Source organism: Marmota monax, unplaced genomic scaffold, assembly GCF_021218885.2.
Source record: "Marmota monax isolate L192 unplaced genomic scaffold, Marmota_monax_Labrador192_F-V1.1 WCK01_AAM20220418_F8-fsc00236, whole genome shotgun sequence".
NCBI lineage: Eukaryota > Metazoa > Chordata > Mammalia > Rodentia > Sciuridae > Marmota > Marmota monax.
The window spans coordinates 974,693-1,046,781 of NW_026693806.1; the positions used below are offsets into that span (position 1 = coordinate 974,693).

Consider the following 72,089-nt stretch of genomic DNA (forward strand, 5'->3'; position numbering starts at 1 on the left):
GCAAGTCTGTTGAGTTAAAGTTATGGGAAGGCAGGAAAGCCTTCAGCTGTCAAGACCCAGAGAAGACCATCTGTTTTTATGCATAAGTTCAATGAAGAACGGACAGCTCTGTAGGTGTGATGTGAACCAAAGGGTGTGATCTAATGGTCATTGAAGGGGACCCAGCAAGACCTGTCTGATGGATTCCTTTTGGTCTCTCTATGCAGGGTATTCCTTCCTCCCAGGCATGGGGCAGGACTCCTCTGGAATGATAGTTTTCAAAAGAGAGATTGAGAGTGACCTGTCAAGGTTTTATGGCTTTCTTGTGGGGAGAAGGGTTCTCGCTCCTGTACACTGCCCTGGGGAAGAGGAATTCTGGTCACAATGACTCACGTTGGGGTAAAGAGGAACAGGAGACAGGATGTCAGGGGAAGGTCAGAGGAAGACTTTGCTCCTGAAGCCCTTCCAGTGTCCTTTAGCTAGAAGTGCTCAGTATGCCAAAGTGCCATGTTTGGCAATATCATTTTCTGAGCCTCAACGGTGCTTAGCAAAGTACTTGCTCCATAGTAAGTACTCAATAAAGCTTATTAGTAGACTTACACTACTTACAGCTCGAAAAAGAAAAAAGTTCAATTCTGGAACCTGTGGGTTTTTTTCAGGGGTTGGGGAAGAAAAAGTAGTTGTTACGAGTCCTGGGTGTCTCCTGAGAACTGAGCTGGGATAAAGGGATCATTGATTAGCCAATGGGGAAGAAATGTGGCTTAGTTGATTGAGATTTTATAAATAAAATCACAAAAACACCCCTTTATGGGGGATATCAAGGTGCAGGAACCCAACCCCTGCCTTCAGGGATTGCACGATCTGGTGAGAGAAAGAAACATGGTGAATATATTTAAAACATGGTAAATATATTTAAAAAAATCTCCTGGCTGGAATGAATGTATGTGCACCATTAATATTTCTTTTTACAAAGGTTTCCAGCTCCTGGAGGAGCCCCTTCATTCTCTGTCACCTTCCCTGGATATAATAATTTGGCATGAATTAACCCATTCACCTTATCTATAAATCAGACTTTAATCATCTCTTTCATTTCAATACAGCCTTTCTTCCAGGACAGGGTTTGTGAGCAAAATGTATTTGGACAAGACTTTCTCCAGAGGGTCACATTATGCCAAGGAAATGAATTCCCTCTCTCAGGCTCATAAAATGCAAAAATAAAATCAGCATTCGAGCTGAAGGCTGAGGAGACCAGGCGTGCATACTAATAAAACCTCCCTCTGCAGTGGCGCACTGGGAGGCGCCAATTTGCATTTACCTTCACGCAAGCCCGGGTACCAGTCAGCGCAGGGCAATCTGGCCACCTGCCTGCTGCAGCATGCGGCCTCTCCATCCGGAGGATAGCAGTGTAGGAGAGGCTGCAGGGCTCTGCAGCTGCCTGCTAAGCTCTCTGGTCTTCCTAAGACACACAAAACACCTCTCCACCCTTTTGCCTGAGACCACCTGGCGCCTTCCCTGATTGCATGCAAACGGACCTAACTGGAACATGGGTAGTGCTTATTCTGCCAGTGGTCCTGGAGTTTGGAAGAGAAGGAAAGTACATAACCCTGCTGAAATAACAGCCAAGCAATGCCTGGGAGGGGCCCAGAGCTCAAGGGTGGGTGCCTTGTTTTGAAGCAAGAAGATCTGTCTTCAAATCCCTGCTCCCCACTTACTACCTTGGGCCCTAAAGTAATTCCTTAATCTCTTTGTGTCTCAATTTCCTTATTTTTTATTTAAGTAAGAATGCTACTAGCACCACCATCCCCAGGCTGTCATGAGAGTTAAATAAGACAAGGCTAACAGCACCCAGCAAAAACACAGTAAAGGTTAGTGACCATTGCTATTTTTCTATGATCAGACCCAATGGAAGAAGTGATCCTAAATTCTGCCTCTTCTCTCCCCATGGGGATGAGCTGGTTTGGAAAGGCACATAAACCTTCCAGTCCTAAGTCAGAAAGCCACATCCTCCCACTCACAAGACCTCTCCTGGGTGCAGTGCATGCTCACAGCAGTGACAGCACCCCCAAGTCACAGCATCCAGGGCAACACCCTAGTTCATCTGATTCGCAGCTTGTGCCTTTCTCTGAAATACCTCTTTTTTGTATGTTTGGCAACCTTTGAGGCTAAATAGATCAATGGTTCCCCAACGAATTTCACCAGGGTCCCTTTGTTCAAATGGAAATCCTAAATGAAATCCCAACATACACAGAGATTTTGAAGATGGTGTTCAGAAGTGTTTCTGTTGTATCTGCAATGTTCTAATTCCTTATAAGCAGAATATGTAAATACATTTTTTGCATAATTAAAAGTTAATTTTTCTCGAGTCCCATATGAAAAGAAGACAAAAGCAAATCTGCTCTGGCTGTAGCCTCCTATCCACTGAGTACCCTCTCGATTCACCTCTGAGAATCCCCAGGCCTCTCAACACCCTTAAGCTCTGCAGAACACAATTGGTGAATCTCTAGTTTTATGGATGAGGAAACTGAAGGCAGAGTTTGGTACCTTGCCCTAACACTCAGAGCCCGATCAACGTCAGGACTCAAACTTGAACTGGGCCTCCTGACTCCCATTTGGGTCACTCCTGTTATATTAAGTCAAAATTCTCAGAAAATTGGCATTTAAATGACCAGTCTATCACTAGAATGGGACAGCACATTAAAACTTAATATCTCCCACAAGCACTTTAGTACTAATTAGTTTCTCAAAATAGTTGCCCATCTCCTTGGAACATGGTGTTTGGAACCGAAAGGCATTCTCTCCTCCATGGGAGGGTAGAAAAGTACGAGCAAGCAGTGACCCTTATCCACCTAGGAAAGTTGGGATGTGGCTGTCACTGTGGTGCTACAAGTCCTACAGCAACTTTGTGCTAATTAAAGCAAAAGGCAGACACAGGCAGACACAGCCCCATGCCAGGATGCATGGCTTGATGAGTGGAGAGCAGTCTAGATTTCAGTCTCCATTTACTCCTTCAATCAGGAGCCTTTTGCAGGAACCAATCTACCCAGTAGTGGCAGCCCTACTCATGGTAAGGAAAAAAACAGATGCTTGGGTAAGAGGAAAGGATAGATGTTTGGAAAAGATAAGAATAAGTGCTTGGAAGCAGAAGTGGGCATTTCAATTGTCCGTTTATTCATTCATTTATTTAGCAAAAAACTACTAGTGTTTACTGTACCTATGATAGGTATGAAAGAGAATGCAAGATTTTACAGCCTAGAGAGGGCAGAAAATAAAGTCACAGACAATAAAAATACAGTGTGGTTAAATTTTTGTATGGGTGGAGAAGAGCAGTCTATGGAGTTATCATTTGGAATACTTTGGGCTGCAAGTAAAAGAAATACTAAAATTGGCTTCAGTAGTAAGGAACATTCTGGTTAACATAAGAAGTCTGGCAGAAAGTTGTGGCAAAATAGAGCAATTCATGATGTTATCCATAACCTAGATTCTTTTCAACTTCCTCCTCCACCCACCTCCACATGTTGGTTTTTATCCTCATATATGCCCCACAGGATAACTACTGTACCTCTAAACATTAGGTCCGCATATCATCATGCAAAAAACTTGGAAAGGCAGTTTTTCTCCTAAAATTATTTGTTAATCAGGAATAACCATTTTCCCCAGCGTCCCCTGGTAGATATGCCTATGTCCTAACTACAAGGGAAGCTTGGAAAGTAAGAATCTCGGGTTTTCACCCACCACAGTGGGAAACAGGGTCTGAGACCAGAAAAGATGCTGAGAGTAGAAAATGGCTATTGGTTAGACAACCAGTAGTACCTGTCACTGGTGTACAAAGGAGGGACATGAAATCCAGATGTGCAGGTGGACATCAGTGATGGTGAAATAATGGCCCATTATGAAGTCCATGCCCTGTTCTCCAGAGCATGTAAAGGCCCAGATTATTAAGGTGGAACCACTATAATCACATGATCCCTTAAAAGTCAGAGAGATGCAGGAGGTAGGTTTCAGAAACATTTGAAGTTTGAGGAGCATTTGGCATGCTGTTGATGGTTTGAATATGGAGGTGGGCATTTGGTATAATGGATATGGGAACCTCAATCCTACAACCCCAAGGAACTGAATTCTTCCAACAATCTGAATGAGTGTGAATTTAGATTCTTCCCCAGAACCTCTAGAGAGAAATATATCCCTACCTTATGAGACCCTAAACAGAGAATCCAGGCAAGCCCACCTGGATGTCTATCAGAAATGTGAGAACTATCACACATAGGTATCGTTGTAAGCAACTAAATCTGTGGTTGTTGCAGCAGCAATAGAAATTCAAACAGGACTCCAAATGAGAACTTACTTACGCTGCACCTTGAAGAATTAAGAGAAATTTCCAGGTAAAGAGAACATCATGAGCACAAGTCTAGAAGAGAAAAAGATGTTATATTTGGAGACCAGGAGGAAGCTCCTTCTGTGTGGGAGAAGCTATGAAAAAAGAGAAAGTTGAAAAATAAGGACAGGGAGATAAGTAGAAATTAATCAGGTGGGTTCTCAAATGTCAAGGTTGGGCTTCATCAGGATTGCAATAGGCAGTCATGGAAGAGTTTTAAGCAGGGAAGTCACGGGATGTGGAATCTGTGTTTACCAGATGATGCTAGTGGCTACCCAAAGAATAGACTGGGAGGTGGCAAGAGAGAAGGCAAGATGACCAGGTAAAGGACACAGTGGTGGTCCAGGAGACAGATGATGACCATCTGGACAGGGGAAATGCTGGTGGGGCTAGAAACGAGTGAGCCACTTTGAATAATACAGAGCAGAGAATTGACAGGGTTTATTGGACATATCAGTGAAGGAAAAGAAGGAAACCCGGTCAACCCTTGGTCATTACCACCTACCATTATAGCTCATGTTCCAAGGGCCAAGCTAGACACAGACATTGCCTCAGCAAAAATCCAGACCCAGACCCAACTGACAAAGAACTTAGAGACTTCTGACTTTGTCAGCTTGGTCACTGGTGGAACCATTCACTGAAAGAGGAGGAGCAGGCTTGTTGGGGAAGGGAAAAAGACAATGAGGTCCACTTTACATCTGAGGACATATTTATGGGACAAATAATACTCAGCTTTTTCACTGCTGTGGCCCAAGACCTGACAAGAACAACTAGAGAGGAAAAGTTGGGGCAGGGGGCTCATGGTTTCAGAGGTTAGTCCATAGATGGCCTATTCCATTTCTTGGGCCCAAGGTGAGGCAGAACATCATGGTGGAGGTGTGTGGCAGAGGAAAGCATCTAGGAAAATGGCACCAGGAAAGACAGAGAGAGAGAGAGAGCCCCCCCCCTCATGGACAAAATATAACCCCAATGGCATGTGCCCAGAGACCCACCTCCTCCGGCCACTCCCTATCTAATTGTACCGCCAAATTAATCCCTACCAGGGGATTAATGCACTGGTTAGGTTAAACCTCTCATAACTGAATCATTTCATCTCTAAACTTTCTTGCATCATCTCATACATGAGCTTTTGGGGAGATACCACATATCTAAACCATAACAAATGATATCCACTAAGGCTTACACATACGGCTCCAGAGCCCATGAGTAAGATTTGGGCTGGAGACAGGGACAGGGAAGCACTAGCATGAACAAGGAAAATGACATGAATCATTCAGAAGATGATGCCTATGGGGAGAGGGGAGTTGGGATATGGGGGCTGGGGATGTAGATGAGTGACACACACATGCTTAGCATGCAAGGCCTTGGGTTCCATCCTCAGCACCAAATAGAGAGAGAGAGAGAGAGAGAGAGAGAGAGAGAGAGAGAGAGAGAGAGAGAGAAAAGAGGGAGGGAGGAAGGAAAGAAAAAGGAAGAAAGAGAACTGGTCCATGGGATTTGCCTTCAAAAGCTATCACTTTCACATTTTTGCCTCAGGATGAGAGACTTATCAAAAATTGGGACTATCATCTTCTCATCAAGTGGCTGGGTCTGATTCCAATGGTTCCAGGAATGCTCACTAAAAGCAGAGGAATGGTGGAATGACTCAGGAAAGCCCAGTGGAGAATTCTGACTCTTCGTCATCAAAGAAAAAAGTTTTCTGTCTGCTTTTCCCTAGGAATTGTGATCACCGGAAATACAGTCCCCAATGAGTTTGATGCCTGAGTTTGAGCCCTAATTTTCACTTAAATTAGTTGCTCACTTTAGAAGTGGATCCTCTTCCTGGATGACTCATGCCCCTTCCTGGGGGGACTCACAAGTCGGAAGTTCAGAGTTTCCAAATAAGTAGAGGCTTGATTGCAATGAGGCTGCAGGTGGTCATTGGGGATACGGCATCCACTTGATTATGTTCCATCTCTGGAATTTACACTTGAGGTGTAGAGAGAAAATGATCATAGGAAATCATTTCAAATCACATGGGAATGGAAGCCAGGAAAGATAAGCCGTTTGTGCAATGCACTGATGTCAGAACTGCTCTGCTGTTTATTTGCTGTGTGACCTGGGGCAAGTTACTTACCCATTCAATGCATCAATTTTAAAGTGCAAATTGAAAGCAATAATAACACCAATTGCAAAGGGCTGGGGTGAAAATGAAGTGAGATAAAGGATTTGGGAAGCTCAATATAGAGTCTTGAATATAGTTCTCAGTAAATGTTAACTAGTGCATTCATTCCTGGAGCTCCTGTAATAAAGAGCCACAAGCAGAGTAGTTTAAACAGTAGAAATGGTTTGTCTCTCAGTTCTGGGAATGGGAATCTGAGCTCAAGGTGTCAGCAGGGCTGGTTTCTCACAGGCTGTGAAGGAGAATCTGTTCCAGGACTCTCCCTTCAGCCTCTGAGGGTCTGCTGGCATCTTGACATCCCTCAGCTTCTGTCACATCACTGTGCTCTGTCTCCATCTTAACATGGTGTTCTTCCTATGTCACCATCTGTATCCCAATTTCCCCTTCTAATGAGGACACCCGTGACTTTGGATTAGTGACCCACCCTACCCCACTAAAACCTCATCTTAACTAATCACATCTGCGACAACCCTATTTCCAGCATATTTAAAAGTACTAGGTGTGCTGGGCCTGGTGGCACTTGCCTGGAATCCCAGCGATTTGGGGGTGTTGAGGCAGGAGGATCGTGAGTTCAAAGCCAGCCTCAGCAACTTAGAGAGACCCTGTCTCAAAAATAAAACATATAAAGGACTGAGGATGTGGCTCAGTAGTTAAACGCCCCTGGGTTCAATTCCTGGTTCCCTTCCCAAAAAAAAAGGACCAGGTGTTACAACCTCCAGCATATGAAATTCAGGGGGACATGATCTAACCCATAACAGTAGGTGGTTTTGCTTTTAACATTATTATCATGCTCACATCAGATTACCCAAGTAGATCTGCATATCTTTCCAATCTTCCATTTTGAATTCATTTCCAACTTAGAAAAATATTGCAAAAATAGTACTTTATAGTCCCAGATGACCATCCCTCACCTTCCCTAATGTTAGCATGATCATAGTGTCATTATCTAAACTAACATTTACACAATCCTCTCACCTAATTCATAGACCTTCAAATTCTTCCAGTTGTCCCACCAATGTCCTTTTTGTGGTCTGGGATCTAATCCAGGATCCCACATCATCTAGTTTTCTGTCCCTCTCATCACTTCCAATCTAGGTCAGTTCCTGGGTCTTCCTTAATCACAGATTGCCTTGTCGTTTTTGAAGAGCAGTGACCCATTATTATGGAAACTCTCCCTCATTGGGGGGTCATCTGATGTTTCCCCATGATTAAGTTCTCTTCTGCTTTCTTGTGAAGAATCCCACCACCAATCCCGTGCCTTTCTCCGCCAATCACATCAGGAGGGGCACTGAGTCTCGGCGCCAGGGGTTCTAGCGATCTTGACCTTGATCGCATGCTTCATGTGGTCTTCCAGGGTTCTCCACCGTGAAGCTGCTGCTTCTCCCTGTGGAATGAATACACCTGTGGAGAGGTGCCCTGAGACGATGTCAATATCCTCTTCCTCATACTTCTACCAACTTACTTCAGCACGTATAGATGATCCTATTCACGACACTCATTTTGCCTAAATGGTGGTTTTCTATTTCCATCATTTTTTCTACATCTATTAATTTGAATTCTATTGATTCAATATAAGAAGAAATATTTATTCTTATTTATTTATTTTGGTACCAGGAATTGAACCCAGGGGCACTTAACCACTGAGCCACATCCCCAGCCCTTTTGATATTTTATAGAGAGACAGGGTCTCGCTGAGTTTCTTAGGGTTTCTCTAAATTACTGAGGCTGACTTTGAGCTTGCCATCCTCCTGCCTTAGCCTCCCAAGTCACTGGGATGACAGGTGTGCATCACTGCACCCAGCAAAACCTCCCTAATTTTTGATGTTGTTAGAGACCATAGTGTTGGCTCCCTATTTCAGATTCTCAGGCCTACCCATTTCTGAAGTATTGTATTTTCTATATGCCTGCATAAGGAAAGAGCTTTTTTTTTTTTTTGCAAAAAACCTCATGACTTCATGACTTTAGTTCCCAGTAATGGAATATTGGAGAGACAAGTGTGCCAAATGCGTTGCAGGGTGGAGAGGATGTTTAAATTATTCAGAACTGCTTTTATACAATTTGGATATACCCGTTTACACACACAAAGTTAATGCTAATTAGATACAATTTCCATCTATTCATTAAAACAAACCCCAAAGCATTCAGAAATCCGCCACTGTTAGTCTAATGTTATTCTAGGCCCTTGAAAGCAAAACTGCTTTTCTTAATAAAGGAAAACTTGACCTGGGTTTTGTTTTTAAATACATATTTGCATTCGTGATAGGAGCTTTTGCTCCCTGTGTTCAGCTAACCTCCTCATTTGTTTCTTCTAATCATTCTTCAGCAACCATTTGTTGAGAACCTACTGTGTGCCAGACTCTTCACTAAAAGCTGGGGGCCAAAGCAGAAAACAACACAGACACAGACTCCTGAGCTCTTGAGCTTCCTGCTTCACCAGAACAGGCAGACCCTACCACAAGAAGAACTCCAGCAGGGGTAGCTGCTCTGCAGGGGAGAGGCAGAGAGAGTCACAGGGTGGGCAGGACTCTCACGGAGATAGCATGAACAAGGAGGACCCCTCAAATGGGGAAGAAGAGGTGAGGTTTGAGCAGGGAACTGAAAGGAAGAAAGGGAAGCTCTGTGACCTCGGGAGGGGGGCACATTGCAGGAAAAGGGGCCGTAGGCGCAAGGTTGGGTCAGGTCAAGGAGTGGGCTGCCTGTGCTAGAGGAAGAACTGTCCGTCTGTCCCCACGCGGCTCGGCTTATCCTGTATACATACATCCTTCTTTGCTAAGTCTTAAATTTTTAGTGTCTTCCAATCTACATCTCCTCCTCCACTTAATTTTTTTAACAGGCCTTTTAACAGTTTTGAATATATTTCCTCATTTGGAGAGTACTGTAAATATTTTATATAGTTAAAGAAAAGTAGAGAAAATCAGACCATGTATACCTTTCCATAGTAAAATATTCCATATTTATATAATCAATATATATTATTTGAGTATAAATCATAGATACGACAAACACAATATATTTGATAAGTTTAAATAGATCACTGTGTTTAATACAAAAAACATATTATTTGTATATAAATATAGATATGATAAATACGATGTATTTAAGTTTTTAACAGTTTTAGATGTATTTCCTCATTTGGAAGGGTACTATACACATTTTAAATAGCTAGAGAAAGGTGGACAAAGTCAGACTTTGCATGTGTGTGTATATATATATCAAAATATTACATATTTATATAACAAATATATATTATTTATGTTTTTTGTTGTTCTTTTTAGGTATACATGACAGTAGAGTGTATTTTTTTTAATATTCTATACATTTACCGGCAAATGAAATAATTTCCTTCTTCTTTAAAATTGAGTAATATTCCCTTGTGTATGTATAAAACACTTATCCATTCATCTGGTGAAGGGCACCTAGGTTGGTTCCACAGCTTGTGATTGTGAATTGAGCTGCTATAAACATTGACGTGCCTTCATCACTATAATATGCTCATTTTTAGCCCTTTGGGTATAAATTGAGGAGTGGGATAACTGGTTCAAACAGTGGTTCCATTCCAAGTTTCCTAAGGAATCTCCATACTGCTTTTCATAGTGGTTGGTTGCACCAGTATATAATATCTGTAAAAGTGTATGTCATAAATACAATATATTTATGTTATAGAAATATTCTTTTTTATCATACATATAAAAAGTCTGCCTCTGGTTGTTTTCTTTTTGATGTTTGCTAACAGCTTTACCACCCTCCCACTCTGTTGCTCCACACCCAGATCTGGAAGAGCTTCTGAGAAACCTCCTTCCGTTCATGTAACATCAAACCAAACTGCGGGCAGAAGTCTGCCACACATGCCCACCTGCGCTGCTCCACTGACTGCAGGAAGCTACTGAGCACTTGAAATGCAGTGAGACGCAAGGTGCATGTGAACTCAGTGTTTTGAAGATAGTATGAAAGAATATAGAATACCCCATTCATCATTTTTTAGTTGGTTGTATGTCAGAATTATATTTCTTATAAAGTATTATTAGAATTTATTTCACCTATTTTTAACACTTCTTAATATGGGTAAATATTTTGCCAGATGCCATAACACACTCCTGTAATCTCAGAAGTTCAAGAGGCTAAGACGGGAGGATCACAAGTTCAAGCCAGCCTGGCAACTTCATGAGGCCCTATGCAACTTAGTGAGAGCCTGTCTCAAAATAAAAAATAAAAATAAAGCTGGGGATGTGGCTCCATGGTAAAGTATCCCTCAGTTCAATCCCCAGTATGAAAAAAAGATTTTTTTAATTACTTATATGGCTCATATTTTTCATTCATCTTCTATTTCTATTAAGTAGAACTAATAAATACCAGTGTATTAATAATGGCTAAAGTTTAGCTATTGTTTTTTTTATTCCTTCTTTTGACTTCTGTATTATTTTCTAGCTTGTAGACCCTCTTGGAATTGTTGTCATTAGAAATCAGGGGGCCATTTGGGGGCACAGAGAGGAGACTAGGTTACCCCCTCAAAAAATCCAGAAAATGAAAATATTTTCCAATCAGCCATAATTCTGAAACTGACTTCTGCCTCCTACAAGTTGCTTAAACTAAATTTGACCTGACCCTGCCAATGTACCTTGAATCACTACTGAACAAACTACAACTTAACTTAGCAGGTTTTTTCTCTCAGAATCAGCAAGCAAACCCAGGGCCTTGCACAAGCTAGGCAAGCATTCTACAAATGAACCACACCACAAACCCTTTTTATTTTGATTCAGAGTCTCCCTAAGTTGTACAGGCTGGCCTCGAACTTCAGATCCTCCTATTTAGCCTCCCAAGTATCTGGGATTACAGTCCTGTGCCAACTCACTGGGCAGAATACACTTTTGTAATAAATAGCTGAGTCTCAACCAATCCCAGCACTCAAGCTTCAGTTAATCACAGGCTACAGCTGATCAGATCACATCCAAATCAGGCAAACATAAGCTGTAACCAACCAAGCTCTTCCTATACCTCATGTCTATTTTCTGTCCATAAGTGCTTTCTGCCCAAGTTAAAGACTGAGTTCTCTGAAACTCTGCTGGTTCACAGGACTGACTGGCAAACTGTTCTTTGCTCAATTCACCTCCGTTAAATTTAATTTCTCTTAAGTTTGAATGCACTGGGTTTAGCCACTAAGCAAGGCAGGCACCTTTAAAGGCAAACTCCTATATTAACACATTTTCAAAGTTATGCTTTTATTTTGTTCCTAAAACTGGAGACACTCAGGAGAAACCAGCAAGGTCACTCTGACTCATTCCTTTAGTCAACCTCAAGTAAACCTGGATCACTGTAATATTGAACTGAGCATGCTCAGAAGCGTTTGTGTCCACCATCTTCCCTTTTTGAACGTGTGCTCCATGACCTTGAGCTGAGCATGCAACAGAAGTGCGCCCAGCATCTTTCCTTTTGAACTATGATCTTAAAGTGAGCATGCTCTGAAATGTGCCTGCCCCTACATGTGCTCTCCTATACGAATATGTACAGGTTCCCAGAATAAAATCCCCGTTTTTCCTTTGTTTGGCGAGAGCATTGCTTTGCCAGTAATTCCAGTGCTCCTGCGGGTAATAAATCTTCTTTATTCCTTTATCGTCTGCTCAGGCTCATCAGTTTCACCAAGAGGGGTTCAGGAAAAGCAGGCTCTCTACAGGCTTTGGAGGAAATGGCTCTAACAGTGATTCTGGAGTTTGTAAATGCATTGATGTGGCCTGGTCCACAAGCTCTGGCTCCATAGAATAGATGTGCTGCTGTCACATGAAAACCAAGGTGTGGCTGACTCTCACTTTCCTGAGTGCATCTCTGGGGTGCTCATTTGTGTTTGACCCAATCCATGATCTTCTCTATACAAGCCCTCAGTGTTCCAGATCCTAGTCCACAAGCTGGGAGGACCAAGCTCAAGATGGCTGTGAAGCTCAAGATGGCTGTGCAGGCACGGATCAGCCTGCTTTGTAGGGTAATGTTTTGGAACAAATTGTACAGACTTAATCATGCAAAAATGTTACTGTATTGAAGAGGTCAGAATGCACAGCGTGCTTGGCTGATTCAGCAACTGCATATTATTACCACTGACTCTGATGGGCAGAAAACAACCTCCTCTTATATTTATGCATTCAGCTCCTACCAGAGAATGGACAGAGCAGGAGGAAATGATCAATTGAATTGAATGGGATCATCATATAAATAATGCAGAGGTCTTACCACTTTTCAGAAAAATTCACTGTTTTCAAGGATTTTAGTGATTTCTTTTCTTTACACAATGTTTTGACATTTAAATCTGAGTAACTTCAATTCTTTGAAACTTTACCAGGTAAGAAAAATACTATTAACCCTCAGAAAGCAAGTGTGTACAAATTAGCAAATCAGTGAATTTGCATTTTGCTCAAGATCTACAAAAAAGGGAAAACTTTCACTTCTAAGAAATGAAAAAGTTACTTAAAACATACAAAAAAACCCTCATATTTGCCAGACACAGTGGTGCACACCTATAATCCCGGTGGCTCAGGAGACTGAGGCAGGAGGATTGTGAATTCATATGCCAGCTTCAGCAGTTAGTGAGGCCCTAAGTAACCCAACAAGACCCTGTATCTAAATAAAATATTTTAAAAAGGGTTTAGGATGTGGCTCAGTGGTTAAGGGCCCCAGGTTTCAATCCCTGATACAAAAACAAAACAAAACAAAAACAGATCTCTCTATTTGACCTCACTCTTCTAACTCTACAAATTGAAGCCACTGTTATCTACTACAATGTGAACACCAAATTTTAATTTTTTAAACTGCTATAATGAAGAGTAATTCACACACTACACAATTGATCCTTTTAAAGTGCACAATACAATGGCTTTTGGTATATTCACAGAACTGTGCATCCATCCCCATAATCAACTTTAGAATACTTTTAATACCCTCAAAAAACCCCACAAAAACCCAGCACCCCTTGGCCATCAACCCCAATCACAGCATCCCCTCCTCCCCTCTAAGCCCTAGGCAACCACTAAGCTACTTCCTTTGTGGGGTCATCTATTCCAGACATTTTATATAAATGGAATTATACAGCATGTGGTTCTTTGTGCTTTCTTTCATGCAGCATAATGTCAAGGTTCATACATGTTACAACATGTGTCATTACTCCCTTTTATTGCAGAACAGCATTCAATTACATTGATAGGACACGTTTTACTTATCCATTTATCAGTTGGTGGACATTTGTTTCTACTTTGGGGTTATTATAAGGCCCACATAATGTTATTATGAATATTTGTGTACCTAAGGGTTTTCTCTGATGTGGAAGCTAGTCAAAAATGAGGGGAAAGAAAAAAGAAAAGAGGCAGTGGTGGGATTCCATCAAATAGGAGAAAGATCAGTGGAATAGAGGAAGGGGGAGGGAGGAGGGACATGATAAGAACAGTGGAATGAATCTGTTCATCACCTTCATATGTGCATATATGAATACACCACAGCAAATCTCATCAGCATGTACATCCACAAGGCACTAATTGAAATACAAAGAAAACTAAAAGTAAATAGCAGAAAGATCAGTGGAGTAGAGGGAAGGGAAGGGGGAAGGGAGGACAGGAAAAGGACAAGTACTGGGGACTGAATTAAAGAAAATTATATTCTATGCTTTTGTAATTCATTTTGTCAAAATGAATTGTAATGTTATGGATAGCTAAAGAGAACTAATAAAAAAAGAAAAGAAAAAGAATACATGTAGAAGGACGTCCACTGAAGCATTGTTGGCAAGAGTAAAAACTATATTCAAACTAAAGTCCATCACTGGGGAAAGAGTTAAATAAAATAATTAGAGGACCTCTGTAGTATGGAACAGTATGCTTAAGCAAATCAATTGGACAAAGAAAAAAAATCCTGCAAAGTCCAGTTAGAGATTTTTCTGAATTATGTTAATTTCTTCACTCTCTCTCTCTGCATCACATTCATAACTGAGTTGACCAGTATACTCCAAGATACTCCAATGAGTTCTCACCATGATTTAGGAAGCCAGTAGAAATTTATCAGGTTATCCACAGGTTACCAACAATGATGACCATCATCAATTTGACATTTATCCAGTGCTTATTATCAGCCAGGCACCTATTATCATGCAAACACTTGATATGTTATCTCATTTTGAATCTGTGTAACCACCTGAGAAGTAGGTATTTTTATACCAACTTTATGGCATGAGTTCAGGGAGTGTGGGAGACAGACCATAAGATAAACTTGAATAATTCTATCTCCCAGCATTCACACCTTTGTGTAATCCTTTCCCCTGAGTTCAAATGGGATCTGTCAGCTACCTCTAATGGAATATGGAAGTGGGATGAGATGTCACCCCTATTTCTCCTAACATAAGATGCGTCCGTTTCAGCAGACTAGAGCCAGAAACTCTCCTGGAAGGGCTGCTGAGGTAAGCAGCCATTCTGCAAAAGCTCAGGTAGCAAGAAACCATGGGAAGGCACCAGCCTGAGGCAGCCGACGATCAACAAAAAGTTGGGGGACTTCAGACACGCATTGGGTAACACGGTCTCAAGCACATGATTGTTTCCACCAACAATCCCAAGGCATTTGGAATTAGTCTCTTCCCTGGTAATGCTTTCAAATGAAAACCAGTCTTGTCCAAAACCTTGATTGCAGCCTTCTGAGACTCTGAACAGAGGATCCAATTAAACCAGGCTTGGACTCATGACCATGTAAATAGTGAGATAACCAACATGCATGGTTAAGCCACTAAGCGTGTGCTAATTTGCTATGCGGCAATGGAAAAAATGCAAGGATATTAAGTATCTAACCCAAGATCCCACATAATTTGTGGAACTGGATATCCAGCCCAAGTCTCTTAACCCCAAAGCCCATGTTCATCAAGGCCATGACCTGCCCTCCTGCTCCCATATGGGACTTTTAAGATTGCTTAAGGTCCCAGCCTGCAGCTGAGTTTCCCCAAACCATTCCTCCCAAAGGATCTTCCCTGACCTGGGTCACCAAGCAGATCACATAATTTTTCATATATACTGAGCAGCCTGATAGGCAATGAAAATGTGGATTCTTCTTGGGCCCTGTTCTCCCATTACCCCATTAATCAGAATGGACAATCATCTCATCTGGAGCTCCTAGAACTGTTGAGAATATCAATTTAAAAGAAATAATTTATGGCATTTATATATGGTGCTATGCACTTCTATTGTTCTCTTGTGAAGGCACTTGTAAATGACACGGATCAATTTATAACACTAAAGGCAGAATGTAGCTAAGAGATGGATGAAAAGCTCTCTCCTATATAACAGAGAAGTAAAACTGTAGTAAAGCTCACCCACCCAACAGAACATTGGATAACCAGAATCTTAAAACCTCTTCTTTTGCAATAAGAAAGTAGTCATGAAAATATTTTTATTTCAATATATTCTCCTATAAAGGTAGACTGAAAAATCAGTAAGTAGGAATGCAAAAAGAAAAGGAAAATAAACATATATGCTATATTTTATCAACTCTCATCACAGTTCGAAGCAGTTAAGGAAGCAAATGTTAAAAATAATGATATTAAACAAGCACCTATTTTATGGCTTGTTTATATATTCACTGGTTAATTCCACTCCCATATGTCATGTATCTACCAAGTTTAGAAGCTTACTATGAACTTGGGAGGAATATAAAAGAAATAGAGAGGCTGGGCTTGGTGGCACACATCTGTTATCTCAGCAGCTCAGGAGGCTGAGGCAGGAGGATCTCGAATTCAAAGCCAGCCTCAGCAAAAGCAAGGTGCTAAGCAGCTCAGTGGGACCCTGTCTCTAAATAAAATACAAAATAGGGCTGGAATGTGGCTCAGTGGTTGAGTGCTCCTAAGTTCAAAACTCGGTATCACCCCCTGCCCCGCACCTGGCCAAAAAAAAAAAGAAAGAAATAGAGATATGATCTCTTGGGGCTAATTCAAACCCAGAGAGCCAGTGAAACAGCTATCCACACTACACATATGTTTTATCAGTACACATGTGCATAGAAAAACACCATGGGAGGGTGGGCATCACAATGTGAGCCATAATTACAGTGTAATCATGTGGCTACTTCTGGGTGTAAGATTATGTATAATTCAAAAAAATTATTCGTATTTCTTATATTTAAATGGTCTCCAAATAAAAATAATCATGAACTAGTATTAAGATTTGGGGACTCAGATGATACCCCAAGTATGGTGCTTTGTCCTAATGGGAACTTTATTGAAGGAGGCTGAAAAGGCCGCAGAAATTAAGTTCTCACCAACCTTCCCCTGCCCTCCTTTCTCACAACATCCCTCATTTTTCCCCCAAAGCAGGTCATAACCAGAGAATTCCTCTTCCCCAAGGGGGTGGGTATCATGGAAACTAGAACTCTGCTTCCCCAAACAAGCTATAAAGCCTAGAGGCACTACTTTCCCTGAAAGCCTGCCACAAGACCCTCATTCTATAGAAAGGTGCTGTCCCATGCCCCACGGAGAAAGGATGGTACCTGGAGAGGACAAGATCAATCTAAACAAACTGGCCTTTCTGAGTCACCCAGTGTGTTGTCATTAGATGGGACTCTTTTGTCTGATCACTTGTCTACACAGCTGTCCACTCTTCATCAAATGTGAGCATAAAAATACAGTTTTCCTTGAATCTTTGGGTCTTTATTTCTGAAAGCTTCCTGTGTCACATAAAACTTGGTAAAAATAAATGTTACTTTTTTTCCTTGCTAACCTGTCTTTTGTTACAGAAATGTTGGCTCTGGCCTTGGCCCCTTCAGGAGCTCCTAAACCATTAGGTCAAGCAGAATATTTATAGTTCACATTCTATGTATCTAGATAGATACATAGATACATAGATACATAGATATATGATCTTAAGCTTGAGCAACATCTGCAGTAGCACCCCTTAGTTATTTTCCCGTTAGTGGACATTTATTTTATTTTTGTTTTTGCTTTGACTAAAACTTTTAAATTTTATAGCAGTGCATGTCCTGAAAAATCTGGTTGTAACGGAGCACCTTTAATGGGTTTGCATGAGATAAGCCCCAGGGATGCTGAAGGGAATAGTACAGGGGATTGGGAGTTGTGGGAAACGTCTGGCAATATACAGCTGCTCAGCCACAGACTTAGGGAACACACTGTACCCCCATTAGGTACTGAGAAAAAGTTGTAATATAACGAGTAAAAAAGCACAAATGTAAACATTTTGCACTGTGAAAGCCCGCTTCTTTCTCAGCTGCCCATATCTGGGGTACCTCAAGGAGAGAAATGGAAGGGGCCTTTGACCTATCTTCCTGAGTGTGCAGGACTCCACTCTGCCCCACACTGTCACAGCCTATGCACGGATGCTCCATCCCAGACCATCTGGGCAGAAGGGCTGGCTAAGGTCACAGAGAAGGGCTTCTTCATTGCAGGCATAGGTGGATGAGAATGGCAGTTTATATGTTGACTTTGATATGCTGAGTTTTCTTTTCTTCAAAGTCAATCTTTCACTGCATAGAGAAGTTGGGAGGGCTACATTTGTCAGCCAGTTTCACAGCTGCATGCTCCCATGGGATACTGAAGACAGCCAGGGACATGGCCAAGGACATCATGCTGGGGTACTCTACAGGTTGGGAAATGATGCAATAATGGAGTGAAGGAATGCACATGTGGTCAGTGAAAAACCTTTCATCTGGGTGATATCAATCGCCTCCTATTGGTTTTATCCTTTCTACTTTTGCCTTCTTCAGTATATTCTCCACCCAAGAGCCAGAATGATTTAAAAAAAAAAAATCAGGTTCTAAAATTCGATCATGGTGATGGTTGTACAATATACTAAAAAATCACTGAGTAGCATACTCAGTGATGGGTGAATTTATGGCATGTAAATTCTCTTTCAATAAAGCTGCTAAAAAGTGAAATTGCCATTCTCATATCTAAAACTGTCCACTGGTTCCTCCCATTTCACTTAGAATTCATCAGACTACTTACTGTGACCTGCAGAATCCTGCCTTTCCCGTGGACTCTGTCTACCTCTCCAACCTCATCTCTCGCCAGGCTACCACTTACCTCCACTCTCTGCTGAATATGCCTACCTTGATCCTGCCTTAAGGTTTGGCACTTGCTCTTAGCTCTGCCCCAGACAATTTTCTCCATAATATTCTGAGAGATGATTCTTATCATTCAGATCTCAGCCTCCCAAACTGAGATAAATAAATATTTTCTTCATCATTAGCCTGACTTAGACGTTTTGTCCTATTAAGGAAAAAGATTAAACTATTGTCATCCCACTTTAATTCATACAACTTCATCAATAAATTACTATCATATTTCATACACACACACACTTCTATTTGAAATTATCTTTCTACCTTTTTACCCTCACTCACATATAAGCTGAGGCTAGAGAATCTTGTTTATCTCTGGAGAATAGTACCCCAGATGCTGCAGGTAGTAACAAAATGTTAAATGTTGCCTGTCTGGTTCCTGTGTAGTTCCCTAAAACTCATCAGGAAAAGATACCAACATTTACCTTAGTGTAGCTTTACAATAAAAACAAAACAGTTTAAAAAATGGTTTTGGATTTCCTTTATGACACAGCAAAATTAATAACCTTCTATCTGTGAACTGCCAGTTTCCAAAATTAGAAATTGAAATGATGTTAATATTCCACTGTACAGATTATATTACAGTGCCACTAAACTTTCAATCATGTCCACTTTGGGTGGTTAGGTGAGGAGTGACGACTTGTCTTCCAGTTCTGAATTACTAAATGGCATTTACAGACTTAAAAAAAGACCAGGGTCATAAAATATGTTTCCTCATTCTTTTCTTTTCTATTAAGAACTCTTAGAAAAGTAAGGTAGTATTTGTAAGTATACAGTCAATCACAGAAATTTTTCTTTTAATAATTACACTGTTAATTATAATTTTCAGAATGATACAGCTTAATGATAGTCACACACGCAGAACTAGTCGTAACATCAGACATGTACAGACCACTGTCGCCTCCCAGGGCCTCTTCATGCATTAGCTCATTTCACCTTTGCAACAGTCTATGGAAAAGGCAGAACAGGTACTTTTTTTCAGACTTTCTTGAGGAGGAAGCAGAAGTTCAGAGTTAGAGCCATTTGCCCAAGGTCCTACTGCCAGTAAAGAGGAATTCTAGCCAAGTGTTTTTCTGACAAATCACTTGCACTTTCTTTTTAATGCCTTATTTGGGAAACCACAGCAGTTCTTACAGATTAAGCAATCACACATGACAGCAACCTCAAGCGTGGGGACTAGCAGTAAGAATTTGTATTCAATCAGAAACTGCTTAACCTCACTTTAACAATCTATATATTCCTGAAAAGTCATCACTTTGGTCTTTAGTAAGGCCAAATTATACACCTACTCAATTTAACATGTGTTCATTGTTAACTATATTGACTTGCAGAAACATCACTAGAGCTCAATCTTTGATGTTTGTAAGGTTTGTGCTCTGTTTATAAACAGCCTTAGAAGCCACAGGTTCAACTTTTAAAGCTTTTCAGAAGGAATCAGTATTTTAATAAGTAAGAGCTTATGTCAAGAAGTATCTTTACATTAGCATTTAAGAAATCCTTGCTTCTTCCAAAGGAAGAATTTAAAGAGAACTATCAGTAGGAAGGTTAAGATTTACTCTCCATGTGCACACTGGCATTATTAGTTCACCCTTTTCTAGCTGACAGAATGCCTAATGTTGATTTGTCCCCCTTCTTATAATGCACCACTTTTTCAGAAATCTTTGATAAATCTATGAAAAGAATTTCCTTCCTGATAAATCTATGAAAAGAATTCTCTTCTCACCAACACCCACATAGCTTCCCCCAAAGCAATTTCAAAAATTAGATTCTTGCATAAGTAGCTAAGCATTTAATCTTTAGAAACACCTCTTAGGCTGCTATTCCAGCTAACAAGATTAACAAGTTTTGATGTGAATACTTCAGTGGCAACCTGTAACAAGTTGTCCTTTGAGAGAGTTCTGTTGATTACTATGTATGAGAAAAATCTTCAACAGGGTTATTCAGTATTCATATTTTATTTACTATTCTTAACAACTATCACTGGAAAAAAACAAGCAATAACCTAAACTTTTTTGCATATGCTTCTTTCCCAGTTACTATCCCAGCACACCTCTACCTCCACCTCCTCCCCCTAAAAGTCAACTACTTTATTTTCCGTGAATGAACATGTTTCAGCTGCTTACCATTTATAATACCCTGTTTATTCTTGACCTGTTAAACTGCACAGCTGCTACAGGTCATTAGTTCAATAACTGATTTTCATAACCTGAATCTGAAGGGCTCTTAGATTTCAAATTGCCCTTTGAATCAAAGATGTAATGATGCTCTGTAGTTCTTAAGCTAAATAAACATTAGATACTAATTGTTTTAAAAAGTTTGAAATTATGTCTGACAAAAACAACTCGGTACTTCACCAGAGTGACTTAGTCTGAACTAAGACATCTCCTGGCTCAGATTTGTGTGCCACATACATAGATAGATATAGATCCACAGAGATAAACAAATCTCTTCAAAAAAGCCATGAGAGAAGATGCACTAAAATTCCCATACTCTATGATCATAAAGTATCAATCACACATAGCACATATGATTTCAACAAGCTGAAAAGGACAATATTCTCCCAGAATGGTTTGATTAAGCATATTGGCTCACAAACTTTGGTTTGGGCACCATCTAATGGCAGGAAATGTTTTGTTTCCAAGGGGCTTGCTAATTCTTGTATTTTAGCTTACACAGACTTGGAAAACATCTGATTTTCTTGAAGTTAAATGTTCAGTTCACTTAAAAAGAGTAAGCCCTTTAATGCTTACTTTAGAATAAAAAGCTGTCTTTTACAGTGGGTAGATATATCAATAAACAAATACTCTAAAATATTCTAGTCTACACTTAAATATTTAAATTTAGCCTCATAATTAAGAACTTACTTTAACTGAATCATTTTGTTAGTTATAAGCTCTCAAATTATTCATATATATATATATATATATATATATATATATATATCCTTACAATAACCTCAGAATTAAGTGAAGTAACATATATAAGTAGTTATTAAAACCAACTCTGACTGCATAGTGATATACACACCTTTAATACCATACACACTTGATTTTTTAATAAGTCCTTGGCTGAACCCAAAATTTGTTTTGTGATTCAACAAAGAGGTAAAATAATATAGAACAGATGACCAATGTTTTAAGAAAAGATATTTATTATTTATACCACTGAAATAGTCCCATAAGAACAATATACACCATGTTTATTTAAAAGGATCAATTCCTTCCAAATACAAGAACTGTATTAAAGCAATACTGTCAACACGAAACAGTGGTCACATTACATATCTGCAGGCTTAAGCATTGCAAATGATATATTTTTTAATCTTATGGCTAGATATTTTCACTGAAACACAGTGTTAGCACTTAGACAAGATAGAGCTGGAACAGAACAAAAACATTTTGTTCATGCTTTTTAGAGCTAATTGGTGGGTAATATATCCCATTTTAAAGTTTATTGCCTTAAACTGCTTTTATGACAATGGTTCAGGCACAAGTGCTCCTACTTAGCCACAAAAAGAAACACTCTTGCCCCTTAATTTTATTATTCAGTCTTACGTTTTCTATTTCTCATACAAGGACATGTCTGTATCACAACTGATGTTCTCCAGTTTTTACTTAAAGAACACTGACACACACAGGCCAAAGTGAGACAGCTCAGAATTTAGAGCTGTAACTAGTGAAATACAGGAGAAAAAATTTGTGACAAAAGAATAAAAATTCCTGGTAATTTTAATCATAACAAACTAGGTTCTATTTTTTTTTGGTCATTAAGGGAAAAGCCCTAGTTTCAAGATGGGTCTGGCCTTAGATTTAGGCAATCGATAACACAATGAAGTTAAAACACAAGACATAACCTGTTCCCCAAGTCACAAAATGACACTGTTGAGTAAGTTTTTCTTCACTTGTCTTTGTCTTCCTTTTTTTCCTTTTTTTTTGGTGGAAAACATCTCAGTAATCAATGCTGGAGAAAATATTTTTCAAGAGTAACAGCATATTCATATGAGGGGAGAATTTTTTTAGCCTATTGCTATGATCTTCAAAAAATATAAAATTAAACTTACAAAAAACTGGAAGACCAAAGGATAAGCAGTCTGGTATTTGCTTCAGTGTCCAGCACTATCATAATGATTTCTAGCATAAAAGCAAAAAGTTCATGGATCTCAAGTATCTTCAATAACTGCCAGTATAACTTGTAACTACTGTCCTTGCTTCTTGGAGAGATACCTGTAAGAAATAAACATTTCAAAGCTAAATTCATGGAAATAATCTAACTCTCCTCCCAAAAGAGGTTTGACTTAATGACAAAGCCTTTCAAAGTATTACCTGTAAATATTCAATAACAACTGTTAATTATCTATGGGCCAAGCATTGCTGAAAGCACATATATTAATGTTAGACCTCATGAGAGCTTCATGAGGAGTTTCTGATAGAATCTATTCCCCTTTCAAAGGCACACAGAAGATAAGCAACTTGTCCAAATTCACACAGCTAGAAAGTGCCAGATTCAAAACAAGGTATTGTTTTGATAGGTGCATTCAGGAGCTATCAATCCATGTTGCCTGCTTTCCATCATGAAAGCCAATATTAACTAGTACTGTAATTTCTAAATCAAAGTCCATTTTAAGATCTTGTTTTTCTTGTGTCAAGAGAGTAGGCCAAAATGCTACAGGACTCTGATCAAAAGTTTGTAAAAAAGCCAGGTGAAGTGGCACATGCATGTAATCCCAGCAGCTCAGGAGACTGAGGAAGGAGAATCTTGAGTTCTGAGCCAGCCTCAGCAAAAGCAAGGTTGTAAGCAACTCAGTGAGAACCTGTCTCTGAATAAAATACAAAATAGGGCAGGGGACGTGGCTCAGGATTAAGTGCCCCTGAGTTCAATTCCCAGTATCCTGCCCCCGCCCCACAAAAAAAGAATTTGTAAAAGATGCAAAGATGTTAATTTACTAAGAAAACAACTTTTTCTTATATTATTTAATAGGAATCTACCAGTAATTGAAATTTTTATATCACTATTTCTCACATTTATGACCTACTATAGTGAACAGGAAGGGAGGTGTTGGGGGGAGAGGGTCTTAAGATCCAGAAACCTGAGGAGTTTGGATGCCCATGCTCACTTTGTGCAGTGTGCTGATCTCCGTGACTCAGCTACAACACCTACAATCTGAAGATGGGGATAAAAATGCCTGCTTAATCTTCCTGATAGGATCATGAGACTCCAATAGGATGCTGTGTCAAAGTGATTTGAAAAGACCAAAGTGGAATTTGAAAAGCCAAAGCATAATTACATGAATTGTTTCTTTTGCTTCTCTATTGTTGGAACCATGTCAAATTAAAAAAAAAAAAAATTATTTGTCATACAGAGCAATCCTTTTCATTTCTCCAGAAATTTTTCCCCCGCCTCAAAATCTTGGTATACTCTATATTAATCTTCTATGTAATCTATGTTAAATTTGTGTATATGACTGTGCTTATAAAAAAGACTAGAAGACTACACACCCAGATCATAATAGTAGTTTTCTTTGAAAAGGAAAATCATAAATAATTGTTTTTTCAGTGGGATAAAATTTTCTAATTTTTCTCTATACACTGAAGTTATCTGTAATTTTTAACACATTTCAGGAAAATTCTTAATGAATCTTATCCTTAAATTATTTTACAGTATAAGACCAGGTATTAAATTCCCATGTGATTCATAGGCAAGTAGCCACCCTAACGTCACAAAGATAATTTATAGGCAGCATAATGAACGTGTACCAGTCTTTCAAGTCCTTTCTACTAGAAATGCTAAAAAGCTTATGAGATATGATTTTGTAAGCAAGTTAAAGGTTAAAACTAAAGGGAAAAACACTCATGGGGGGATGTCACTGGACTGGAAAATACTTTTAGAACTCACCCATTTTAAATAAAATTAAGAACTATGTGTATTCTGGCATCACCAATTTTTTCCATTCTTTTGAGTAAAGAGAAAAATGAATATACAATTAACACTTACCTTTCCCAATATTTGTGATTTAGCTCCAAAAAGTCATCTAATTTTGCTATTTCCTTGAGGTACTGAGTTAATTTTAGAAGTTCTTTGTCCTTATCTCGATTTAGGTGTGCTTTCATAAAAGGCCTTATCTATTAGGAAACAAACAAAACTTCAATTGTAATAAGGGGAAAAAACCCTACACCATTCTATCATTTAAATAGTCACTGAGGCTAAAATATCACAAAGGACATCAATATTAAAACCTACTTTTATAATAGCCTAAGTTTGATCAATTGAAAGTCACGTATAATGTTTACAGTTCAACCCAAAAGCTCTTTCACCGATTCCATCTCACACCCCTTCAGCTTGAACCTGACAACACCAGCTTTCTGCACCGCACCTGGACCCAATCCGGAGACGGTTCCTCTACTTTGCAAACTGCACAGCTTATACCTTTTCCCCTTCCATCATTTTAGTTGATTCTTACTAATTTTCATTCACAAAAAAGTTAACCCAAATAAGCCTGATCTAAGTAGAGAATGAGATAAATTTTAACAGTGGTAGTTTTTATTTCAATATTTTTATGAGATTTTTTATATAGCCAAGATATCAACATACATGTATACAACCTGTCACATTTTATAAGCATTTTTCTTCTTCATTAATTCTCTATAAAATCATTTTAAATGCACAAATTTCCCATAAAAATACAGTAATATTTTCTAATATTTAAGGTTGATATATTTTATTATAAAAGTCATTCATTTAAAAAGCATTACTTCAAATTACAGAAGTCAGCAGACAGATATAGGGATCATACCAAGTAAGGAATATTATATACCTTGACTTGGATAAAAGTTTGATGATTTATCTTTTAAAACAATTTGTTAACTATAAATTTTATGTGCTTTTGATCTGATAGTCCCAATAAAGAGTTTTGCTTTTCTTTAATATATTTACTTTATTTATTTTTATGTGGTGCTATCAAACACAGTGTGTCACATGTGAGGGGCAAGCACTCTACCACTGAGCTATAATCCCAGCTTCAAGTTTTGCTTTTCTTAAAGACATCAGTTCAAATTATCTTTATACAACTCAAGATTGCTTCTCAAATTTTTAAATTAATTTTAAATAAAATGATACTGTCTGGGTTTGCTTCAAAATATTAAAGAGATGGAAGTAAGACAGTGTATAGAATAAACAAAATTGTTGAAGAATTTATAAGTTATTTATACTAGATGATTCACAAGTGAGAATTAATCATATATTTCTATGTAGTTTTGTTTATATTTGAATTTTTCTGTTGTGAAATGTCTCTTCAAAGAAAAAAAAAAATCACCCAGGATTTGGGCATGTAGCTCAGTGGTGAGTAGAGCATCTGCTGAGCTCAAACAAGGCCCTTTGGTTCCATCAAGCACAAAAAAAGAAGAAGAAGAAGAAAAAACCCAACCTATACAACACCAAACAAAACTCAGACTCCTAAAGCACACAGGTTAAGGACTGACTAAATCACACTTAGCAAAGTACTTATGTATCCTTAATCTGAAACAGAAAATTTAACTTTGTCACTAGTTATTAATTTTACATAGTAACACTGAAAAAAAAATAGCTAGCATTTAATTATTGCCACTTACTTGAGAAGCAAGAACAATAAGTCCACAGAAGTTCACTACCATATCTATCAAGGATAGGGAAGGTTCTAAATATTTGCTATATCATTTTCTGCTGAATCTAGAAAAATGCCTGAAGGGGACAGAAAGAATATCTTCCCAGATGTCCTGCTAGCATCAGAACAGCCTGGTGTCAGGGTCAGCTATAGCTGTCAGGGGGCTCCCCTGCCACCTCGAGGGAACCAGAGAAAGCTGTCAAAGTGACTGCCCTGATGCTAGCTCTGAGGGAGATCCAGATGATGCTCTCTGCGTCAGCCCTGGGGCCAAGAGTAAACAGAGGCATGCTGTGACAACACGGTAAAATGACTTTCTTTACAATCCTGAGAAGACAGGAACTTAACTCCTCAAGAATGTAAAGGCAAGCAGACCTCGACAGTCAAGGGTCAAATGGTTTCTCTCAAACCACTAATACGCAATGTACCAACAAAGGAATTCCAAGTTTAAACAGCAGGAAGGAATTTAGAAATGAAAGTCAAAATACAGGGTACTACAGTGGCTAGTAAATAAAATTTTTAACCCAAGGCCTTGCTATTTTTCCCCTCCAAACATTTGGTCTTAACCACCATTAAACAACAACAATAAAAACTAAATATTCAAATAATTCTATTTCAGTCAAGTTAAAATAAAGGCCAAAAAAAAAAAAAAAAAACCAACTAGCAGTCACCTAACTGATTACTTGTTCTAGCATAATCATTGCACACTGTACCATTTTTCAAAATTAATCTGAGTGCTCACTAGTAGGACAGGCAACACACATGCTCATTATCTTGTTGTCTCCTATCAAAGGAAGGTTTTAAGAAACTTAAGATTATTTATATTTTGTTTTTGTTTGCCTCAGTCTCTTGAGCCACTGGGATTACAGGCATACACCACCGTACCCAATATTTCCTGATTTATTTTATTTTTTTATATACTGAGGATTTTACCACTGAGCTATCCCCTTTGTCTTCTATATTTTTTAGTGTCAGACAGGGTCTCACTAAGTTACTGATGTTGGACACAAACTTGCGATCCCCCGCCTCAGCCTCCAGAGATTGGGATTACAGGTATGTACCACTGAGCCCAGTCCTGAATTAGAATTTTTGAGGGTGAAGACACATATAATTTTAGGATTTCTTTTTTTTTTTAAATTTTTTATTGTGGGTTGTTCAAAACATTACAAATTTCTTGACATATCATATTCCACACTTTGATTCAAGTGGGTTATGAACTCCCACCTTCACCCCATACACAGATTGCAGAATCACATCAGTTACACATCCATTGATTTACAAATTGTTGTGCTCCGCTACCTTTCCCATCCTCCACCCTCCCCCCTCCCCACCTCTCCCCTCCCCTCCCCTCCTCTCTCTCTACCTCCTCCACTGTATAACCTTTAGTGAATCCGAGTTACCCAATTTTTCAAAAACCCTGCTATAAAATAACATGAAGAATTAGAAATGAATATCATCATCTCTCCCTCCAACAGAGTGATGAGTAGGGTCCAAATGTTGGTTGGGAAAATAACGTTTCTTCCAAACACACATGAAATGATCATATTTCTTTGTTTAAAGGCTAAATGTCTCCTCAAAAATTCTGTAAACATCATGAACTCACCTCAACATGTAAAAGCTGTTTGTTTCATAGAAAATTAGCCATCAAATATCTTTTCTGTACCCTCTACCTGGGAAGTGATTCTCCCCTAGCTTCAAACAGAAATCACTTTCCTTAGAGTAATATAACCACTCTCCTTCCAAATCAACAACTTTATATTTGTGGCAATTTAGGACTTAGATTAGCATTCTGTACCTTAAACTATACTTACAATACACTAAAGACCTAATCAAGAGTCTATAAGAAAGGCTTCAAAAATGTACTTTCTGCAAGTTTTTATTTTGTGACTTTTAAAACTATCAAGAATCCAACTGGCAGAAAAAGGATAGAATTGAAAATAATAACTTAGTGCTTAGATTTCTACTTCAAAATGGAATCTCCATTTGCACACTACAGAGATAGCTTTTCCACTTTCATATTGAGCCAACACATAAGCAACCATGGACACCAGAAATGTTTTACTTTCAAATTTCTCTCTTATGAATTTTATACTGCTGCCAGAATTAAAATGTCACTATGCATCTATACCAGATTTCATGTGACTGAAGATTATCACTGACCCAGTAACCAAGTCACTTAGATGCCAGCCCAAATTCTGTCTAACCAGTTACATATAAGATATTGGGCAAACTGTGCACTTTCTCAGACTCACACTATTTCTAAAAATAAGAAAGTAAGTGACTGTGGTTCTGTCTAGCTCTGACATCTAAAATTCTAAGTTCTGTACTTAACATATGTATTCCAAAAACCTTCTTAGTTTTAGTTTAAAAGGAGATAAAACAAATGACATCTCTAGTGCTAGCTATTCAGCACATCAGAAATTTCACTCTATGATATAGTGTGCTGCTCCTAAGGCCACGAACCTGTATAGCATGTCACTATACTGTCATTGTGGGCAACTGTAACAAAGTGGTAAGCACTTGGGTAACTAAACATAAAGTACAATAAACGCACCAGACAACAGGATTTTTTTCAGCTCCATCCCAATCTTAGGGGATCACCCGCATACACCTGGTGCATCATTGACTCAAACAGCATTAATATGTGCATGACTGCACTCCTTAAAATTTATGAAATTCAACAGTGCTTAAAATTTTGCCACATAGTCAAGATTACATGAGTATCCAGCAAGTATAGTTATGTCTTACCTTTAGTCCATTTTGTGGATTCATTAGAAAATTTCTTCCTATGTCATCAAACATAATGGTGTTCTTTTTGCTGTAAAACTCGGAAAACTTTCCCCATATAACACCAAGAGGCTTTACCTTAGAATAAAATTTTAGATTTAACTCAAATTTTATCAACACTCCTTCTTCTTCTTTTTAAAGTAGAGCTATTGCAAATGCCCCACAGAAAAAGGTTAGAGTTCCTTTCATCCTATCAGATGGCTTACTCTGTAAGCTGATGAAAGGCCACACTTCAAACACAATGCTATCTAACAAGTTCAAATTTCTTAAAAGTTCATTCTCGTCTCACTGAATGAAACACATTTTAAGAGTTTATGAAATTTTAATATAAAGATTGTGGGTAAAAGGAGAGGTTATTTCATTTTTAAAGGATAGAAAATAATTCTTTAGATGTCTAAGCATTCACATGACTTCCTGAGCTAACACAAGCCCTCCCAGAGCTTGAGAGTTGTGTGGGGTCTATTGTCAAAACTAGAGACACTTTATTGAAGGAAAATGTACCTGGCTCTTTTAATATTTTATTGCAAAACAAAACTTGGTTTTGCTTTAATTCAATGACACAGGTGCACAATTACTAGTGCACTTGATTGCTTAATTTCAAAAGAGCCATAATTTGTATTTCTCACTCTTAATTCAGATTTCTTAAATCATGACTTCAAAAGGACAATTCATTATATAGTCGTATCTCTTGGTACTTGCATAAGATCACACAAGAAATAACGATGCTGCCTGTGAGGAGAATGGCTAAGGGGTCCAGGTGGGAAGAATTCATTATGTACTTTAGTTTTGTTTTTCAATCATGTGAATGTATTACCTACTCAGAAAAAATTTTAAAGACATAATATTACTTTTTGCTAAAGTCAGTAATTTATAGGTATTGTAATATTAGATTAAATGATGACAAAAGTTGTCACTTAAAAATGTTTTCTTTTTATTCACCTGAAATTTTTTCACTCTATGTTTACTACTGAAATAAAACTACTAAAAACTTGAAGACAAACATATAGGAACTAACACAATAGGCCAGATTCTTGATTTACTTTAGCTAACAAAAGTGTCAAGAAATGGGACAAGAAGGATGAATTTTTCTATGACACCTAGGGTTAGAAATTCCACATCGTCTTTCCCTATATAACACCAAGAGGCTGTCATTTGACTATGAGCCCACAAAACTAATAGGGATTGGGGAGAATTTAGGACACCAGGAAAGCTTAGGTGAGATGGTATTAAAATGGTTCCACTGGAATATTTTTGTTCTCAATTAGAAAAGTGATAATGCTGATCACAAAAAAATTTGAATATAGAGAAAAAGCACAAAGAAAAATTTTAAATCACATATAATCTGGTCAATATTGAGGATAGCAACTAAATATTCTGACCTATTTATCTTCAGGCTTCTATATCAACAGCAGATATAGAACACAGATCCTTTGTTAAAAAACATACAAAAGTTAAGGGCTATTTCCTAGCAGATAACAAACACTGCTCTCTAGAAACTTTTACTTTAATGTATCATAAAATTTTTAAATCATTAAATACCCTACTACACCAGATGATCAGTTGCATGCCATCATATGAATAAAAATATATAACTAATTTCTTATTCCTGCATATTAAGGATTATTTTTATTTAATTTTTCTCCATTATAACACTGCTATATTTAATATTTCCAAACTTCTTTTAAACATTTAGATTTTGGAAATGTATTACGTTACTTTAGTAGTTTTTCTCCTGAGCTGAGTAACTCTTCTACTGAAAAAATCCCCATGCACTTAAACCATTCCATTTATGACTTTTAACAATTTTAAATTTTAATCTCGCCTCAGGTTTTCCTAGTATTCTAAAGTTCTCTACAAATTCCTACCAGCTTGTGTGCTTTCAAAAGATCTGGACTACATCTCATTCATCTCTTTATTCCCAAGGCCTATTACAGGGCTTTGTAGACAGCTGGTACTCACTACTATGTTTACTTAAGTAAACACAGTGAACACCCCTAATCTTTTCAGCCAAATCTTTTTCCTGATGGCACCTGTTGGTATTCTCTAGGGCTACATGTACTTCAACCAAAGTACATGTATGTATCATGATGCACCTGTTATTAGTACTAGATTCATATAAGGCAGGGTGAGTAAATTTTGTTTTGTTTCTAAATCTTCCTTGATGATATTCAGTATTTCTCTCACCTACTTTGCCTGGTAATGCTGCTGACATCATCACAGACAATTATCTTTGACCACAATTCCTTTAGTGACAGTTGTGCTTCAAGATCCTTAGCTGTAGCACTAAAATTAAAATGTTTTAACCTTAAATACATTCTCCTATGTTGAAATTCAACTGCCATTGTCTCATCCACTCAGATGAGTTTCTAAACTCATTCTGTGGCTTCCTCCATCAGTATAAACACAAAAAGTACACTAGAAAATAAACACATCTTTAAATAGAAGTAAAATAAATAAGTTCTTACATCTATTAATCCTCTTCTTGGAGTATGCACCGTTATCATAGCAGCACTGTCCAACATGAAGGTAATCTTGTAATTTGCATTTGTGCTCACGCCCAGCTCCTATAAACACAAATATCTGTTAGGTAAAACATAATAATGAGGAAAATTTCAGGGTTTCTGAATATTCCAGCTGCAATTTCCCATAATGCCAACTTTTACACCACTGGCCAGATCTTGCTAAATGACCAAGTCTCTTACTTTCACTTAGCCAAGTCAACAGACGGTAGTTCAAAGAAAAATAAAAAGATTACTGCTTCACTAACCATTTTAAAGTGCATCACTGCTTTAAGAGCAAAAGGAAAACAAAGCCTTATTGTAAAGTGGGGGAGAAAAACAAGGGGAAGCTTAGCTGTACTTTTTCTTGAAATGACTCCAACATTCAGTATAATCCACATTGAACAGACTTTCAACACACTTCTGCCCCTGCTACTACAGAACTTTTAACAATTCAAATGCAACTTCAAAACATTTCTGAATAGCTTGTTTCTAATACTTACTTTCATTTTAGCTTCAATCCACTTCATATTTGTTGCAGCTAAAACATGAGGAATAATATAATACAAATGAAAAAGTATGAATTTCATTTTTTAAAAAAAGTCTTCTGTATAAATAAGTCTTCTAAGCAAGATTAAAAGTTCAAAAAGCATCACAAGTAACAGTCCCTCGCATATTTATTATTTTTTTAAAATATTTATAAAAAGACAGGTGTGGTGGTGCACCCTTATAGTTCTGGTGACTCGGGAGGCTAAGGTGGGAGGAACACAAGTTCAAGGCCAGCCTCAGCAACTTAATGAGACCCAGTCCCAAACTAAAAATACAAGGGGTGGGGATGCAGCTCTGTAGTAAAACACCCGAGCTCTAATCCCCAGTGTATATATGTATATATATATATATATATATATATATATATATATATATATATATAAAACTTATTTTAGTATGTCTTCAAGACAGAATGAAATTTAAACAAGTTTTATATAAAAGATACAGGTAATCCATGCTCAAAAGAACTCTGACCCCAGAAAACGGGTAAATCAAATTCCAAACTCTCTTTAAAAAAAAAAAGTCATGGAACCATGCTGTACCAGTTCCAAAATTTAAATGTGGGATGCTGAATGACAATTTTCTTCCATGTTCCTAATTCCAGGCCATACAAAGGTATATATTTGAAATATCAATATAAGCATATAAATATTGTGAATCAAAAGTCTATGTTGAATACTAGCTACATCCTGCATTTTGTCAGGCTCAGCAAATTTAACTCTCATTGAGTCCAGCACCTTGTAATAAAGAAACACATTCATAAAATGCACCTGTGTTATATAACCACTCACTGTCAGATATTCACCAGTTTTAGGATCACTAACATTAAAATTCAATCCTTATCTTTATGTGCCTACTAATCCCAAGTTATTGGACTAAATTGTACAGGTATTACCAAGTAAAACATTTTAAAAGAGGAAAAAGCAGTTTAAAGTAAGTGTGTGTGTGTGTGTGTGTGTTTTAAAGGCAAAGAAGAAACTTGAGTTCCCAAAGTAAAAATCTTCACATGAAAAAGCAAAAGAATCCTGTTACTTGCAAAAATGGTTAGTTGAACTAAAATTTTAGACTTTTGGATTTATAATTAAAACAGTCATAAGACAGGGGAAAAAACATTTTCACTTCAGTACCTACTTTGTGTCTGTGATTCTCAGATGAAAACAAAGAGACTAAGAGCTAATAAAAATAGTTTCTCATCATTAAGTAACTACCATACATGTCAGACATGGTGCTACTTGCTATACTGGTATTTCTATTCTTATAACTAACTCATAAAACAGATTTAGTGATCTTCATTTCTTAGCTGAGGAAAGTAGGGCTCAGAGAGATTAACTGACCTGTCTGTCCAGTGTCACACAACAAGGACAGAACCAGAATTAAAACTCTAGCCTATTTTAGCTCAAAAGTAACTCATTCTTTTCAACATACTATCATAAAATATAATGATTTACAAAAATAACCTAAAATTATCTTATTTTAACAATTTTTCTCATCTTAACAGCTATAAACTTATCACTGAAAATGGAAATATGCTGATTATAAAGAAAAATTAGAAAGGAAATTTATAGATTAAAACAACTATCTTGCTTCTCATCAAATACCTAGTATAACCAAATGGTGAAGCTTTAATTGATGGGATTTCTGTAATGCACAATCAGAATAACTCTTCTCTGCTTATGACACTGCCGAGAAGTGATGTTAAATATTTGTAGAGAAATGAGGCATAAATTAAAACACTGCTTCATTTTTCAAGAAAGTCTTGGTAAGAAAGAAAAGTCAACTGAACTAATAGGGCTTTTACTAATATAGAAGATTTTTTAGAGAAAACTCATTATCTTCTCAGAGGTTTTGGAATGGTCCAAATACCACATTTTGAGTAAAACTGCTTCAGTTCATACACTAATTTTTCCTTAATTTTTTCCGCCCCTCTTTATTTCTATAGAATTACATTAGTGAGTTTTTTTTCTTTTCTTTTTTTTTTTTTTTAAACATATCTTTCTCTATGTGTTTCTAACCTAGAGTGAGGAAGAAAGAAAGCAAAAATACCTTGAAACATCCAGGATTCCACTGGACAAATCAGAAAGAAAAATTTCTAATCAAATTGAGATCTTTCATAAGGTCCCTTTTTCTCTGACATTATGTTGTACTCTTGTCTGGTACTAAACTCAGCATTACGTGACAAATGTATGTACAAGTTAATAGCATGTTGTAAAAAAGTAAAACATACTTCATTTCAGAAATTTGCTAAAAAAAAAATGAAAACAATTCCATATTTAAACTCAAGTCTTGCAAGTTCATACTTTATAAAGAATGATATAAACAACCTTATTTCAACTGAAATCTAAACAAAAAAATATTGCTTACACCAAATAACAATGTCATAATCTTCATATGCAGATGTTAGAAATTCATGAAGATATGGCCTCATTAATTCTACACCAGTCTCTGCACAAGACCTATGGTCTAAAAGAAAGTTGATAATAGATGTTAGGTTATTATCATGGACAAGTACCTAATAGCAATGAAATTATTATGAAATGTTATCTATTATGAAATGTAACAAACATTCAACTGCAAACTACTTTAAACTGAAAAAGATTTGACAAAAGGATATCTTTCAAAGCACAAAATTAGTATACTTGTGCTACCATTTTAATTGGTTAATTTTGCTCAATGTGCAAAACTAAGAATTCAGACTTATATTATAAACCGTCCATTTTTTCTCGTCTAGTCTAAAAAGTTTAGATATTTGTGAAAATGAAAAATAAGCTAGGACCACCTATACTCCCATTTAATTATCACCTTGCAAGATAAAAATCATGTTCCACCAGATTGACAGGACTAATTAACTTATTAAGTCTTTAAGTGTTTAATAAATTATGACAAAGCTTAGGATTAAAAGTAAACCCATTCTAATATCAGGAGTTAACTACTTCTTGTTAATTTAAGAGGATGAAATGAACATCTTTTTTTCATTGACTGACTAAATATTAAACAGCTCAACTGTAGTTAAACAGAAAACAAGGGATAAAATACCAAAAGTGACTTTAAATTTCCTCATAAGAACTTAAGTGTTAGCCAATCAGAAATGACTCAGTCAAATTACGAGGTATCTACAAACTAGAATATTATGTAGCCAAAATATATAAATAATTATATTTAATAACAACAAATGATATTAAATGACTGAGATGATGCACAATCTATCACTGAATAAAGAAAAAAAAAGGAGATACATACAAACACACTAGAAGATACAATCAAAATATTAAGAATGGTCATCTTTTGGTCTTTAAATTATAGATGACTTCTTTTCTGGCTTATTTGTATTCCTACAATGAACGATATACTTTTGTAATAAGAAAAGCTGTCAAATACTTCATGTGAACCCTGAATTGCTGGAAAAAAACAAACAAAAAGAAAAAAAAGTTGTTGTGGATAACAGAAAATGAAGTCTTATTAATTGACTTACCAAATAATGTATAATCAACATCTAGTACCAAAAGCTTTTTTCCTTCTCTGGGAGGATTTAATATTTCCACTTTGTATTCTTTCACTCTTCGAGAAATTTTCAGTAGGTTTTCTTCCCTAACGGGAAAAAATAAAATCTGATGAAACACTCACTTTTGCTCCCACGACCAAGATTTCCTCTAAAGTAAAGAGCACTTACCTATTTTCTACTTCAACGACTTCATCTTCAATATCAAAGTCATTGACAACATCATCATTGTCAGGGGGTGGACCTAAGACATCTTCCTATTAAGATAGAAAAAAGTTTTGTTTATTAAAACAAATATACCCAAAGCACAAAAATCAAATGAAGTACAATTTAAGTTCAAGAGTCTTTCAAGTACACAATTAATAATTTGTTATATATGTCTCCTGGGAAAATTTATTGTGTTAAGTTTGCACATTTGGGCTACTATTATACTTACAGCTAACTATATACTAAAAAGTTCCCCAGTATTTATCTTATGCTGAATTAATATAACAGTCACTGTGCAACTTTTACTTTTCACTAATACACTGACAATTTTACCACAATTAAAACACAACAGTGTAGTATATAAATCAAAATATCTTCAAAGGGACAAATGGTAACAAAAGTAAAAATTTACCAAGCTCTCCTCACGAGTTCCCATCATCATGATTTTAGTATTTGGTTTCAGTTTGAGAGCTCCAAGCTTAACATCATTTTCTGCAGGTTTGCCTACAATACAAGCAAATGACTGTTTTCTCACTAAAGTTCAGGTGCTGGTTTCACTATTCCATTACACAAACCCTAACATCAAAAGGTTTGGTACAGATGCCACAGCAGTTCAGGGTTTTTTTTTTTTCTTTTGCTAACAAACTGTTACTGCTGAATTAGTCCAATCTAAGATACTAAGAACTCACAACTATTATAAGGATCGTTTTTCCATATTTCATTTTAGAACACCTTTTTATTCAATTAACCAAAAAATAAACTTATGTTTTTTTCATTGTTTCAGATGAAGAAAACGCTTTTTCTAGGAAGCCTTGAAAACTGACACTAAAGAAAAAACTGTAGATTTATTGCTGCTCCAAACTTGTCCTTCAATAATTTGACAAATGCAAAAACTTAGGAGTCCCTTTTAAGTACAGTCCTATAAATTTTAAATATCATCTTTACCTTTAGAACAGAAAAGATAATTTAGGTAGAGTTAAAGGCCTAAGCTATAATGAGAATATTGTGCTAAAGCACAGATGTCAGAAGAGAACAATTTCATCTGGGACTTCTATGTCAAAGTTTTAAGCAGTAAACACCAATTTATGTTAAGAGGAATCAATAGCAGTCTTAATATTGGTAATATTTTAAAGTAACCTTTAATATTCTACTTTTACTACTAAAAACAATTTTAGGAATATCCCTATGAAAGAAATGTTAACAAGGAAAGTCTTATTAAAGAAAACAGATAATAGCAAATATAAAAATTCATAAATATCAATGCAAAAACTGTGAAGAGGGGAGAGATTTACCTTTAACTTTGAGTCCAAGTAACTTTTGGCGTTCTGGCAGCACTCCTGTAAGTGTCTTGAGAAACTGTTTGAGATCTAGCACAGTATCATCTTCTGAAAGTGTGGTCACTGAATATTCCTGTCCACCCCATTTTACAATGATAGGGAGAGCCATTCTTGAAGCATATGAGGCAGTGAGCTTTCCTTTGGGAAAAATAGCTAGAAAAGAAGGCACGTACAAATGAACTGGTTAGAATTGATATATCAAGGACAAGACTGCAACTTTAAGTCCTGCAAGTGTGTAAAGTTTTGAGTTCTATTTTACAAATTGATAACAGAGCAACAATATTCTGCCTTACAGAAGTGCTCCCAGAACACCTAGTAACAAAAGTTACTAGGCCTCAAAGTTACCTGACCACACTCTCACAAATTTGGCTAAGAGTTGCTGCTTCCTGATACTTTATGAGATTCTCTCTGTTGTTCACCTGGAAAGGTACAATAACGAGCTAGCTATCCCTCCTGCTCTATCTCGTCAGGTTTATGTTACAAGTCATCATGTTCATTTAATATTTAAGAAGTAGTGTGGTGCAATTGCTAAAAGCAATGCTACCTGGCTAGTATTTGATTCTGGGAAATTAACTTGATTTTTCATGCCAAGATTTCCTCATCTGTAAAATAGGAATGAGAATACTATCTATTTCTTAGGGTTCTGATGAGAATTAAATTACTTGATATTTATAAGTCGCACAGCACCTAGCACATGGTAAGCACTACATAATTGTTGGTTAAATAAATTTAAAACTGAAAGCTTACTATATTCTAGGCACTGTGCTAAATAAATAAACCATTATTTGTTTCATATATTATGAATTGGCCAGTTTTACACAGACAATCTCATCTAACACAATTGTTTGGTAAATGTTCCCTCTTTTACAATTAAAGAACTTAAAAACAGAGTTATGTAATGTGCTCATAACTGGGCACATAGCTGGGAAAAGAACAGGTCTAGTGACTAAATCTCATGTACACTGCATCCCCTAAACCATAGCCTCCTCTCTTGAACTGGACCTACAGGAATTAAAGCATCAAAGTCCAGTAAATACAAAACCCATAGGCACAGATCAAAGCACACAATTTTATATTGCAGCTGCTACTCTAATCAACTATCACATGTAGCTCACTTCCCCCATAAAACTTTCTACTTCTTATAAGGTTTTTCCTCCCACAGTTCTGACCTTTTCTAATCTCAAAGAAGTCATTTCCAAATGTTTTCACTCATTTGATCAAACATTTGATTGTACTATTCATGGAATTATTACAACCAACTATGAGAGAAGATAAATTTTAAGCATCAATATACAAAAACAATTTGGAAAGAATATTTTCTATTAACATGCTCTTAGTAAGCAAGAATGTCAGAAATTCATATTTATATTTACTCATTTAAATATGAAGAGAATTCATGTTTTCCCTTATATAAATGTTTCACATTTATATTCATATTTATACTTACTCTCTTATGTTTATAATCTGTTCTCCTGAAAATTTAAAGCAAGTGTGTTAATTTGGAGTAACATGTTTACTTTAGAACTTGCTCTAATAAATTGTATAATCTTCAATAAAAAAAAGTTGGCCTTTTGAGTTAAGCTGCAATAGAGTTTAAGTATTATTTTCCTGTCAGAAATGAAAATAAACATGATATTTACAGAGTTCAGAAGGGATCCAGTACTAATATGTGTTGTGGTAAACAGAACAGAGTTTGGAGTGAGCTGCCTAAATTCCAGCACCTTGGACAAGTCATTTCTCTTGCAATCTAGAAGTTCTCTAGAGGTTCTAAGTGCAGTCCCCAAACCAACTAACAGGATTCAGCTCACTGTAACTTGTTGGAAATGCAATCAAAGGTGGAGGGAAGAGACCTAGCAACTTGTGTTTTAACCATCCTCATTCCATCATCTCCGATGCATGCTCAAAATTTGAGAGACACTGCTCTAGGCTCTGCAATGTTCTCAGCCTTAAAAAAGAAAATGTGCCAGATGGTATAGGTTCTGGTATAGGTACTTCATAAAGCAGCATACAAACACTGTGAAACACCTTTGCCACAGTGGGAATTTCAAGTTGGCATTGCCCTAAAGGACCAAACATAACCAAATACTATAAAGATTTTTAAATGCATAAATCCTTAAGGCTTCTTTTTAATGCTTTCACACTTAACCTTTCTAACATTTTGAATCATTTTAGAGGCCCATCAGACTTATAAACTGAAAAATGACTGAGGGAGGGGGCAATCAAACCTAAGCAGGCAAAGAACACACCTTTAAAGGATACCTAAAGAACAGCTGTTTAGATCCGAGATTTTTGTTTTTCCTAATACACTATATTGACTTTGTCTAGACAATTCCAACTCTGGTCTTCAGTTTTCTCAAGTACAAAATGAAGCGACTAATATTTACTAGACAAGAACAGAGTTAAGGTAGAAGATAATATCTGCGGAAGCGCTTTCTACACTAGAGAAAGCAATAAAAATGGTGTGGTTGAGAATATAACATACTGAACAATTTAATTGGAGTATCCCATTTATTCTTCACAATCTTGAATTAACAACTATTGTCTTCATTGTAGAGACCAAAAACAGGAAGAAAAAAAAAAGAATAAGCTTAATAACTTGCCCAAGACTGCACAACTCAAAACATGGTAATCTCAAAGCACAGGAACAAAGTAACACTCTGTGAACCAACGGGAAGGGAATAACTTTACAACCAGCCCAGCAGGCGGTAACTGAAGTGCTGTCAATTCCGGGCCAGGACGACGCTTCAGTAGCACCTCCAGAAAGGTGCAGTGGAGGGAGCAGCGTGAAGTGCGCGGTGTGGGACATCATCAGAAGGCAGGGGAGACTCCAGAACCCAGGGGGCTGGGTGCTTTCAACAAGGAGGGCGGGGAGGGTTGGACAAACCCCAGAAGGGGCAGGAAAATGATCTGGGGACGCAGAATCTACTCGGGCTCGAGAAGGCCGCATACGAAGGCGGTAGCCACCGCCACCCGCGGGTCCGGGGCCAGGCACCTGGGTGTCGGACTCGGACAGCCGCGGCCCCCGGCCCGTCATGGCCTACCGCGGTGCAGAACGCACGGCGCAGGCTGCAGAGCCACGTCCTCGGCCGCCACTGCGGCGACACCGCTGCGTGCGCGGGGAGCCCTATCCCCTCACCTGGAGCGCGGCGGACCCTGCTGCAGAGGACGCTGACACCGTCCACCAAAGAACCAAAGGCGACCGGAAGTGAAGGGCGGGACCGGAACCGGCTGACGAACCGGAAGTGGGTGGTATGAAACGGAAACACGCTGGGGACGCTGTGGTTGTTTCCCTAGTTTCTCTTCGGGAGCTAAACGTAGGTAGCCACCGCCGGGGATCGCCACAGGCCACGAGGAAGGAACCCTTTGGGGACTGTGGCCACTGTGCAGATGCCCAGGATCGCTCAGTGGCCCTCGGGCATCGCCCGCTTTGCGCATGCGCCCGGTGGCGGGCTTAAAGCGGGAAGGTTCTATGCTCTGGCGCGTGACGTCTTCTGTATTGTTTTGCTTAAGTCGGAAGTGGGTGGGGTGCGGGGTGGTTTCGTGCTGAGCTCTGGGTGGGACACGGGGCTTGGACTGCTGTTACTAACTGAGGTCGAAAAGATGACCTCCGGATGGCTTGACACCTCTCTGTAGCCGCAGGGGCCACCGACGCTGATCATTTCGGGGGCTCAGAATGTTGCCGAATCTAAGAGGAACCTGAGGAGCGTCAGGAAAGGGAAGGGGCAGCCTGTTTGACTCGGAGACCCAGGAAGCACATGTGAATATGAGAGCTGCCAATCACATTACTACTTTGCATCGTATCTCATCTCCACTTTCCCATCACATCCCCATTACTTTCCCCCCTTGAATGCAAGGAAAGCCAGTCACCCTGACAAAAGAATTTAAGAATTAAATGGAAAGTCAGAGCAGTCCCCATCTCTTCCATAAACGGAATTCCCAAAATGCAAAAAAAAAAAAAAAAGAAGAAGAAGAAGCAGCGGAGGATCATTTATCACAAAGATACAGGGAAGAGCAGTGGAGTGGGAGGGAGGAGGGATGAGAAGAGAAAATGTGGAATGAATTTAACAAAATCCCACTTTATGTGCATACATAAATATACCACAGGGAATTTCACACTTATGTATGAGTAGAACCAGTCAAAAAAATAATGAGTGATGAAAAGATCAGTAGAGTCTAGGAAGAAGAATAGGAGGGAGGGAAAGGGGACTGAAATTTCACGCATATATGATTTTTGTCAAAATGAACACAACTATTATGTATAACTATAATGCTCTGACAAAGAAGAGGAAAATGCAGATAGAAAAGAAAAAGACCCAATTGCAAAGTTTACACACAGAAATTAACTATATGTGCATTCAAACGATGTGGGTACTCATGGACTTTGTAAATGATTGACAGGTAGGAACCAGAAAGTATGCTGGGATGAGGTATAAAGGGCAATACAGGGTCGTGAAGAATGCCAAACTTCACTGACAAAATTTAAATTCAGAATACAATTATAAGATTCATTTTTGTCTGAGCACTGATATCCAAACTCAGACAAAATGAGATTGAGCTGTTAGCCTTGTAGCCTCTTATGCAAACTTATCACCATCATTACTCCTCTTTTAATTATCGCTGCCTCTGTAACTATCACAACCTACTACTTATTTGGTCCACAAAGACACTATTATTGCCCAGGCATTGTTTGTACACCAGCACCTACTACTACCATACTCACTCCCCAGATACATACACCCCCACTTGTAGCATAAACATCACCATAAACATAACCAGACCCATTACCTTTGTTGAGATACGATGTCCAAGACTGATTGCTAGGTTCACCTGACCATCAGTCTCTCCATGCTGTCACCACCAGGCATCATCTCCATCCATTCCAATTAATCTACCCAACTCTCAAGGGGCAACTTACATCTCATCTTATCCAGATACATCTTCATATGAAGACAACTGCAGTGAGTCAGAGGACTCACATCCCACAATTGAAGGGCATTGCTGGTTGTACAGACCAGACTGAAAACATCACCCCAGCATTTAGTAATTGAAATACACCCACATTTGAGCTGATGGTGGCCAATGTTTAGCAGAAAACTTTGAAGTTTATGACTTGCCAGTCTTAGCCTGGCTACTCATTTACTTGATTTGAATATATTTCTAAACTTCCACAGGTCAGGCTTAATGAAGGACAGCATAGAACCTTAAGTTCAAGTGAATTACCAGTACCCTTTAGGTTTTGAAACTCAATATTTGCCATAGCCTTTGAGGATGAATTTGACTATTAAGTTGAACCCTAACTTAATCCTGGTAGTCATATGCTTAGCTTCGCTATATTCATGATATTTAAATAGCACTAGGAGCCGTCTTTTATCATAGATAAAGGGACACCACTAGCTAGCCTTACTAATACTACAAAGGAAAGAAATACATCTAAGCCATAGAGGGAGCCCACAATCAAGAGCCAGAAAGTTCCCCCTACTATATTAGGACTCACAGAGAATATGCCTTTATACATCCTTATTGATGACATGGCTCACACAATAAGACTAATAAAAGAATCATGGAAGATCTTCATAGAGAGAAACCTTTGCCACCACCAGACCCTTTTCTTCTTATAGCATGGGTACAAAACAATGCTGTAGGTTCTTCTTCCAAGCTATTCAGACAGTCGTGGGATGGAAGGAATTTTCTCATGCATGACATAATTACTTATCAGAATGCATAGAGGACATATATAGTTGTGATAAATTTTGTCCATACAACAAAATTTCATGGTTCTCCCATTGGACAAATATAAGGAGAATTCATGATATCCAAATCTCACATAAATTTATGTACAGTGACACTAGAACATGACACATTCAATTACACACACACATATACCAATCCCAAACATAGAGCCCTATGTAAATATCCAACAAACACTACATGCATGCATGAATCTCATTATACATTCCTAGAAGGGGCTAACAAATTTATGAGTTCTGGTCCCAACTGGTACTCCAGCAGGGCACAACGGACTACGATGATGATTATGACGATGATGGGGATAAAAATGCTAGCATAACAACAGCTTTAACAACACAGCATACAAAACAATCAATACAAAAAATAACACTACTATAATATGTATGTATTCACAAATACACACAAACACACACTAACTTTCAGCTACAAGGAGGACACACACCCTTACTATTTGGCTATCCAAAGGGAAGAAACATAACATCAACAACAATCATGTATACATACCTCTTAACAGGATTCTCCAATTTTTTTCCTTTGACAACATCTGTACTGGAATTGACCCTATGATAAATCATTCAGACCAATACTGCCTCACAAGAACAGACAAAGATTACTGTTGAGAGCCACAGCCCAGTCAGAATGATACCTGGCATATTGCCAGAGGAATGGTTGAAAGGTGACACCACCGAACCATTGAGATGATGATTTGAGTTAAGCTGTATATAATTGCTGTGATGCTGGATTGATTGAGTTGTATATGGACCCTGCTCCGGGAATAGGGCTACTTTGGAGTTCCCGGGAATAGGGCTACTTTGGAGTTCCCGAGCAGTTCTCACGGGGTTCGGGGAGATTGGGCGCTCAGAGCCCGATGGAAGGAGTGTGTTCCCGAGTAGCGTGTGTGCAGTGCCCGTGAGAGTTGGGGAATAAAGAGTTGCTGTTTGAACCTACAAGTCTTTGTGGCAGCTCAGTTATTTGTGCCTAGCCAGACTGCGGCAGATTACATGACATCAGAAAAAAATTTATGAAAAATCTAGCACACACAAGTTGTCACCAGAAGTTGGATGGAAATACAGACTCCCTCCTACTACACTTGCACAACAAAGCATTCACATACAATGAGAGAGAAAAATATGGCACCCTAAAACGCCAGGTCAGGCCCCACACATCTGGTTCCTTAAGCCCAATTTAATTTGCATGCAAGGATATATTATTATCCAGACTACAGCATAAATACATGAGATAACCTGGCATTATACATATTTTCACATTTTTCACATGGGGACAAGACCACCAAAGAATTCATGGCTTATATGCAGTACAAAGACCTTAAATCAGCCAGGCATGTTGACCTATCCTTGTAATCCCAGTGGCTGGGGAGGCTAAAACAGGTGGATTACAAGTTCAAGGCCAGTCTGAGTGATTTAGTGAGGCCCTAAGAAACGTGATAACTTGTCTCAAAAAATAAAAAGAGTTAGGGATGTGACTCAGTGGTAAATTGCACCTGGATTAAATCCCAGTACCCCCTCCAAAATTTTTCTGACTATGAATCAAAGATTTCTTTTTTTTATAAAAACAAATACGATTTCCCGGCAAAAAAAAAATCATTTCCATAAAACACAGACTTATTACTTTTCTGAAATCAAACACATACAATATAACAATATTAAGAGCAACCAAGGATTTAATCTCACATCACACAGTAACATAAACTGCACACATTTTGAAGATGTGAAATGGGAAGAAAATGTGGACAGATTACGATTAGAAATTCAGATTCCATTAGACGGTACAACTTTCCAAGACAAACAAAAGTCCCTATCATCTTCCATCACTATCCCTGGACTCAGACGAACACTCAAGGCAGCACCCAAAGCCTAATAAAGATTATCTCAGAGGGAAGTCATATGCCTTGTGCCTTGTGCTCCATGGTGGCAATAAACTGATTATGATGAATAAATAGAATATGATGCACACAATTTCTTTAAATTCATTGGACTACACGTGACATGCAAATTATTATTTCTCAATTATGATGCTACTTTCCAAGTCACTGTTATCCACTGGGCCATACTCTCCAAAATTTAAAACATACCTAATTAATTACACATTAAGAAAATTTAAGGCAGAATACATTACAAAGAAACACCTAAATTCTGCTCCCTGTATCCCCTAGATTGCTAAATTTGCTGTTATTCAAAGTGCTGCAAACAATTGCAACCTAAACCATGAGGTGGACATCGTGAAGACTAATTTACCTTAAATTCTTGGGTACTATGTGACTTAGAATAGACTTTGAACAATATAGTAGGATGAGGGGTTTACCCCAACTATACACCATTACCCCATAAATATAGCAGCTATACCTATGTTAGAAACATAGGAAACTGTGTGGATGATATGTCACAAATCAATCACTGAAATGCAATAATTAAAATCAGACCTCAGGATCAAATGTTCATGTTGTTATAAACTCAGAATGTGTGAAGTTGACAAAACCATGTTACCATGTGTTGAGAGCCACAGCCAAGTCGGGATGGCGCCTGGCATTTTGCCAGAAGGAGTGGTTGGGAGGTGACGTCAGCTAGCCATTGGGATAATGGTGATTAAGTTAAGCTGTGTATAATTATTAAGATAATGACTGATTGCTGTAGCTGGATGATGCTAAATTGAAACAAGCTGTGTATTCAGTTGTGTATATAAACCTCTGCTGTCCAGCAATAAGGTGGCTCCTGCTACCTCGGGTGCCCGCTACTTTTGAGTTCCCGTTGAGTTCTTGCGGAGTTCCCATAGGTTCTTGCGGAGTTTCGGTGGAGTTCGAGAGAGTTCCTGTGGGGTTCGGGCAATAAAGTAGTTCCTGTTTGAACCTACAAGTGGCTCGTGACTTCCCGGTTATTTTGTGCCCAGCCAGACTGCGGCAACCATGAATGGAAAACCTTACCTAGTCTCCTGTACCCATAGGAGAGTAGGTCATACAGAAACCTTCCTAAGCCATGGCATGGTAGAACCCAAGAAATCCTGTGGGCCAGTACGACATATGTGGATACTGTTACTGAAACAAGCCAAGAGAAGCTCAAAACTGTCAGGAGTGATGAATGAATCATTGCTTTGAAATGTCCTGGACATTGGATACCCCCTTGGGAATTTCTGATGCAAAGGTATGGAGAAAACTGCCCATTTGGACTGAGGCTGTAGCTCAGTGGCAGAGTGCTTGCCTGACGTGTGTGAGGCACTGGGTTCTATCCTTAGCACCATATACAAATAAAATAAAGGCATTCTGTCCATCTACAGCTATCAAAAAAGTTAAAAAAAAAAAAAAAACTGCCCATTTGGGGTGGCCTCTGATAAGAGGGAAAATTCTGCACTTGTCACAGAATTTATTGGTTCAATAGCCTTAGTTTCAAACTCTAGCTGCCCACAGATAGAAGTTGGGTGCAAGCTGATATGTTTAATTGGGCTGTTCTTGCACACGACCTTGTTTTTGTTTATCCCAGGGAAGCTCTCTTACAATAAATCCCTTTGAGGTTTAAACCTATATAATTCAACATGTAGATCCTGCTCTGGGGTCAGTCAAGCCTCATCAGGGTTTGGCTTTCCCACCAGGTTCTGCTTTTCCTATATTTGTATGTTTGTCTTTTTTCTAATCTCCTCATCAGCCCGAGTTTGGGGAAACTGAATAAATGTTGTCCTGGTTCGCAACACAAATCAGCATCTGATACGGAACACATCTGATGTGGAAAACAAACTTGGTGAGACCCTGTCTCTAAATAAAGTATAAAAAGGGGCTGAGGTTGTGGCTCAGTGGTTAAGCACCCCTGGATTCACTCCTTCGTTCAAAAAAAAAAAATCAATTGATCTCACCAAACATGCAGTGGCAGAACCAAAGGAAAACTCAGTTGCACTTGTAAAAGATATTGAAGGCCTCCATGCAAAATGCACTTTCTTCCAATTAATTGGCAAATTCCTTAATGCATATACCCCACGCACGCATTCATTCATGTTCTGATTGGAACCCACTGAACTGGATCAAGTCTGGTTGGTATAACCTGATCTGCACAACTTGGTCTCACCTAAAAGAAACATTGCTCTTATGGGCAACAAGATTTGGATTCTACTTGTTCAAAACTTGCACTGTCAGCCTCTTTATTACGTCACGTAAAAAAGAAGAACTTGTGATTCCTTTTGTTCCAGAGTCTTTGGGCTTATACTCTAAGGAATCTGAGATTGTGGTGAGCAGGCTGTGCTATGCTGAGTTACTCCATGAAGGATAGAGCAGCAAGTTTTCAGGCTGTACCTAAATCTTTGTTCATCCAGTTTGTAAAGCAGTAGTTTGCCATCAGCTACTCCATTTTGAGTTTAAGGGCCTAAGTAGAATGATTTCACGCCTTGTTTGTAAAAACAAAGAACTACCATCTGCCTGGCACAATCATAAAGAATGAACTGATAAATGAATTAATCATGCTAAGAAGAATGACCACGTGTGAACATATTAAATTAATCAGAAGCACAGAGATGGTGTGGGCATATCAAACTTATACCAGAAAAAGCAGGCCCACAAGCTTATGAGCACACCAGACCACCAAATGATGCCAACTCCTCACTCAAGACCCATAAACGATGGACAACCCAAGGCTGGACATGTAACACCCTGACCCCTTCATCTGGTCATTCATATATACCTTGCCCCAGAAAATCGCCACAGCAATGGATCTCTGAATCTTTGTCCCCAGGCCTTAGCAGAGTGCAGTTTATTCTGCCCATGACAACCACTCTAGTCCCACTCCAAATTGATACCCCAGGTTGACACAGTGAAACTGCTGTCCATTCAACCCCTGGCCTAGAATAAGTTCCTGAGCTTGGACAGTTTTGCACCCTGAACAAGTTCTTTGCCTACTTTCCTAACCTTGTCTGACCACCTGCAGTGATTCTGCATTCATATCTGCTTTCCACCTTTACTGTCAGTTCAGTCTTCTGAACCCCGGTGGCTGCCTTAATCCTTTCTTAGCCTTTCTGTATCCGACATATGTGATTGTTCGATATGAGACTTGAACATTATAGACATCAAAATTTAAGATTGGAATAAAAGAACCTGTGATTCCCCAGCTGTGACTACCAGCTGACTCACAGTATTCAGTGAACTGTCACTGATGAAAATGGTGTAGCTTGTGGATTTATAGTTATTTAATATATTCTGACATTGTAGAAAGATGCAAATGTGTTTGGTCTACATTAATGACATAGCATGCTCACAACACCCAGCACATGTGAGGCCCTGGGTTTAATCCCAGGGTCCCCCCAAAAGGAATCTTTTCCACCTAATTTCTCTAACTTACTCTGTTCACTGGCTACCTAGCTGCTTGATCACTTTATATTTTTTTACTTTTGTGATTAGAGAAGCTTGTTTTTTTGTTAATCATCATGGTCAATTCAAACACTAATTTTGACATAGCAACACTCAGCACACATAAGTTCTTGTTTCTAAGTGGGAAGGCCATGTTATAAGGAGTCTAATAAGGTAGGTGTCACTAGAGTACAAATAATTTAACAGTTGCCAAGTGTCAAACAGGATTTCCCAAAGAATTAGGGTAGGAGAATATTTTTGTCAGATTGTCCATCTAAAAGATTACTTCAGGTTATCTTTTACCCACATCTCAGTTCTTCCAACCATTTCTATTTGGCTAAGCATTCATGAAGTCAAACATAATGTTAAAAAAAAAAACACTTGGAGTATATCAAAGGTATTACTTTTAAAAAGGAACTGACTGGGCTGTTGGTCATGAAGGCTCACAGCAACTCATAACTGCCAATAAGAAGAGAAAAATTAAACTTCTATTTCCTATCGCCCCATGAAATCTTTCTTCTAATGCATGGAAAATAATATACTGGTCCTTCCCTAATGTCTTTGTAGCAACCAAAGATGCCTGGGAGCCTTTGTAGATAGTTTGTCAAGACTGAGAGACTAAAAGAAATATAAAACCAACTTCAAACTCAGTTGATAAACTCCAGATATAACTATGACCATGTATGTTTTGGTTACAAAGAGGAAGACATTCCTGCTTCTGGCCCCCAAATCCACTGCTACCGTGGTTTGATCTTCCCCTGGCCCCGCATTTATTCCCTTTTCTCTCTAAGACCATTTTTATCCTTTAGCCACTGCTTTCTCTTGCCTAGCTCAGATCCTCAGAAAGCTTTCCTTCTCATCCCAGTTGGAAGACAATCCTCTTTTTATTTATTTATTTATTTTTAATTTAGTTCACTATTGCACTTTATCTTTCTCTTCTACTACTTACTTCCTTTTTATTGCCTGCAATTAAGGAGCTAAAAATGGTTAGAATGGGGCAGATTCTATGAGCTCATAACTAAGTCTGGCAAGTGACTACTATTCTCTATTTGATTTCCTTTCCCAAAATGACTCAAAATTTCCACTCTCTTCCAACCTCAGACCTTGTGATGTACATCCTTGTCCTATGTATATGACATTGTCCCTCATTTGGGTTATTCCTCTTCAAACCTTTCTAAATCTAGAAACTCTCTGCACCTGTCATCACTTCTTTTGCTGTTGTTCTAATTGAGGCAATTTCCTTCTACTTGAAGCCAACCCTCAACTTGTACTCTGGCTTCTTCCTTCTCAGAAAACTTTCTATAAATCCAAGAACTGCTTCTCTTGCTCCTGTATTTTTAACTTCCTTCTACTGGTTCATTCCCTTCAATGACAAACGTCTCGTGGTATCTTGCTATCATAGGTTCCACATTTTCTTCTCACATGTAACTATTTCTAAGCATTGTTTGCAGTTGTTTAAATCTGATGACATCTGTAATTGTGTTTTTCTTGGAGATATTATTAGTTGAGTGATGTTCTCTCTCACTATACTCTAAGCTTTGTGAGGGAATAAATCATGTTTGATTTGTCCAACATTTTATTCTCAGAGTCTAGCACGACGTCGGCTAAAGTTGGTGCTCCAAAAATATATGCTGAATGAATAAATAATGACTGTTAATGAGAACATATTATATAATGATACATATTGTGCATGTAATCAGACACATCAATGAATGATTACAATTTGCCCAACACTCAATGTTCAGGAAAGTTCTGAAATATACACACTTAAAAATTGGCTGGTCATACCACCACAGGATGTACTCAGTAAACATTTGTTAAATAAATCAATGAAGTTATCTCTTTGTAGCATAATAGAATGAGTGATTTTCATCTTGTTATATTTCTCTGTGTTTTTAAATTTTTTGCAATGATTTTATGTCTTTTTTTAATACAAGGAATTCATGAAGTTATTTGTGTTAGTTTTCCATCATTGTGACAAAATACCTTAGATAATCATCTTAAAAGGAAGAAAATATAGGTAAGGTTTTTATACTTAAATATAGGTATAAAAATTTCTCAGTGAGACCCTGTATCTAAATAAAATATAAATAGGGTTGGGTATTTTGGCTCATGGTTTCAGAGGTTTCAGACCATAGTTTCTTAAACCTGTTGCTTTGAGCTTGTGGTGGGACAGTAGATCAGGATGGGGGTGAGTGGTGGAGTAGGTCTGTTCACCTCTTGGCAGCTGGGAAGTGAAAGAAACATATTGAAAGGGGCCAGAATCCTAATATCCTCTTCAAGGGCACATTCTCAATGAATGACTTAACTTCCTCCCATTAGGCCCCGCCCCCTAAAAGTTCCACCATCTCCCAAATTCATCACAGAATGGGGACCAAAGCTTCAATATGTGGGCCTCTGAGGGACATTCCATACACATATTTGTATGTTTTTAAAAATGATTTTTTTTGGTGGAACTGGGGATCAAACCCAGGTGTGTTTTACTTCCAAATAAAGCTACATCCCAGCCTCTTTTATTTTTCACTTTGAGACAGGGTCTCATTATGATGCTGAAGCTGGCCTCAAACTTGCAATATGGATATTCGACTCTGATGTGTCTTGGTGGGAATCCATTTGTGTTCATCCTGATTGGAATTCACACAGCTTTTTTTTTTTTTTTCAATCCATAGGTCTACATATTTTGCAAAATTGTGAAAAAAAACCTCCCAAGTTGCTGGGATTACAGTCATGTGCCACTGTGCTAGCCCTTAAAGATAATTCTTAAACAACTATTTTATTATCTTTATTTTATTCTTTTTAAAATAATCATATATGTATAGAAGATTACAAAAGAAAGAAAGAAATCATGAGTGTCCTGTATCTAGGTTTTCTAATTATTATATCTTGAATAATTATAGTACAACATCAAAGCCAGGAGTCAACATGGAAATGATGTGTTTGCATTTATGCTGTCACTACTATAATCAAGATAAGGGCCCGTCCCATCACCACAAACACAACACGTGTGCCACTCTTTATTCTCACACACAGCCCATCCCTTTCCATCTTGAATCCCTGGTCACTAATCTATTTCCTGCCTTTCTCATTTTTCATTTCCATAATGTGATATAAATGGAATCATACAGTACAAAGCTTTTGAGATTGGCCTTTTCACTCAGTATGAGGGCTTTGCAATCCATTTCTGTTTTGTGTATTAATAGTTCACTCTCTTTTATGGCTGAGTAGCAGCCCCTGACATTTATCACAATTCATTTAACTATTGGACATTTGGTTGTTCCAGTTTTGGCTTCTGGAATAAAGTTACCATTTGATATTTTAAGGCTTAAGTCTTCTACCTTGTATTTTGTTTTCTGTTTGTTCTAATTTTTTTATTTTTCCACTTTATTTCTTATCTTCCTATTGCTACTTGATTTTGATGTATCTGTAGCACTTTTGAGCATATCACTTTGCATACTTGTTTAGTATCTCTATATAAAAGTCCTTAGTGGCCAGGCACGATGGTGCACGCCTGTAATCCCAGAGGCTCAGGAGGCTGAGGCAGGAGGATTGTGAGTTCAAAGCCAGCTACAGCAAATTAGCAAGGCCCTAAGCAACTCAATAAGATCCTGTACCTAAATAAAATATAAATAGTGCTGGGTATGTGGCTCAGTGGTTGAGTGCCCCTGAGTTCAATCCCTGGTACCAAAAATTAAAAGTAAAAAATGAAAATAAAAGTCCTTCGTGTTTATTCCAGGCATTACATTGTAACAACGTAATTTATCATCTCATACTGGCAATCATATATTACTAGTACAAGTGAAGTATAAAAATCTTACCTATGTTTAAGTCGATTTACTCTCCCAGGTATAAATGTCTTAAATATTTCCTCTAGTACATTGAGAACCACATGAAACAATGTTATAATTTTTCCTTCTATCATCAAACACAATTTTGAAAATTAAAGAAAAGGAAAGTCTATTATATTTACCCATATTGTTACTCCTGCCTTTGTTCCTTTTGCCTTCCTGATTCTCCAAAATTTCTTTTATTTTTTCTTTCTACTTGAAGAGCGTTTTTATAGCCATTTCCTTAGGGTAGCTTTCCTAGCAACAAAAGCTCTTAGTCTTCCTTCATTTGAGAATGTATTGATTTCTCCTGCATTCTTGAAGAATATCTTTACTGGATATAAAATTCTCAGCTGATAGTTCTTTTCTTCTGGCACTTGAGAAATCTGCTACCTCCTCCTGGCCCCCATGGTTTCAGATGAAAAATCCACTGTCATTTGAACTATTTTGCTGCAATATATAAGCTACTGTTTGCCTTTTATTGCTTTCAAGAATTTATCTTTCGTTTCTGGATATTCTACTCTGATGTGTCTTGGTGGGAATCCATTTGTGTTCATCCTGATTGGAATTCACACAGTTTTTCTTTTTTTCAATCCATAGGTCTACATATTTTGCAAAATTGTGAAAAATTTCAGATATTATTTATTTTTTGGTACCAGGCATTGAACCTAGGGGCTCTTAACCACTGAGTCATATCTCCAGCCCTTTTTATTTTTTTTATATTGAGACAGAGTCTCACTAAGTTGCTTAAGACCTCACTAAGTTGCTGAGGCTGGCTTTGAATTTGCAATCCTCCTACTCAACATCCTGAGCCACTGGGATTATAGGTCTGCATCACCGTGCCCAGCCACATTTTATTTCTTTAAATACTATTCTGCCTCTTTCCCCTCTCTTTCTAGGATTTTGATAACACAAATGTTAGATGTTTTGGGATGGCCTATGGGTCCCTGAGCCCCTGTTCAGTTTTTTTTTTCTTCTTTTTCTTTTTGTAGTCTCTCTTTTTTTTTGGTTCGGATTAGATCATTTCTATAATGCTGTCTTCAGGCTCATAGCTTGTTTCTTCTGTCCCCGCCATCCTTTGTTCAGCCCATCCATTTTTTTTAATATCGTATTTTTAATTTCTAAAATCACCTCTTGGTTTTTTTTCTTAATACTTCCTATCTCTTCACTGAGACCCTTTGTTGTTGCTGTTTCGAGCATGCTCATAATTGTTCATGAAGCATTTTATCTTAAAATCCTTGTCTGATAATTCAGACACCTGAGTTATCTCAGTGTTGCATCTATTGATGTCCTTTTCTCTTCAAGCTGAGATTTTTCCACGTTCTTGGGTATGATGAATACTTTCCTATTGTATGCTGAACATTTTGGAGACTCTGGATCTTATATAAAACTGGTCTTGCAGGGCTTCTCCAATACTGAGTTGATAAGGAAGGCAGGTGTCACCTTCTAACTGCTTCTGTTGACAATCTAGACTTGGAGGAGGAAGTGAGGATGCCTTATCACTGCCAGGCCCAGGTGGAGTTCATGCTGCTACCCATCAGGCCTCCACGGTTGCCTCCCTGATTGGGAGGAAGTTGCTCCATTTCTTTCCTCCTGTGTCCTCCACTGACACTTTGCAATGTGTGCAGAGACTTATCACTGAAAAATCCTTGTCTTTCCATTCAGCCTCCTCTGACACCATTCTGGCAGGGGTAATTGAACACCTCAAAGCCTGGCAAGGGTGAAGGGCCAAGCTTCCTACTCAGCTACTGCTGACAAGGAGAGGGTGGGATCAGTGCTTTTTCTGTGACACTTGGTTGATACATGGTAGTGTGTCAGGGGTCTCCAAGGACACACCCAGGCTCAAGGATTTGCTAGGATGCAGTGTACCGTCATATTCACAGATGATAATTATTGCAGCAGAAAGATACAAATAAAATTAGCAAAGGAAAGACCTCACTTAATGAAGTCTCAAGGAAACCAGGCACAAGATTCTAAGGGTTCTCCCCCAGAAGTATCACACAGGCTGCACTTAATTTTTTCAGTAGAGAATTACGGCAGCAAGTATGAGTTGTATGGATCAGAGAAGGTTGTTAAAGAAAGACTAGTCATTTCCCAAATTTTGGGAGGAGATATTTCATGTAGGCTTTGCTGCCTAGCTTATACCAAAATTCTAAACTCCCAGAAGAAACAAAAGAGTGCAGTGTAATCATATGCATGTGCAAATTGAGCCTCTCTGATCATTTAAGGAAAATTTCATACTCATGTAGGAACTGTAGAAAGGTTCGAGATGCTAGGCAAGGCCCAAACCTTGCACTCAGGACTTTCCAAGGACAGCAGTCTTGGACCTCCAATGTTAACTTTTCTGCAAAGGTAGTTATTCACTAAATATTTTCTGCCTTTCTGGGCTAACCCTTTACTGGTAGGTCCCTTGTCTACAGAGAGAATATTTTGGGAGGTGGTGGAAGTTTTTTGTTTGTTTGTTTTGGGTTTTTGTTGTTGTTGTTATTATTGTTTTTTAATTTGAGCCTACTGGTATTTCTAGGTTGCCCGTGTTTCCAACACCTAGTGTGGAATAAATGAAGAAAGAAAAAGAAAAAAATATCTCTGGGAACTCAGTGCCATGTCTTTTGGGGTAACAAACCCCTCCTGAACATATCTTCCTGATGTCTACCTTTCAGAATCTCCTTGTGTGTGTGTTGATATATATTATCCAGAGATTTTAGTGGTACTTAGCAGAAGGAATAGAGAAAAGTGCAACTACTTCTTCTTCCTACTGGAAGTTTCTGTATTACTTTCATTTTTGTAATTAGGAAAAAATATTTTTTGTTTTCATTTTGAAAAAAAACATATGCATATGACATAGCGGGCTTAACTTAAATATAAGATCCAAAAATTACCAATAAGGGAAAAATATTATCATGATTTGATTGTGCTTGTTATAATAAAATGTGTATCCCAAATTATAAAAATATCATGTGTTCATTATTTAAAATTACATGGAACCAGGGTAATGTGTTAGCTTTCTTTGCAAAGTGAAATGAAGATTTCAAAGTTAATAATTATTATAGGCTAGGAAAATATCTAGATTCATTTGATTTCACCACCATTTTATAGGGAAAATATCAATAAAGGTAGAGAAATTCTTTTATCTGAAATTTAGACTTAGAATAAGACACCCCCACACACACAATGACAGCCCCATAATCAGTTTCACATGGCCAGTGTCAGTGGGGACAGCAAAATTTGTGTTTCTTGTATGTATCAAAAATCATATGCATAGGAGGTAGTTTCTCCTTAGTCATGGAAGTCATAATTACAAACATCCCTACCCACAAATTTTAGACTAATGAAACTATTTCTGAGATGATTTTTAGCATAGTATTTTGCTGCTTAATCAACATCCAATTTTAAATCTTAAATAAGAACAATAAATTGTTATTATGTTACAGTATTTCACATTATGAGGGCAATTTCATTTAAATGGTTTTCATATCCACAGTGACTCATAACTGGATGAATTAATCTTGCATTCTTCAAGAAATATTAATAAGATGTAAAAGATGTCTAGACAGCTACAATCTAACCATTTGCAACAAGACAAAACAAGTTTGATCACCAGTAAGATATTGGTAATGAGTTGGCTACCATTGTTTCAGTCATTATATTTCCAATCTTCCTGAGACATTTCTTTAGCAATGTGTTTATTTCCAAGAGCATTAGGCATGGTTCTAGAAGCATGCTCTAAAATTATCCTCATGACCTTAAGGAAATCAATACCCGTGTTTGTAAAACTGAACTTATTGAAAAAAAGATAAGAAATAAATTTTGTATTTCAGAGTCTCTATAATTTAATTTAGTAGTTTTCAAATAAGAGCATATGGTCCTGGCTAGAGTTTGACATCATCTTTATCCATCTTTCACTTGCAATACCAAAAACATAAAAATCATGTAGTACCTTGTTCCTAAATCCAAATGGAAAGATCATGTTCTTCCTCTTGATGAACAGCTATTTTTATTTCTCTGGTGTCTGCATCTATCTGTCCTAGAATTTCCAGAGCTTCATCATTTAAACTGAAATCAACTTCATAGAGAATTTGCATTTAGTATTTAGAATTTCATTGACAACATCACAGTGGTATTTTTTTTCTTGATCCTAAATAAATATTACCATAAGCAATTTTTTAAAAGCTCTAGCAAGAAAATTTTTAAATGTTTACTTTTCACCAGTCTGTTCTGTCATGCTACTAATGATTTCAAAATCAACTGGATCAATGACAGCCAATGTGCCTACTCTGTTATTCCTGAATGCTGAAACCCTATTCAAGATTATTGCCACTGTAGTGATGAACACCAGGCATTTCCACAAAGCTAAGCACTTGTTGGCCAGGATAACTAATTTCTCTTTGCCTTCTCTGATCAACTTCAGAGTCTGCTTGTAACCTAACGTATACTTTTCACTTTTCATAACAAGTCGGAGCCCAGAGTTGATCATCTCCTGAGATTTTCTTCATCTACTTGTGTCTGCCATCTTCCTGCCTTAGGTGTAAGGCAGTGCCCAACTAAGGACCATTGCCAAGATGACTGGGCAGCAAGAAAGGAAGCAGTTTCCACAGTGCAAAGTTCTTGCAGTAGAGCCAGGATACCAGGACTCTCAAATGATTTGTTGTGATGTATTTTCTAGATTTAAATAACAGAAATTTAATCAGAAACTTTATTGGCTAGCTTGGGCCAATAAAGTGGGGGTAAGAGATGTGGAGAGATATTATAACTGCCTAGTACATGCCACAGGGTATCCATTGAATATTGTTGAACCAGTACCCAAGGTCCTCAACAATAAATTCACAAACCTTATTCCTAGATAATTTTCATCCCCTGACTCAGACTTCCAGTCTTTATATTGCTCAGCTCCATATCCCAAATCCTGAAATGGAATCTTGTTGGCCTGACTATCTGTTCCATCCAGGCGTCAGTTTCTACCTGAGTTGACCTCTGCATCCTGAGGAGGGTTCTCAGAGATGAGGGCATCTCTGTAGGCCAGAGAGCTACTCCTAAACTGTGTTCCACCCTGACAGTTAACAATGTTAATTCTTTCCCTGACAGGTCTCGATATTACTTTTTTCTTCTTCTTCTTAATATTCTACTTCTTTATTCATTCACCCACTCTATTCTTTAGTGATTGTCACATTCTATCCATAAGCAAATCATTCATTTTCTCCCTCTCTGTCCATATCTCAACTCTTTGAATTTAAATTAACTTTAAATTCTACATCCCAAAACTGTATTTCCTGCTGCCACTATTATTAGTGTATATAAGAAGTGTCAAACAATTCCAAATTATTAATGGTTCTCAAATCTTCAAGAGTTTCGTATTTTAAATTAACATAGATATCCACATGGATTTTTTTCCTTGGAATTGCTCCCTTCAAATTCTATTACATTTTAATAATTCCAGTTTTGACATAAATCACTATTATTCTCTGTTTAACATAGTGAATCTAACCTAGAACTTTTTTCTTTTCATAACTTTCTCATAATCTTCCTAATTAATACTAGTAATAACGCCTAAGAGCTGGGAGGGGCAAGATGACAGAAACCCACAGTAATGTAGCAGCACCCCGAGTCCGAATTAAAAGAGCAGTTCTTCAGTGACAAATTGAGGGAGGAAAATGGGAAACACCTGTAGGCAACCTAGAACGCTAGCAACCAGGTGAAAGCCAAAAATATCCATTTCTAAAGAAAAAAAAAGAAAGAAAAGAAAAGAAGGTTAATAAAGCAGTAGATGGCTGCAGCATCTAGCAAGTAGTGGCTCAGGAGGAAAGGGCAGCTCTGCAAGTCTCCCACTGTCTTGTGCCGCTGTCCAGCACAATTGCAATCTGAGCAGAAAATAAGCTCCGAAATAGCAAACTGAACCAGCTTGGCAGGTGTTTCATTCTTTCTTTCCTTCTCTTTTATTTTCTGACTTGTTCATGATACACATGCTTTATGAAAACGGAAGACCAAAACAGCTGCTTTTAGGCTCCACTTTTCACTGGGTGGTAGAGTGCCCATGCTGTGGTCAGTTTGGGCAGAGAAGTGAGTCTGCAACACTGACCATGGACAAACCCAGCCACAGCAGAGGCTGTTCTTCTAGTCCACAGAGCAGGGAAGAGGGAAGGATGTGTGCATTTCAAAATGGTGATCTCAGTGGCTTAGGAGGCTGAGGCAAGGAGATGGCGAGTTTGAGACCAGCCTGGGAAACTTAGACCCTATCTCAAAATGTAAAAATAAAAAAGTAAAAAGGGCTGGGGAGTATCTCAGTGGTAAAGGGCCTCTGGATTCACTTCCCAGTACAAAAAAGAAGAAGAAGAAGAAGAAGAAGAAGAAGAAGAAGAAGAAGAAGAAGAAGAAGAAGAAGAAGAAGGGAAGGAAGGAAGAGAGGGAGGGAGGGAGGGAGGGAGGAAAAGAAAAGAAATAGGTAGTCTGTGCTCTGGAACGAGGACTATGGCTGACTGGGAGATGAACAGAGTAAGACAGAAAGTGGTGACCTTCATGTCAACCTCGCCCAAGCCCAAAATGGGCTGGAGGATAGACTGATACATGCCTCAACCTCCCCCTAGGCACATGAACTAAGACACTTGAAGCAAGGGGTGTGACACAACTCAGGTGGGTTTATAGGCAAAGTGGATGAGAGACCTGATTAGCACCCTTGAGTTCCTTTCACTCCAACCCCCAGACATAGGAACAAAGCCAGGTAGAATGTAAAGTCTGCTTTGAAGTAGACAATGCTCACCCCTCAGATGACCAGGTGAGGCGGGGATGGAGCTCAGCATACAAACTACCCTAATACGTTGGGTCAGTTTGGGTCAGAGGTGAGAATACATAAGTAGCTTGTTATCTGTGTCTCACAACATTTGTCATAGACAGGAGAATGTAATTTGATACCATGGAAAGTAAAGCCTCTATTTAAAAATCCGCAGCAAGAAGAACACTGAATCTACATGTGATAGATGCTGCATTAATTGCTAGATATTAACGAATTGATAGTGTTTCTTGCATTTTGCGTTTTGTCAGAGTTCTATCTAATTTTTTGTATTTGGTCAATTAATAGGATCCTCTTTCAATACCTCTTTTCTCCTCTTCCATCTCTATTCCCTTTCTATCCTTCATCCCTTTTTTAAAATCCTCATTTTAACTTCTGTGTCTCTTCCTTTTTCTGCCTATTTTTCTTTCTATTTTCTTTATCTTTTATCCCTTCCTCTAATTTAATTGAGTATACTATCATTCACATATAAACCTCCAGCCTACTCTTATATTACATCTCATCCATGGATCTCTTTGTTAGTAGAGTGCAGAGGTTATTGCCAATAACTATTACGGCATATATTGATATATAATTTGCCCTTAAATTACCACTATTACTGGCAGTTACTCTCTCCTTTCAAAGTGGTACCAGTGGTTGAAATTAACATCTGGATTGTGCTGATGGGAGGTGTTGAAGCTAAGATATACTCCCAGCTTGGGATTTATTATAAAGAGAGGAGTGCTCACTAAAGGACCTCCTCACAAAAGAAGAAGATGAACCCATGTGAACAGATGCATAAATCTAGAACCTTTGAAGAAATGAGATAATTGGCCAACAGGATACCTCCAAAAATTTAGGCAAACATTTTAAAAGTTGGTAGTTGAAATGATCAGTGAATTATCAAAGCTAAAGAATGGACAAAGACAGAAAATTCAGGAAGTGAAAGCACACTTCAATAAAGAGAGATTCTGAAAAAAAAAAAGAATCAAACAGAAATCCTGGAAATGAATGATTCAGTAGATCAAATTTAAAATTAGCTTAAATTAGATCACATAAGAGATAGAATTTCAGGTTTTGAAGACAAGATATATGAATTTTAACTCTTAGCAATAAATACAAGAAAATAAGGAACCATGTAATAAAATACAAGAACTCTGGAACAATAGTAAGAAATCAAACATTAAGACTTATTGGTATTGAAAAGAAATCTGAGATATGACTAATGGCATGTATAAACGTTTCAGGGAAATAACAGAAAAAAAAATCCAAACTTTGGGAATGAGCTATACATACAGGAAGTATTCAGAATTCCAAATAGATAAGATGAAAAAAGAACTGCTGCATGACACATTATAATTAAGATTCCTAACATACAGAACAAGGATAGAATTTTTAAAGCCTTATGAGAAAATGTCAGTTCACATTTAGAGGTAAGCCAATCAGAATTACTTCAGCAGAAATTCTCAACAGAATTTATCAGCAAGATGGGGGTGGGGTTATGGCTCAGTGGTAGAGTGCTCGCCTAGCATACACGAGGCACTGGGTTCGATCCTCAGCACCTCGTAAAAATAAAATAAAGATATTGTGCCCACCTAAAACTAAAAAATAAATATTAAAAAAAGAATTTATCAGCAAGAATTCTAAAGATCACAAGGGCTCTAAATCCTGAAAGAAAATACCAGGCAAAATTACTATATCCAACAAAGTTATCCTCCATAATTGAAGGAGATATTAAAACCTTCCAGGGCTGGAGTTGTGGCTCAGTGGTAAAACACGTGCCTGGAATGTGAGAATCCCTGGGTTCACTCCTCAGCACCACATATAAATATATAAATTAATTAATTGATTAATTAAATAAAATAAAAGATCCATTGACAACTAAAATATTTTTTAAATGTTAAAAAAAAACTTCCAAGATAAGCTTTAAGTGAAAGAATTAATGACTACTAAATCAGCATTACAGAAAATACCCAAAAGAAATACTACATAGAGAAGAAATTAAAAGTGACCCTCCAGAGCATGAATGAATGAATCTCACTAGAAGAATAGCTGAGCAAATGAGAAATAGGGCCACATTAAAAATAAAACAAAATGGCAGAAATTAATAAGCATCTTTCTATATAAACACTGAATGTAAATAGTCTCATCTCTCCAATTAAAATATATAGTCTGGAAGAATGAAAAAAAACAAACACAAAGACCCATCTACATGTTGTTTGCAAGAGTCTCATCTTACAGGCAAAGATAGCCATGGGCACAAATTGAAAGGATGGAAAATAATATTCCATGCAAGTGAAACCCCAAAACAAGCAAAAGTAGTTACTTTCATATCTAAAACAATACAAAACCAGACTTCAATCCAAAATTAATCAGAAGAGACTAGGGTCTCATACTAGTAAAGGGGCCAATACAACAAGAAGATATGAGAGTAAATATTTATACTCCAAATGTCAGTGCAACTAATTACATTTTAAAAACTACTCAACATAAAGAGTCAAATGGACCCCAAAATAATAATATGGGGTGATTTTAACACATTCCCTCATCAATATAGAGGTCACCTAGATAAAATAAGTAAAGACTCTTCAGACCTAAAAAATATTGTAAATCAAACGAACCTAAAACACATCTATAGAATACTTCATCCAACAACAACCAAATTTACTTCTCAGCTGCTCTTTGAAGATTTTCCAAAATGTCCCACATTTTAGGTCACAAAGCAAGTCTTAGCAAATATGAAAAATCAATACAATCCCACGTATCTTATCAGATCATAATGGAATAAATTAGAAATCAACAGCAAGAAACACTATAGAAACTTCATAAATACATGGAGAATGAACAATGTATTTTTGATAAATGAATGGTTTGTAGATTAAATGATGGTAGAAATTTAAAAGTTCCTGGAAACAAAGAAGAATTGAGATACAATCTACCAGAATCTCTGGGACACTAGAAAGGTGGTTATAATGGAAAAGTTTACAGCTGTGAAGGCCTACATTAAAAAATTAGAAAGATCCCAAGTAAGCAACCTAATGATACATCTAAAAGTCCTAGAAGAATGATAACAAACCAATTCTAAACCTGCAGAAGGAAGGAAATAATTAACATTAGAGCTAAAATCAAAGAGAAGAAGAATAAAAAATTACAGAAAATCAATTAAAAAAAGACTGGATTCTTTGAAAGGTAAATAAGATTGATAAATCCTTAGTCAAATTTAAGGAGAGAGAGAGACAAAGAGAAAGAAGACCCAAATTAGTGAAAAAAGTGATATCATCACAGATATCTCTGAAAACAATGTGATTCTTAGGGACAACTTTGAAACTTTTATGTAAGAGGGAAAATACAAAAAAAAAATGGGCAAATTTCTAGATACAAAATGACTTACCAACTTTGATCTCAGAGAATATAGAAAATCTAAACAGACTAATACTAAGAAATGATATTGAAGCAATAGTAAAAAGCCTTCCAAAAACAACAAAAAATCCTAGAACTCAATGGGTTCCCAGCTGAATTCTACCAGACCTTTAAAGAAGAACTAATGCTAATACTCTTCAAGTTATTCAATGGAACAGAAAGATAGGAGACACCTCCAAATTCATTCTATGAAGCTAGTATCATACTGCTACCAAAACTTCAAGAAAGAAATACCAATATTCATCAAGTACCATGATGAATAAAGATACTCAAAATCCTAAATAAATAATTGTTGAATAAAATTTTAGCAATTCATATTAAAAACACATTAAGAAGCTGTACATCATGACCAAGTTGATTTCATTCCACAGATGCAAGGATAGTTTAATATATGCAAATCAATAAAAGTAATTCATCACATAAATAGAATAAAGGACAAAAAAAAATCACATGATCATCTCATTAGATGCAGAAAATCTGGCTAAATCTAGCACCAATTCTTGTTTAAAATTATAGAAGAAATTAGAATAAACGTACATCAATATCATAAGTATTGTATATGTCAGAAACAAGACAAGGATGTCCACTCTCACCACATCTGTTCATTATAGTACTTGATATTTTAGCCAAAGCAATTATGCAAGAGAAGGAAATGAAAGGAGTCAAATGTGAAAGGAAGAAGTCAAATTGTCACTGTTTATATGATTTGATTCTATACTTAAAGACACCCCAAAAAAATCACCAGAAAACTTCTGTAACTAATAAATTCATCAAAGTAGCAATATACAAAATCAATACACAAAAATGAATTACTTTTCTATATTCCAATAATGAACCTGCTGAAAAGGAAATTAGGAAAACATTTTATTCTCAGTATTTGAAAAAAAAAACCTAAAACCTGGAAATAAATCTTACCATAGAGGTGAATGACTTTTTCAATGAAAATTATAGAACACTATAGAAAGAAATTGAAGAAGACTTTAGAAGATGGAAAGACCCACCATGTTCTTAAATAGGCAGAATAAATACCAATGATTCTCTTCACAGAACTAGAAAAAAAAATCTTAAAATTCAATGACTTTTAAATAAAAGACTATCCAAAGCAACTCTAAGCAAAAAGAGCAATGCTGGACTTCAAATCACAATATCTGACTTCAAACAATATTATAGAGTTATAGTAACCAATATGGTGCCAGCATAAAAACAGACAGGTGGACTAGTGGAACAGAATAGAAGACACAGAAACAATCCCACCCAGATTTTATCCCTGACAAAGTCACCAAAAACAAACATTGGCGAAAAGACAGGATTTTTAACAGAAGGTGCTGGGAAAACTGAATTCTCACATGTAGAAGAATGAGACTAGATTACTATCTCTCAACCTACACAAAAGTCAATTCAGAGTGAATCAAATACCTAGAAATTACATCAGGAAGTTTGCAACTGCGAGAGGAAAATGTGCTCCAATGTGTAGGTTCAGGAAATGATCTCCTTAATAAGATTCCTAAAACTCAGGAAATAATACTAAGCATTAATAAATGGAATGACAACAAATTTAAAAGCTTCTGCAAGTCAAACGAAACAATGAGGAGCATAGAGAGCCTACAGAATGGGAGAAAAATCTTTTCCAGCTACTCTTTTGACAGAAAATGAACATCCAGAATAGATAAAGAACTCAAAAAACTTAACACCAAAATAAATAAATAAATAACCCAACGAATAAATGGACAAATGAGCTCAACAGTTATTTCCCGAAAGACAAAATACAAGTAGCCAATAAATATGTGAAAAAAGTGTTCAACATCTTTAGCAATTGGGAAAGTGTCAATCAGAGCTACACTGAGATTTCTTCTCACTCCAGTTAGAATGGTAATCATCAAAAATATACAGAGTTACGAAAAATTGTGCTGTGAATGGATAATTATGATTGTAATGCATTGCACTATTGTCATGTATGCAAGAAATAAAAATAAATAAAAAATTAAATCTCAAAAAAATATAAATAATAAGATATGCTGGTGAGAGTGTGGGGGAAAAGGAACACTCACATATTGTGAGTGGGAGAGTGCATTAGTACAACCACTGTGGAAATCAGTATGGAGTTTCCTCAAAAGACTAGAAGGGAACCACAATATGATCCAGCTGCACCACTCATCATATTTATCCTAAAGAATTAATAATATCAGCATACTACAGAATACATGCAAATTCATGTTTACAGCAGCACAATTCACAATAGTCAAACTATGGAACCACCCTAGGTGTTCATCAACAGACTAATAGATAAAGAAAATAGGGTATATATATCCAATGGTATTTTATTCAGCCATAAAGAAAAATGAAATTATGATAGCTGTAGGAAAATGGATGGAAACTATTAAGACTATTATGTTAAGCGAAATAAGCCCAACTCAAAAGGTCAAGGGTCAGAAAAAAGAAAGGAATTGTGGAAATTGATCTCATGAAAAACAAAGGAGGTCAGTAGAATAGAGGAAAGGGAAGGGATGGAGGGAGGGGTAGAGCTGGGGAGGGTTGGTGGCAAAATCATATTGTTATCTATGTGCGTATGTGTTAATATGTAACAACACGTCCCACCATTATGTACAGCTATAACACACCAATTAAAAATGTGGAGAAAAAAAAGGAAGCATAGAACTTCCATATAATTCAGGAATTTCACTTCAAATATGCAGTTACCCCAAAGAATTGAAAGAAGGAACAAAAACAAGTATTTGTACACCTATGTTCCAGTAGCATTAATCACAGTAGGTGAAAAGTAGAAATTATGCAACGTCTGTACAGATGAGTGGATATAGAAATATGGTACATACATATAGTGGAATCCTTAAAATGGATTAAAAATCTGACACATGCTCCAAGATGAATTTTGAAAATTATAGCAATTTAAATACACTCAACATAGAAGGGTAAACATTGTATAATTCTACTTGCATGAGTGTACCCAGAAAAGACAGATTCATAGAGACAGGGTGTAGAATGGTGGTTACCAGGAGCTGGAGGAATGGGGAGGTATTGTTTGAGAGGTAGACAATTCTCATTTAGGGTAACATAAAGTTTCTGGAAGTAGATTATAGTAATGGTTATAAAACAATAAATATACTAAATGCCACTGAGTTGTACACTTAAAAACAGTTAAAATGATACATTTTATGTTACACATATTTTATCACAATGAAATACTATTTTTAAAAAAAAGACAAAATGGGAACCAACATATGACCCAGTTATCCCAATCTCCTTAGCATTTATCCAAAAATTAGCACACTTATAGTGATACCCACTTTCTATGTTCACAGAAGTGTAATTCACAATAGCTAAGTTATGGAACCAGCCCGGATGTCTATCAACAGATGAATGAATAAAGAAAATGTGATATATACACACAATGGAGATTTACTTTGCCATAAATCAGAACAAAATTACGCATTTGCAGGAAAGTGAGTGGAACTAGAGAACATCATGCTGACTGAAACTAACCAGACTCAGGAAGTTCAGAGTTACATGTTTTCTCTCAAATGTGGAAGCTAGAGAGAAAAGGGGGTCTTGTGAAAATAGAGGAGGGAGGGCATTAGGGGGAGGGAGAAAGAAAGTGACAGGGGATCTACACAGGAATGAATTAGACCAAATTATGCCATGTTCAGGTCTGAATATATCACAATGAAGTCTACTATTTATAATTCTAATTCATCTATTACAAAATAAACATATCAACATCACAGTTGCAGTATTTCATTTAATTCCTAAAGCAACATTATGGATATCAAATCAAAATTTGGGAATGGGGACTGAGGTTGTATTAGATCTTTTTTAAGTACTGGGAATTGAACCCAGTGGTGATCTAGCACTGTGCTACATTTATTTTAAGACAAGTTTTTGCTAAGTTTCCCAGACTGGCCTCGAACATATGATCCTCCTGTCTCAGCTTCCTGAGACACTAGAATTACATGCATATGGGTCACCTTGCCTGGCTTATTAGCCAGCTTTTTATTACTATGACAAAATACCTGAGGCAGGTTAATTTTGAAAGGAAAGGGATTTATTTAGGTCACAGTTTGCGGGTTCAAGGGAAAGGTGCTTTTGTTAGTTTACAGTTCTAGTGAGGACCCTCCAACCTGGATCCCATTGAGGTGGGTGCCAATACTGGGAGCATGTTCAAGAGAAAGTGATCACATCATCAGACAGGAAATCAGACAGAGACTTGGTCCCACAGTTCCATTCAAGGCCATTCCAACTGAGCTAAGCACCCCCCCTGCTGGGCTCTACTTCTTGTTTTGTGGCACTAGGGATTGAAGCCAGGGGCATTTTATCAGTGAGCTACATCTTAACCCTTTTATATTTGATTTTTGAGCAGAGTCTTGCTAATTTGCTGAGACTGATAGTCAACTTGAGATCCTCCTGCTTAGCCTCCTGAATCTCTGGGATTATAGGCATTTACCATCAAGCCTGTTTAGGATCCATTTCTTAAAATCCAACACCTCAATACCACACTTGAGGACCAATCCTCCAACACATCAGTTGTTGGGGGACAAACCAAGTCCAAACTATAATAGATGCGTTGGTTTTTCACTTCAAATCAATGGTCTGCATATCTGACATCTCATACTCCTCTCTCCAGATTTTATCTCTTACTAACATCTAGGGACATTGATGTATTAATGACCATGAGAAATGGAACTACAAACATTAAACTGCTTTCTTTTTATTGTGTGTGTGTGTGTGTGTGTGTGTTAGCAGACAGCTGCAGTGGTCCTTGCATTTTTCAGCCGTATCCTATTTCCAATTCTCTTTCTCTGAATGGGCTCCCTCTTTGATCATTCCACCAGTTATCCTGTTATTAAGCTAGTAACCTCTGGCACACAGCAAGATCAATGTGTCTAAGAAATCCTCTTCACCCAGGATAAGTATTATCACTGCACCCACTGTGCAGATAAGGAAACTGAGGCGTGGTGATATTAAGTGTATAAGGTCACACTCAGGTGAGTGGAGGATTTTTACTCAAGTAGTTTGATTCTAGAGCATAAAGTCATTCTTCTTTATGGCTGAGTAATATTTCATTGCATATATAGATATAGATATAGATATAGATATAGATATAGATATAGATATAGATATAGATATAGATATATCACAATGTCTTTATCCATTTATCTGTTAATGTGCATCTAGGTTAGTTCCATAGCTTAGCTATTGTGAATTGAGCTGCTGTAAACATTAATGTGGGTGTGTCACTGTAGTATGCTGATTTTATAGCCTTTGTATATATGCCAAGGAGTGGGATAACTGGGTCAAATTCCACTCCCAGGTTTTTGAGGAATCGCCATACTGCTTTCCAGAGTGGTTGCACCAATTTGCAGTCCTACCAACAAGTATTAACTTTCCCTTTTCCCCACATCCTTGCCAACATTTGTAGTAACTTGTATTCCTAATAATTGCCATTCTGACTGGAGTGAGATGAAATCTCAGTGTAGTTTTAATTTGCATTTCCCTAATTGCTAGAGATGTTGAAACTTTTTTCGTATTTGTTGACCATTCATATTTCTTCTGTGAAGTGCCAGTTTAGTTATTTATTGATTGGGTTATTGGGGTTTTTGGTATTAAGTTTTTTGAGTTCTTTGTGTATCCTGAAGTTTAATGCTATATCTGAGGTGCAGGTGGCAAAGATTTTTCTCCCATCTACAGGCTATCCCTTCATATTCTTGATTGTTTCCTTTGCTGTGAAGAAGCTTTTTAGTTTTATACCATCCCATTTATTGATTCTTGATTTTACTTCTTGCACTTTAGAGGTCTTATTGAAGAAGTAGGTTTCTAAGTTGACATGATGAAGATTTGAGCCCACATGTTCTTGTAGTAAGCACACAGTCTCTGGTCTAATGCCTGGGTCTTTGACTCACTTTGAGCTGAGTTTTGTGGAGGGTGAGAGATAGGGGTTAAATTTTATTCTCCTACATATGGATTTCCAGTTTTCCCAGCACCATTTGTTGAAGAGGCTATCTTTTCTCCAATATGTTTATGGTGTGTTGTAGTCAGCTTTTTTGCTGCTGTGACTAAAGGACCCAACCAGCACAATTATAGAGGAGGAAGAGTTTATTTGAGGGCTCATGGTTTCAGAGGTTTTAGTCCATAGAGGGCTGGCTCTATTCCTCAGGGCTTGAGGTGAAGCTCAACATCTGGTGGGGGAGGGTGTTAAAGTCAGAATTAGACAGAACAGATAAATAAATCGAGTCAGATCAAAGATATGGAGGCCAAATTGGGTCCAAAAAGTTGGAGACTCCCTCCTGAGGGTTTGAAATGTTAATGCCTTCAGAGCCCTTCCTTATCAAGATAACTTGCCCCTGTTCCAATTTTCCCATGGATTGTCTATCCCTACAAAGAGTTATAAAAGTTGTTAATGCTCTCTGGACCCTCTTCCCGCCCAGATAACTCTGAGCTTTAGCCCTTGGGGCTAAATCCCCAGAACCACCAAACAAACAAACAAACAACAACAAAACAGTCTTCTTTCAGTCCCTGACCTTGGGACACCACCACTTCTCACCTTTTGGCCACCCCACTGGAGCGTCTTCTGGGACTAGTCAAGTATGCAGGAAGGAAAGAGATAGAGGGAAGAGAGAGGGAGAACAAAGAAAATCTAGGATGTATAAAAGAGGCAGAACACCCTCACTTCTTGGGATACCAGAATTCCAGCTGTGGCCCCCTTCTCCCTCCCAGGAGATATTTGTATTATCTCTTTTTAAATACCTCCCCCCTTTTTTTTAAAGAGAGAATTTTTTAATATTTATTTTTCAGTTTTCGGTGGACACAACATCTTTATTTTATTTTTATGTGGTGCTGAGGTTCGAACCCAAGCCCGGCGCATGCTAGGCGAGCACATTACCGCTTGAGCCACATCCCCAGCCCAAAAATAAACCCTTTTGTATATGCTTGCCTCTGCGTGTTTCTCTAATGTTGTACTTCCACATGTAAGGAAGCAGGACTCATCACTGATAACCTGCAGTATCCATGGCAGAGGAGGCAGCTCACATCATGGTGATCAGGAAGCAAAGAGAGACTCCACTCTTCAGATACAAATATTTATGCCAAAGCCACGCCCTAATTGCACCTCCTCCAGCCACACCCTACCACTTCAGTTTACCACTCAGTTAATCCCTATCAGGGGATTAATTCTCTGATTGGGTAAGGACTTGCAAAACCCATCATTTTCCCTCTGAACCATCTTGTATTGTTTCACACATGAGCTTTGGGGGAACACCTCACATCCAAACCATAACACAGTGCTTTTGTCTGGTATGAAATAACTTTATTTGTGTAAGTTTGTCTCTGTGTCTTCCATTCTGTGCCATTAGTCTTCATGTCTGTTTTTGGGCCAATATCATGCCATTTTTGTTACTGTAGCTCTATGGTATCATTTAAGGTCGGTATTGTGATGCCTTTGGCTTCATATTTATCACTAAGGATTGCTTTAGCTATTCTGAGCCTCTTATTTTTCCAAATGAATTTCATGACAGCTCTTTCTATTTCTACAAAGACCATCATTGGAATTTTGATGGGAATTGCATTGAGTCAATATAGCACTTCTGGTAGTATGGCCATTTGACAGTATTGATTCTGCCTATCCGAAAACATGGGAGTTTTTTCCATCTTCAAAGGTCTTCCTCAATTTATTTTTTTAGTGTTCTGTAATTTTCATTGTAGAGATCGTTCACCTCTTTTGTTAGACTGATTCCTAAGTACTTTATTTTTTAGGGTTTTGTGTGTGAATGGGATATATCGTTTTCCTAATTTCTCTTTCAGCTGACTCATCACTAGAGTATAGGAATGCAATTGATTTATAGGTATTAATTTTGTAACCTGATACTTTGCTGAATTCACTTAAGTTTACTGGTTGATTTTGGGGGGTTCTTTAAATATAGAATGATGTCATCAGCAACAGAGATAATTTGAGCTCTTTGCCTATTTGTATCCCTTTAATATTTTTCTTTTGCCTAATTGCACTGTCTAGAGTTTTAAGAACTATGTTGAATAGAAGTGGTGAAAGTGGGTTATCCTTGTCTTGTTCCTGTTTTTAGAGGAAATGCTTTCAGCTTTTCTCAATTTAGAATGATGTTGGCCTTGGGTTTGTCATATATAGCTTTTACAATGCTGAGGTATGTTCCTTCTTCCCCTAGTTTTTCCAGTGTTCTAAACATGAATGGATGTTGTATTTTGTTAAATGCTTTTCCTGCATCTATTGAGACAATCATGTGGTTCTTGAATTTATATTTTATTCAACCCAATATATCTCAAATATAATTTCAATATCTGATTAATATAAAAATTTATTAGATTCTTACAAAGATAAACATTCTTACCAAATGACCTAGCAATCACACTGGCATTTACCCAAAGAAGTTGAAAATGTATGTGCACTCAAGAACCTGCGTATATTTATAGTAGTTTCATCAGAAGTGCTAAAGCTTGGAAGCAACCAGGATATCCTCTAGCAGGCAAATGGATAAACAAACTAGTGCATACAGACAATGAAAAACTATTTAATGCTAAAAAATTAAGCTATCAACTCTGAAAAGACATGAAAAAACTTAAATGCATATTACTTTTTTATATTTTGCTTTTTAGTTGTAGTTGGACACAATACCTTTATTTTATTTTTATGTGGTGCTGAGGATTGAACCCAGGGCGTTGCACATGCTAGGCAAGCACTCTACCACTGAGCCACAACTCCAGCCCCTTAAATGCGTATTACTAAATGAAAGAAGTCAATCCAAAAGGACTACCTACTATATGATCTCAATATGTAATATTCTGGAAAAGGCAAAACGAATGAGATAGTAAAAAGATCAGTGGCTGCCAGGTTTGTGGGGAGAGAAGAATAAATAGAGGATTTATTTTTTGGAAAAATATTCCATATGATGGTATAATGGTGAATATATATCATTATACATTTATCCAAACCCAAAGAATATACAACATCCAGAGTGAACCCTAACTTAAAACTATTGTCCAGGTTGTTTGGGCAATAATAATGGGTCACCATGGATTCATCAATTATAACAAATGTGCCATGCTGGTAGAGAATGTGGATAATGGTGGGAGGGGGGCTATGCATTGAGTGAAGGGGGGGGTGGCATCATATGGGATATCTGTGCCTTCTTTTCAATTTTGCTGTGAACCTAAAACTGAAATCGTTCATCAAAATGCTCTCTCGATCTTTGTTTCTAAAATTCCTAGGACTAGACAATGCTTAAGAACATCCCTTCATTATACTCTCTGTGTTTTTTCTTACCTGAGGCTAACAGCTGACCAGATGATCTGTTTTAACAGCCAATTCCTTCCCCTCTTTGCCCATCCCACCGCATACCATCCGCAGTTTCCTGTATCTGCCATGGCTCTTTTGCCCTGATGATATGTATGCAGAGAGCGTGATGGGGAGAATGAGAAGAGAACCCTCACAACCACTTTGTGGGAATTATTTTTGGTGGTGTGAAGGCTATATAAGCATTTTGAATCATTAGAGTCTTTTTCAGATATCAAAAACTTAACCATTGATTCTGTTTTCCAATTATTGACTGGATTGAACATGTTGGGTTGGGGGTACAAAAGGGCTCTCCAAATGATGTAGTTTGGCCAATGGGTCCTGTTTAGTTTTCGCATGATAGATAAAGAATAAAGTCAGGACATAGGTATGTATTGGAAATTATCTTTCAAAGGCTAAAGAATGGAGAAGGAATTAAGTAAGAATCATTCGTGGGTACAAGGTCACAGCTCCCCTACTTTGTAAGTGTACTTTGGACAATTATTATTGCACCTCTTTTGGCTTCAGTTGTCACATCAGTAAAATTGATATTCATGGTATTTGTCACCCAAAGCCATTGCCTGGCATGTGGTAA

The 72,089-nt window shown here is 37.6% G+C and overlaps 1 protein-coding gene and 1 pseudogene across 2 annotated transcripts; both read right to left on the reverse strand.

Moving 5' to 3' along the window:
- Window positions 1-21,721: 21,721 nt before the first annotated feature.
- Ublcp1 (ubiquitin like domain containing CTD phosphatase 1) lies at window positions 21,722-40,528 on the reverse strand. 2 transcript variants are annotated; one of them, XM_058584919.1, is made up of 12 exons: window positions 40,234-40,528; window positions 37,053-37,250; window positions 36,173-36,264; window positions 35,725-35,810; window positions 35,527-35,642; window positions 34,419-34,517; window positions 34,101-34,121; window positions 32,012-32,049; window positions 31,476-31,574; window positions 28,972-29,088; window positions 24,582-24,709; window positions 21,722-22,813 (listed from the first exon to the last, which is right to left on the reverse strand). In XM_058584919.1, exons 2-12 carry the CDS (start codon window positions 37,204-37,206, stop codon window positions 22,786-22,788), a joined length of 978 nt encoding a protein of 325 aa, XP_058440902.1. In that variant the 5' UTR covers window positions 37,207-37,250; window positions 40,234-40,528; the 3' UTR covers window positions 21,722-22,785. The 2 variants fall into 2 exon arrangements, with proteins under 2 accessions (XP_058440902.1, XP_046318173.1); XM_046462217.2 differs by lacking the exon at window positions 34,101-34,121 and having other exon boundaries at window positions 40,234-40,527.
- A 15,674-nt stretch (window positions 40,529-56,202) lies between these two features.
- Window positions 56,203-71,586, reverse strand: LOC124105134 (large ribosomal subunit protein eL30-like; annotated as a pseudogene).
- Window positions 71,587-72,089: the final 503 nt, after the last annotated feature.

What these genes read in the sequence shown, in the direction of transcription:
- Ublcp1 (XM_058584919.1), bottom strand. Translation starts at nt 37,206, where the DNA reads ATGGCTCTCCCTATCATTGTAAAATGGGGTGGACAGGAATATTCAGTG. An exon ending in TTATGACATTGTTATTTGGT is followed by an intron (nt 34,122 to 34,418) that starts GTAAGCAATATT and finishes TGATTTGTCCAG; the next exon opens with TGGAATCCTGGATGTTTCAA. An exon ending in ATCCACAAAATGGACTAAAG is followed by an intron (nt 24,710 to 28,971) that starts GTAAGACATAAC and finishes GTTTCCTAATAG; the next exon opens with ATAAGGCCTTTTATGAAAGC.